Source organism: Erythranthe guttata, chromosome 4, assembly GCF_056151865.1.
Source record: "Erythranthe guttata isolate IM_541 chromosome 4, IM_541, whole genome shotgun sequence".
In the NCBI taxonomy this organism is placed as follows: Eukaryota; Viridiplantae; Streptophyta; class Magnoliopsida; order Lamiales; family Phrymaceae; genus Erythranthe; species Erythranthe guttata.
Genome location: NC_142536.1, coordinates 12216757 through 12288845, shown reverse-complemented (window position 1 = coordinate 12288845; position 72089 = coordinate 12216757). Strand labels below are relative to the sequence as shown.

At 35.9% G+C, this 72089-nt stretch overlaps 2 protein-coding genes across 5 annotated transcripts; one reads left to right on the top strand and one right to left on the bottom strand.

Moving 5' to 3' along the window:
* The first annotated feature begins 17046 nt into the window (after nt 1–17046).
* On the top strand, nt 17047–18185 carry LOC105973356 (small ribosomal subunit protein eS21y). The gene is made up of 3 exons (XM_012998377.2): nt 17047–17200; nt 17309–17441; nt 17970–18185. Exons 1-3 carry the CDS (start codon nt 17151–17153, stop codon nt 18033–18035), a joined length of 249 nt encoding a protein of 82 aa, XP_012853831.2. The 5' UTR covers nt 17047–17150; the 3' UTR covers nt 18036–18185.
* Nucleotides 18186–38799: 20614 nt separating this feature from the next.
* On the bottom strand, nt 38800–44625 carry BIM1 (basic helix-loop-helix (bHLH) DNA-binding superfamily protein). Of its 4 annotated transcripts, none has more exons than XM_012998523.2 (12): nt 44275–44625; nt 43839–44104; nt 43684–43767; nt 41729–42106; nt 41449–41554; nt 41200–41330; nt 41008–41092; nt 40787–40856; nt 40594–40689; nt 39798–40213; nt 39567–39696; nt 38800–39214 (listed from the first exon to the last, which is right to left on the bottom strand). In XM_012998523.2, exons 2-12 carry the CDS (start codon nt 43873–43875, stop codon nt 39116–39118), a joined length of 1632 nt encoding a protein of 543 aa, XP_012853977.2. In that variant the 5' UTR covers nt 43876–44104; nt 44275–44625; the 3' UTR covers nt 38800–39115. The 4 variants fall into 4 exon arrangements, with proteins under 4 accessions (XP_012853977.2, XP_012853976.2, XP_088673003.1 ...); XM_012998522.2 differs by having other exon boundaries at nt 41008–41116; nt 44275–44618; XM_088816877.1 differs by lacking the exons at nt 43684–43767; nt 43839–44104; nt 44275–44625 and adding an exon at nt 42745–43556.
* Between the last annotated feature and the right edge of the window lie 27464 nt (nt 44626–72089).

Sequence of the window (72089 nt, the reverse complement as noted above, 5' to 3'; positions counted from 1 at the left end):
TGCCTTGACCGCTAAATTACTGTCTCCAGCAGTTATTTGACTGTCGGAGACAGTAATTTAACTCTTAATTCTTTTTTGAAATTTTTTTTTTCTTAAGAAAAAATATTTTAATTAATATTGCTGTCTTGGCTGCTAAGTTACTGTCTCCAATAGTAATTTAACTGTCTGAGACAATAATATTACCGTATTAATTAATTTTATTGTCTTGGCCTGCATTTTTGCTGTCTCGACTATAATATAACTGTCTTCGACTGTAATACTACTGTCTCCGACTGTAATATTACTGTCTTATGCAATAATATTATTGTTTCGGACAATAATATTAGTAATATTACTGTTCGGAAAAATAATATTCATGATATTACTGTCGCAAACAGTAATATTACTGTCTGAGACAGTGATTTAGCAGCCAAGACAGTAATATTAATAAAAATAATTTTTTCTTAGAAAAAACAAAATTTCAAAAAAAAAAAAAATCGAACAAAAAAGTCAACGGCGATTGATTGGCCGAAAAAAAATTTAAGAAAAAAAAAGTTTTCAAAAAAAAAAAAATCAACGCCGGAATTTGGCCGGAAAAAATAATTCAGAAACAAAATTTTTTTTCAAAAAATTATTAAAATAGGGGTTAATGTGATATATTTGTTTAAATCCGTGGTCAATGTATAATATTAAGAAAGTTAGAGCATAGTGGATGGAATTGGCAAAAAATATAGGGTAAATTACAATCACCCCCCTGAGGTATGGTCAAATTACAAAAAAACCCCTCTTGTTTGGATAATTACAGGCACCCCCCTCAACTATTAATCTTTTTACACGTCCACCCTTGTGGTTTCAAATTTCGTGGAATTTTCGAGATTATATGGATTATTATCACTTTTGTACCCGTTTTATCCTATTCGAACTCCACATTTTAAAGAAAGATGATCATAAAATATGTGCTTTTAAGGTTGTATATACCAGATTGTGGTGCATCAGAAACTGTATTTTTACACAAAACGAGCACAAACTAGAGCACATTTCATGAAATCTAGATGATTATGTTGAATTTGAGAGCATAAGGGTGGAGGTGTGAGAAAAAATCATAGTTGAGGGGGTAGATGTAATTATTTAAACAAGAGGAGTTTTTTCGTAAATTGACCATACCTCAGGGGGGTGGTTGTAATTTATCCAAAATTATATTATGGAGGGTATTTTTTACGAAAGACATGGGGATGGGTTTATTCGAAAGGCTGTTTTTGTTTTTGACCAATGTGCATTTAAGTTCCTTGTCATGTCCCTTCTTGTCATTTGCCCTAATTTATTGTGGGCGAATGGCAAATAGGCCCATTGAGTGCTACTTATTTGCATTTCAATCCAGACAAAAAACAGTCCTACAAAAAAGCCCATCTGCTTCCACTTTCCGAAAATACCCTCCCTTAAATACTACAAAATATACAGATCCCCCCTCCCTTTTAGTTTATGTGAAAAAACTGCTAGAAATTTCTCCACCGGTTTTTCTTCACCCAAATCAGTACGTTCACCGGAAATTGTAGAAAAATCAGTCCGATTTTCGAAAATATACTCTCATCTTGTTGATTGTTGAGCGATTTCGGCTACATCACTATTTCATTGTTTGCAGTCATTTCACCACCACAAACGCAATTGACATGGTTGGAACAGCTCATGTATTATCAAGGCCGGATGTAGGGGCTTTTCGGTGGGGGCTAAAATATGGGTATGAATTAAGGGAAAGAAAAAAATATTTCATGAATGTACAAAATTTAAATCTTTGGAGGCGGGGAGGGGGGGAGTCTATAAATGAATACATAAATAGCAAAATAAAATAAAAAATTAACAGAAAATTGGTAAAAAAAAAAATCTGCAAGGGCGGGAGCCCCCAGGCCTACACGTGGGTCTGCCCCTGTGGTATGATCAAAATATGCTCAAAAATCATAAACCATATTATATGTATTGTTTATTTTTCATTCCAACATTTGTCATTTATGTTTATGGAGCAGTTGTCGCTAACTGAATCAGATTTGTTTGACTGACATGTGGCAACGATTACACAAGCAAAGTACTTAAACACATGTATCATGAATAGAATCCTTACAAAAAATTATTCAGATGAAATAGAATCTTCCACGTGTTTCGACCAATCGTTTATGAATGTCAATCTCTTCCTCTTTCCCCTCCCGACCTCGCAGTTTTCATGCCTTTGCTCATCTTATCTCTATATTTTCTTGCCTACAGATGATGTGGAATCACGACAACTTATAGTAGTTGAACTAAAGTTTTACTCGTATTACATAATAATTAACAAATCTTCGATACATAGGATTAAGATTTCATGAATATACTCCAACGGTTGAGAAATATGGGAACATTTAAACCATACGTATCATTGCAGTATACATTAAAACTCATATCCAATAGCTGATATTATTTGCGAAAAAAATACATCAATAATAGAAAACCTGCAAAATATATATAAATAAAAACTCACAATAAACATTTCAAACTTATAAGATGAATAGTGACTGCAGCAAAGTATCCCCGAATATATTCTTAACTACTAGCAAGTGTAATAATAGTGATCCTGGCAAAAGAATATAATAGTGAATTAGTGATACTAATGGTACAAATACTAATGTGCACCACGATTAAAAAAATAAAAAAGTGACTTTAATAGGTTATTCGGAAATCACAATACTGAAATCAAATATTGGGGCTTAAGATATGCATCATTAGTAACAAAAATTATTAGAACTAAATGGAAAATTTAACCAAACTTTTACTACACATCCTTCATAAAACTCAGTCCGAAATTGTCCCTCCACACACAAATTGAAAATATGCAATAAGTAATATTCAAACTTTATTAATCATTTTTTTTATTCTACATTTAATAACTTCGTTTTTGCATCTAACATTTTTGTTAAATTTATTCAGAAAACTCATTTGTCTTTTTTCTTTTCTTTTTTAGCATTTTATTACACTATGATACAGATCTTTTTTTTCAATATTATATTGAAAATTACAAAACAAAAACATTTTTTTTAATTTAATATACATATTTTTATATAATTTTGTTTTATTTTATCTTATGTCGATTGATGGTACCCGGAACGGAGGTCGATTTTGGCATAGACCGTGGAGCCTTGAAGTTGGTCGAAAAGATCAACAATTCTTGGCAAGGGATATTTGTTTTTGACGGTGACCTTGTTGAGCTCTCGGTAATCGATACACATTGGGAGGGTTCCGTCTTTCTTTTTCACGAAGAGTACCGGAGCACCCCATGGGGAAAAACTAGGGCTGACGAACTTCTTATCGATAAGATCTTGAATTTCGTCTTTGGGTTCCTTTAGCTATAATGGCACCACGTGATAAGGTGCCTTAGAGATAGGAGCGGAGCCGGGGATCAAATTAATTTCAAATTCGATTTCACGCTCAGGTTGAAGACTAGGGAGATCTTCGGGAAAGACATCGGGAAATTCGCAAACGGTTGGCACTTTGGAGAGGTCGGTTTTACCTTCGTCGAGAGTTTCCACTATGTCGACCAAATTGACGGATTATACGAGCTTTGAAATTCGAGAAAACTTCCATTTGGTAAGGAGAAACGAATAGTTTTGTGAGCACAAATGATTTGGGCGTCGAATTTTGATAACCAATCCATTCCGAGAATTATTTCGAAATTTATAATGGGTAGGATGATTAGATCGGAGTCTAGGGTTGGTTATGTATCTGAATGGGGCAATCTTTAATGATGAAATTGGATTTAAGTTCATCAGCGGATGGAATAAGTATGCTAAACAAGACATCGGCTTGACTACGGACTAGACGGAGTTCGGCAACGAGGGTACTTGAGATGAATGAGTGAGTAGATCCGGAATCAATGAGAGCATACACAGAATTATTACAGACATTAACGGTACCTGCGATCATAGACGGGTCGGCATCGGCTTGGTTCTAGTCATGGCGAATACTCGTCCCGACACTTGCCTCGGGGCGATTGGACGGTCTCGGACCATATGCCTGGGCTTCTTGCATCGAAAAAAATGGTTGGTCCCAGCAACACAATTGCCGGAGTTCTCCCGATTACATTTAGGGCAAAAGGGTTTGTTGTCCAGGTTCACGGTTGCTCGGTTGATCGGTTGCTTTCCTTTGGTGTTGTTGAGGTTCGGTTTCTTCCATGCTCGAGAAGAGGCATCGTGAGGAGGTCCCCATTGTCGGATTTCCATCTCGTCTTGTTGGGCTTCCAAGGCTTTATCCACTACCCCGCGGAAAGTGGAAGCGGAGGTTAGTCGAAAGTCACGCTTGATTATCTCGTTGAGACCCCTTAGGTAGTGATTCATCTTCTCGGTGTCGTCTTTGGATATGAAAGGTGCTTAGAGGTTTCCTTATTCGAAACAGCAAGTTAATTCGGCAACGGGTAGGTTTCCTTGTTTGAGTTCGAGAAACTCTTCAAGCTTTTGTGCTCGGACATTCTTGGAAAAGTACTTTTCTAAGAAAAGAACTTTGAAAGCTTCCCAAGTGGTATTTGCTAGATCGATCCCATTCTTTCCGCCTTCCCACCAATTTCGGGCTTCGTTCTTCAACAAGAATAATGCGCAATGGATTCGGTCACTATCGTTCATCACCATGTATTCAAAGATAACCTCGAGGGACTTGATCCATTATTCGGCAATGGTTGGATTAGGGCCGCCTTGGAATTTGGTAGGATGCATTTTCAAGAATCGCTCGTTTAGATGGCTTGTGGGGCTGTATTTCGAGGTGGTGGAGGTGGGGGAGGGTTTCAGTTTTGGAGTTTAACAAGGCGGTTGATTTGTTCATTTTGTTCTCGGACGGGGCGGTAAGTTCTTGGATGGTACGAGATTGATTGTGTGGGTCGTTAGCTGCGTTTTGAGCTCGAGTTCTTGTTCCCGACATGTTATTACTTTAAACATATAGAAACAATTCACACTAGTCATAAAGATTCACATAAAACATATCCCTGCCCGAGTGCTAAGTTGAAGTCGAGCTTCGAGAATCGTCGAGATCTTTAGTTTATATGGAGATTTCCGGGATCGTTGCTTTGATACTACCCATGTGTGGCACCCCTCTCACGATTACTCATTATATGTAATCTCAGCGGAAGATTTTTAGAAAAATGATTATTGTGGATATAAATTTACGTCAAAATGTTTCTTTTAAATCCGAGGGAGAGAGATCATACTTTACTAAACCCTAATCAATCAATCAAAACAAAGACATACTACATGCAAGACCAGAAAATAACTAGGCATGACGGACCTAATAAAAATTCGAACAGATTTGGTGGGGCAACTTCAGAAATTAATTCCTCTTAAACTACTCATGAAAATGACTCCAAATTATTACCATATCTTCGACCATGAGTTACATCACTCGGTTAAAACATTTTAGAAAGATACTTGACCATTAGAGATAAATAAATAAAATGGGTACGCTCAATTTAAAATCCAATACAGGGGAGGGAGATTTGAAATTTCCTAGTAAATTCCTCACTAACTCAAATACTACCAAAATTTATTCCAAGATAGAAAAACGAGTTGAGGACACTTTCGAAGTGGAAACAAGGCATTTGAGTGAGTACAACTTTGGTTACAACAGCAAAAACTAAATTGATCCCGTTTTAGGGGTTAATTGCAAATACCACCCCTGTGAAATCTCTAATTGTCAAATACCCCCCTATCAAAAAAAAATTCACTCATACCCCCTTGTGTAACATATTTTGAAGCACACTGCACCTTTTGCCATTTTAATCTTTGACCAAGCATAAAAAGACGAAAATACCCCGGGGCTTTATTGCAATTAATAAGTCATGTTAGGTTTTAAACTTTTTTTAATAGTTTTTTCAAGTTTAAACAAAAAATTCAAAATAATAATAATAATAATAATAATAATAATAATAATAATAATAATAATAATAATAATAATAATAATAATAATAATAATAATAATAATAATAATAATAATAATATTATTATTATTATTATTATTATTATTATTATTAAAAAAAAAAAAAAAAAAAGGAGAAAATATCTTCATCTTGTTCCCAGCAACAGCCCCCACGCACATACCCTCCTGCACCACCACGCTCACCAGTCAACAACACCACCACATCTTCTACAGATCCGCCGCACAAAATCCAAGCTTTCAACAATGGACATAATACACTCTAAAGTTCACATTTTGAATACATTTAATTCACTCATCTGAATGACCTAATGAAAAAATAAAATTGGACCTAAAATTAGGTTATATTAACATTATTTTCTCTCTATTTCTTCTTCTAAATCTACTAAGATCTTCTACAAAAAATGGAGGATTGAACGATTTTCTCACAATTGAGGTCGCTGCCATGCCGCGGCGGTGGGTGGTGAGACCGGTGCGGCGGCAACGGTCAGCCTTGGAGTTGCAGAGGCGAGAAAAAAACTTATATCAATGGTTTCTATAGAATTTTCGGGCTATATCTACAGGAAGATTTTTCTACATGTTTGACAGGGGTGGGTTTGAGGAAGATGAAGAAGGAAGGAGATACATGTTTGACGACGGTGGTGGGTTTGAAGAAGCTGAAGAAGGAAGGAGAGGAAAGAAAAAGAAGGGAAAAAAAAAAAAAAAAAAAAAGAGAGAAAAAGAAAAAAAAGGCTTGGGTGGGGGTGTATTTGACATTTCCCACGCAAAAAGAGAGAAAATTTCGCAGCGTCAGCGCGTGAGGGACACGATTTGCTCCGAAGGGCTTCGATGCCTTGACTTTTATTTCATAGGGGGGCATGAGTGAATATTTTTTTGACAGGGGGGTATTTGACAATTAGAGATTTCACAGGGGTGGTATTTACAATTAACTCCCCGTTTTAGTGCAGTGGTGAGAACAGAGACATGCAATTCATAAGACCTATCTAGGTGATGAGAACAGAGACATGCAAAGACTCACAAAATTTCATGATTTTCTAATTAAGGCACATATACAAAAATAATTTACAAACATCGAGATAAGACACGGAGAAATTACTAGCCAAAAAGCGTATGTTCATGGAGTTGGTAAAATTCTCTTTCGTTTACAAAATGTAACGGACTACCCATTAAATATCCCAAGATATGGTAATCCTACTTACTATTACACATATTGTCGTTTAATAATTCCCACCGATCGGAGAAAGCGATCGATAGTAAATACCTAAAACCGTATCAAATGTTTATATAAGCATATTATACAAATAACACCACATAGCTAGGCTGAGAGCCAACACAATCCACATCCCCTCTATATGATCTCTTCCCGATTCCCAAGTTCGATTCCAACTTCACTCCTCGGGCTCCAAATCGGGTATAGCTACAAACATACAACACCTATATGAGCCTTTGAGGACTCAATGAGAAACTTGAAATATTATCGAATACAAATAACACATAGAGAATACATATATTTTTATTATACATATACATACAACATAAATTAAAGCAATCATATACTTCCTTTTTCGTCGGAGTTCTTCTTCGTTGTTCGTTTTTCAAGCGCATAGACTGAGATTAATTCCCACTTTTATAACCCTATGATCGGATACCATAGAGTGAGAATATCCCACATTTATAACCCTATGCCTTGACATTCGTATTGAATATTATAGAGTGAGAATATCCCACATTTATAACCTTATGATCCCAAGACCATAGAGTAAGATTGTCTCACTTTTATAACCCTATGTCTTCAATACCATAATGAGACAATCATGACATGAAAAATCATCGGGAATCTCTTTGGAAAAATTAATCTAAGTTCTCGATAAGTAACCTCATATTTTACGAGCCCACCTTTCTACATGGAATCAAACCACCTCTAAGCTCTACGGTATCGATTCATCGTACCCCGGTTATTTACCGTAACTTCGAAGGAGTTTCCAACATATTTTACCTTTTAAAAATCATGACACTTATGCAACCAGACATGCACCCATCTACTTACCCTTTTCTCATTCTCACACCCAATGATCAACACATAAACAAGCAAAGCAAGATCACATAGCAAAACACAAATAAAGTTCCATATAGACATTTCTTCACATAGTCATTTAGGCATAAAAATAAAATCCATAGTCAAATACAAGCAATAATGCGAAGGCGATCCATAAACAATCAAAAGTTCATTAATTATAAGAACTTGCAAGAAGAAAGTTCAAGACTTTTATCCTTTTATTTTCTTCAAGTCTTACCACTAGATCTTCACATGCAAGAGTCTTTTAATCAAGTTACTACAATTTCTTAATTCTTCTATCAATATTCATAGAAAACACTAGATCTTAACATGCAAGACCTTAAATCAACAATCAATCACTAGATTAACACATGCAAAGAACTAATTAAACAAAATAAGGAACTTATGCATTTTTATCCAGAAATTCGAAACATCACACACAAATAATAATTTATTTTCTACACAAATCCCACATGCATGAAAATACATCCATAACACTCTTCTCTTATTTCATTAGTTTCTTTATTCCATTAGTTAAGGAGGCAAAATTTTAAAAGTTTCATAGTTAAGCCAAAAATTCAATTTCTTTTCACAAATCAACAATCAATCACTAGATAAACACATGCAAGCTACTAATTAGACCAAATAAGCAACTTATGCAATTTTTCCCAAATTTTTGAAAAACATAGAACTTCAAGAACAAACTTATCTCTTTAAAATACTAACATGCAATCATCATCTAAGCAATATAACCACTAATATGCAAGTGTTAACCAATAAATTGAAGAAACACCGAAATAATAGTGGTGTTGCATTTTTTAGCAAGAATTCAAGAATTCTCACCTCTACTCTTTAAGGGAAGGATTTACTAGATCTTTTCTCTCTAATACAAGAAGAGATAGAGGGTTAGATTATAATTTTAAGAAGAAGAATAACTTGAAAGTACAAGAGCTTGGCTCTTTCTAAAAAATGGAGAAAAGAAAAGGAAGAAGAAGCTTACTCCTAAGCTTGGCCGAAAATTCTCCTTTTGTTGAAATAGAAGGAGACCTTGAACTTATAGATGGACATAGTGGAGTTTGAGAGTGCATTTTGATCTTGGACATTGGAGGTATTTATAGAGTTTTTGGAGAGCTCAAAGCCTATGGAGAAGAAAGTGAAATATGTTTTTATGGGGGTGATTTTGCAATATTTTGGAAGAGGTGTGGTGGTGGTTCTTGGATGGCTTAAGCTTGAGAAAATGGTGACTATGGTGGGGACATGGAGCTGCCGAAAAATTAAGGGAGAGAGGAAGAAGAAGAGTGACTCTTGGACTTGCTAAAGTTGGAGTGTGGGAGTGGTTAAGTGTGCTCTAGCTAATGATTAGAAAAATATAGACTTAGGTATTTCTTTTAATGCTCAAAGTACAAGCCTTATAATGCTTGTCTTCTTCTAATCAATATGAATTATTTTAAATTATTGTGTGTGTGTGTATTAGTGGCCGAAAATTCAAGAAAATAAGGGAAGGATTTTCTTATTTTCTCCACTAATTAATAGTCCTAAAATGCATGAATAAAGTTTTAGTTTCTATAATTTAGTGCATGCATAAATATGATAAAATGCTCATTTAAATTCATCATGCAAGAATATAATTTTAGTTCATGGAAATAATTTATTTTGCAAATTCGGGAAATATTTATTTCGACATAATATCTCCAAATATTTCCTAAGCACATAATTCACATAATCACATAATTCACATAATCACATATTTCGCGCAATTATTAATCATGCAAGAATTATTCCAAATTTTAAGTTAATAAATTTTCACATAGAGGTGGTAAAATATAATACTAATATATTACCGAAAATGCGGGGTGTTACATCCCATATCATTGGATCTATAGTTATGCCTCCGATAAATCAAGAATGTAGACTTCTCATTGCCCGCGATAAAAAGAACCCTGAAACAAATCCACGGATCTACAATTATAGGAAATCATTGTTAGAAGACATAGATCGACGAGAGGTACAACAGTGGTGAAACCATCCAATTATGGTCTACACTTTTCGCACGCTCCGTCAACCAATGTAAGTGGAGACATCTAATAGGGGATGTATGGACATTTTCTTGACTAAGTGGGGGTCAGTTTGCAATTTCACTATCTAGGAAGGTGTCCAAGTAAAACTAACCCTAAAATATAATAATATATTATTTATACTAAGGAATTCAATGTATTTAATTTGTTTTCATTTGACAAAACAATGTAATTTTTTTATTTTTTTTTCCCGAAAAAGGATATTTATTTCATTAGAACGAATGGGTTCTTGTTAAAACCTTTGTGGGCCAACACAAGTTAAATAGTACCCCTAGAAGATGTAAATAAATATCCGGAGGGGTAGAACTATCTACCCGATTACAAAACATAGCCTCACAAAAGGGGAAACAAATCTAACCTACACATGAAAAGGAAAATAAAATACATCATATTAATCTGATCATGCATGGCGTTACGTGGGAATACCAATCTTATCATAGAAGCAAGTCTTCTGAATATCTCTTACAAGCTCAGATATTTGGTATAAATATAAATTCGGATGCATATACGCCAAAGCAACAAAGGCTTAAGCCAACCTGTTTTGCTCTCTAACAATGAGCTTGTACTTGTGACTAGCCAGATGACAGCGACGACCCAAGTAGGCCAATTCACAATTACCATTTCCATCACATATACACTATTTATATGCCATTGAAGAATCCATTTTAATATCCATATGTGTGATCTGAAGTTGATTCGCTAGCTGCAATATCAATAGCTCCGTTCCGCTTTGTAAAGCCCACAAGAAAGTTGCCTTCATGGTCTCTAATAACGCCTCCGGTTGTTGCTTGATTATTTCTAACATAGGCATCTATATTTAACTTATAGCTTCATTGTTGAGGTTTGTTCCAAAATACCCACAATCCACGCTTGATCCTCCTGTTCCTCACTTGGATGTGCAATTTCTCCAGAATTTGAGCCTCCCAAACACTAGGGTCCCGTTTAGGGCTTTGAAAGACATTGAGTTGTTGAACCAGCAGTCCGAATAATATGGGTGCGATTTATACCTATACCCTCAAATCTTTTCTTCCACTTGCACTACTCTTCCATAATTCCCATAGGCTGTAAATCACCACCCCTTGGGCAGTAATACAAATCTAAGCTCTAGAAATCCAACTATGCATTCATAAGCTGAGTGATCGACGTGTAGCTGTTTCCATGACCAAAAATATTGGCAAAAAACCTCCATACATGTTGAGAAACTTCAGACTAAACCAAAAGATGATTAATAGTTTCTCTAGCACCATTAAAGCAGCAAACACACCTAGAAACCATGTGTACACCTCTAGCTTGAATGTTATAATCGATAGGGAGAGATTCATCTTGAGCACTAGTATTATGATTCGACACTAAATGACATCACTGAACTTGTTGTGCTAGATTTCGAACATTCTCCAAGTACTTCTTGACAGAGAAGGTCCCACTGGTAGACTTGGTGAGATAAGTCTATCTTCTTCATTAGCATCCAACTGAATGAGACTAAGAGTGTTCCTCTGATCCAAATTCTAGGTAAATCAGCCATACCCTAGTACATTACTTCTTTAACAGTGATGGTAGAAGGGTTTGAAGGGTCAAGGAAATCCATACCAATTGTCTCTCCAAAAAGAGATATTTCCTTGACTAACTATCCACTTACTCATTCCTCTCATAACTTGAAAACGAGGGAGAACATGCTTCCACATTCTGGATGACATAGTTATTCCATGCAAACTATGGAGAGGATATCCATACTTGTGAATAAGGATCTTACTCCACAAGGACTTCCCCACCATGACATTCCAAGCTAATTTCCCCTGCAGGCCTTTAACTATATCCTCAACACTTCTTATACCAATCCCTCCTTCTTTATTTGGGAGACACACAGTCTCCCAGTTCTTCCAATGTGTCCTAGAGTCCCCTTGCTAATTCCACAGAAAATTTCTGAGGATTCTATCAATTATGACAAGAACATATTTGGGCACCACTTTAAATGTAACAGTGTGAATTAGTATGCTTAAAATAACATATTTGAATAGCGTTATTTTGCTAGCAAAAGAAAGCACTTGGATGCTTCGGAGAAAAAAGGGGGTATGGCCGATGTTTCTCGCATGCATGATTTCCACAACGTTGTTATGGAAGCAGGGCTCTTGGATGCAGGTTTTATTGGTAGCCCATTCACGTGGAGCAGTAATCGATCGGTTATTACTAGGATATGGAAGAGATTGGATACAGTGTTAATCAATTATGATTTTCAATTGTTATTTTATGTCTCTGCAGGTGCTTCATCTAGAGAGAACAATGTCCGACCATGCTCCGCTTAGTGTTCATTTTGAACATGTCCAGCAGCCGTCTGGGAATGGATTTACGTTTCAACGTATGTGGGTTGACCACCCTACTTTTCAATCTTTGGTTTCTCATGCATGGTCCACTCCAGTTCATGGTTCTTCTTTTTACGTATTTCAACAGATGCTTACGTTCGTTCGGAAAGCTCTCTAACAGTGGAATTGGGAGGTGTTCGGAGACCTTACCAATAATGTTCAGGGTTGTCAAACTCGCATTGAATCTCTTGAAAACAAATTTCAACAAGGCTGGAGCGACTCAGTTTCTGAAAATATTATCTCGGCTAAAAACAGCTAGTTCAATACGAAGATTGGGAGTTAGAATTGCTTAGTTTAAAGGCAGGTCTAGCTTGGGACCAAAACGGAGATCTTTAATATAACCCCCTTATGAGTTTTGTTAATAGAAATAGATTCACTTTGAAAATCACAGATAGGGAGACCTCATCTTTTATAGTTCCATATTTATTCTATTTTTAACTTTTAATTTTTGGGTCCATTACAAATAAGGCCAACATGATATACTTATTTATAAAGGGGTTCAGACAGGAGAATTTAAGTAATGATAAACGGGAGCTCAAAATATAATTTTGCTAATACAATCTACAGTCAATATTTATTTGGTAGTGGAAAATAAATAGTTATTTAATATTTAATAAAATAAATTATTCTTAGAATTTGGATTTAATTCATTATTATTTGCCCCTATTATATTTTCTAATTCTAATTAATTAAGAAAATTGAATTAAATCAAATAGATAAGATGAAAGAAAATTGGAAAAATATTTGACAAATTAAATCCTATAATTTTCGGCCACCGTAGGAAAATAAGGAGAAAAATTTTTTCCTTGGATTTTTTTACTACCTCAACTTTTTATAGAATCTTAAAAGAAAAGATGAATGGTCTACCGGTTAGAGCAAGTGAGCCTTTGTCAGGTTTATATATATATATATATATATTTGATGGAAGAGAAAAATCACTAGTTCCTTATACATTGTGATAGCCGATTTTTGCAGTCAAAATAAGAAAAATATTTTCTCTTCTTTATCTTCTTCTTAGATTATAGAGTTATATATTTTTCTAGAACACGAATCCACACTTGTAAAAAAATAAATTCAGAGATATACAATAGAAGATTAAGAGTAATTAGCTCTGTGAATTTCGAGTAGCAAGAAGTGGAGGAAGGACTCGTTCGCGCGCCGAAGATAGAAACGAATCTGCTCAAGAAAATGTAAGTTATTAGTTAAATTTATTTCGATTGAAATGAATCTAATCGAAGAATGTTAATAAAATTAAAACCGGCTAAATTCCAACCTCATACGAATTTATATTCTTTATTTTTTTTCTCTCCTCTCTTTTCCCACCCAAATCCATATAGGCATCGATCTGAAATGAAGAACCGACGAGGCGTCGATGGAATAACGGGCCTCTTCCCCCTGTGAATTTTCCACTCCCACTCCCTCTATTGAGATGTCTCCTTGTCCACCCCGCTCACAATCCTCTTCGACGTTGGTTGTTTCGAGAAAGATGCTGGTGGCTGTGGTTATATTTGTGAAGTTGTTTATGGCGGTGGTAGGTTTGTATATTTGTGTGTACCGTGTACGGTGGTGTATTTTGTACATGGTCGGTGGTTGTGATGGGTTGTAGGGGCGGGGATGGTGATGGTGATGGTGTGGTGTGGCGACGGTGTGGTGACGATTGGGAGCAGATCTAGGGTTTTTTTGGGTAGATTGGACGGAAGGCGGCGCAGGCATGCAAAGAAAGCCCGCGGAGGTTCGACTACGTTTTGGTAGTCGATTAAGGTTAATCGACTACATTTTGATAGTCGATTAAGGTTAATCGACTACATGTTTTAATTCATTTTTGGGTTTTTGTGTATTGATTTAGATTTATATAAATCAATTACAATTTTTTGTATATTTTTGTTTTGTAAACAATAGTTGATTTTCGTTTTTTTTTAGTTGTGTTTTATTATTTTTAGTATTTAGTTCCTTAATCGAATATGCTTTAGTTGATAGTCAATTAATAGACTTGATAGATGAAAAAAGTTTCAAAAAACACAAAAAACAATTTATAAAAAAAGTGTTAAAAAAATAATAAAATAATAATAATAAATAAAAATTAGAAAACGAAAATTAATTTAAGAAAAAAGAAGAAAAGGAAATAGGGATGGAAGTATTGAGAATAATATAGTGGAAGGACAATTTTGAGATTAGAGATAAGGAGAAAGAAGCATAAATTTATCTGAAAGAGTGAAATAAGGATTGAACCTCTCCCTGTTAATGAAAGGTTTGAGGGGGTTTTATCAGAAAGCCCCATAATAATAACATTGTTTTGTCATTTTTATGTCTTTATTTTTTTAATTAATTATCGAAATCATGAAACCCTAGGCGACTTGGCAATTTGGCAGCTCGACTTCAACGATCATCTACGCTGGCCTTTCTTCGGCTATCATGGCCACTAACACTCCTCTAATCCCACCGGATAATCCTAATATGGGGCTCCTGCGTACTCGTGTTAGGGTTTCGGTTACTACCCCGTCCGGGTTTCAGTTTCACAAGATTTTGTTGCCTCATCGCCCTCCGTTGCAAATCGATAATGCCCATGCGTGTCTATTTTCCCCTTTGGAACTAGAAATTTCATCGAAACAGTTTGAAAACGCCCTGATTTTTGAAGTTCTCCTAAGGGTGACCAAGCTTTCATGATATCAACTTGATTGATGCTAGACATGAGATTTGTGTGCCAGCAAACCATGATGATATGATCCTAACTCAAAGTCACGATCCCAACCTTATAGCTACATCGATGTTTAGGGTTTTTAGATGGACTAGAGACTTCACCTTTTCCAAAGACAGTACAGTAGTCCCAGTTTGAATTAATGATTTATTTCAACCCTCGTACCTTCAAAGAATTGGGAATGCGATTGGTACTTTTTTACGCTCTGATGATAGGACCATTTCCATGCAAAACATCATCCATGCTAGGATATGTCTGGAAATTGATATTTCGCTACCACTGCAACATGCAACATAAAATCTGGATAGGAGAATCAAAGGATGTTGGTTTGGGCAGAAGATTGAATACGAGGGAAACATAGGATTATGTACCCATTCTGGGCTTCTAGGGCATGTTAGAGGGGTGTGTAGGAAGCTCTCCAAAAAACAAGCGGTAGGAAATAAAATTCCCAATGTGCAAATACTAAAGAAAACTCAAACAACTGGTAAAGATGCTATTTTTGTAATTGTTTTGTAGTGGGTTAGGTTAATTTCGTAGTGGATTATGTTAATATTTTTAGTGGATTTCGATATTTTTTGTAGTTGGTTTGGATGAGAATGTAGTAGATTTAAAATTCTTGCTTTGTAGATCGATTTTGTTTTGAATGAATTAAATTTACACGTTGTTGTCTTCTTTTTCATTGTTTCATGTTCTTGCACAAACGGAGTGTGGGATGAGGTTGGGTGATGCTCGTGTGATCCTACTATTGTCTGCGATGACGTTGTCTAATAAAGGGGATTTTTGTAGTGGATTTGTGCAAGTTTTTAGTGGATTTGCTCTATGTATAGGGGATCTTTTGTAGTGGATTTATATATTTTGTTGTGGTTTTTGATGAACTTGTAGTGGATTTTCAAGCAAAATATACTTGATGCAGGCGCGAGCAATAGAGGAGAGGGTGTCGATGTGCTTACAGTAAATAGTGGTTTTCGAATTCTCATGCAATATTAAGTAGTGGATTACGTTAGAGGGATGGGGGTTGACAACGCGTACAGTGAATAGTGGATTTTAAATTCAGACAGTGGATAGTGGATTACAAATTCAGGCAGTGAATAATGGATTAATTTTGATGTGTAGCGGATTTCATTTTTTGATAAACCCGTTGGAAAAAAAATGATTTTCAGTAAATTTTGAAATATTTATAGTGAAATTCGTTAAGTGTACAGTGAATTTCAATTTGGTAAAGAGAAAAAAAATCAATAAAAAATATTAATTAAAAGAATAAACTGGAAAAAAGACAAAAAAATAATATTTAGAAAACACAAAAAGCTGGAAATAATAAACAAATAAAAAAATTGAAAAAACTAAAAATAATAAATAAATAACTATTTCTTTTAAGTAGTAGAAATTAAAAAAAAAAATGAAAGGAAATCGAAAAAATAAGTAAAGGGGTTATCTTATATAACCCCTAAAATAAAATAGTCCAAAATACTGAAATAGAAAGAGGCGCTAGGGTTTTTGGGCTGAATCTTATATATAAAGGATTAGAGAAACCATCCATTTTCCCCCTTAGCAGCTCTTCGCAATCGTATACCTACAGGTACACTCACTTTTTCTGTCTCCGATTATCCATCCTTTTTCTTATCGATTTTTCTTATTTAATTTTCAAAGATTGACGATTTATTTAACGCGTCGGAAGTTTGTGATGCTCCTCTATATGTGTTGAATTTTCGATTTTGTTCTTATATAGATAATTAAAGGAGAATTTTTGGTTCTAATTTGTGAATTACGTTCATCAATGTGTATGCGACTAGTGCCGATGGAGTTTAGCAATATCCGGTTCTGAGTAATGCTTGCTTTTCATTTAGAAATTTTTCTTTGGTTTGTACGAAATTTGCCCTAGTTTTAACTTTTTCTCGATGATTTTGATGTAATAAATTATGCTGCTACAAATAGATTTAACTGATCAGAGTATTTGACCATTATTTGCCTTTCTTGTGGATTTACAACATTTGGGTTTTTATTGTTTCAGGTGCTAATATTTGAAAGTGAGTGAGAGTGAATATTCAGCTAAGATGCAGAACGACGAGGGACAAAACATGGATCTCTACATCCCGAGGAAGTGGTATATATCTATCTCTTTTGTTCTTCAGTCTTTTATGCTGAATTGAATTCTAGAGTTTATATAGATTTTTTATTATTATTAATTTTGTTTACTTATTTGATGTTTCAGCTCGGCCACAAATAGGCTGATAACTTCAAAGGATCATGCGTCTGTACAGATAAACGTTGGGCATTTGGATGAGAGTGGCCGTTACACTGGCCAATTCTCCACCTTCGCTCTCTGTGGATTCATCCGTGCCCAGGTAAGAATTGCACTTTGCATTTCTTTATCTTTTCGGCAAATTTCATGTTTTGTTTCGTATTTCCATTCAGTTTCTTTATTATGTGCAACTTGAAACAGTTCGAAGTATTTTTTGCGTTTGGAAAAATTATTGTCCTTTATTAGTGCAGTTCTTATGAAAATGATGTTGAATGAACCAGAAAACTTCGACTTGTATAAGTATCAGTTCACTTTATACCCTACAGTGATTGCTCATTAGTTTACATTATTCGAATGTTTTGAAGAAGAGTGTCTTACGGATTGGAAGAGAAGTTGGATCCTCTTGTTTTATGCATCTTGTATGAGCCAGAACAGTTTTGAGCATCGTGTACACAAATTGGCTTAGTATATTCTTAATTAATAATAGATGTCAATCACGATGTCTATCATAATGTTCAATATCTCTGCAAAATATTTGTATGCTGGATCTGCTAAATTAGTCATGTGTAATTTAAAGCGACATGTCACATGGTTCTCTGTTTTTACCTTGGCATGCAATTCTGTTGTGCAGGGTGATGCAGACAGTGCACTTGATAGGCTCTGGCAGAAAAAGAAAGTCGAAGCCGGACAACAGTGATTTTTTTATGCCTAAGTAGTGGATTTTGTTATCCAGATGTTCTTTTTGTTTTGTGTACTTTATTTTATTTATGGGAAGCCATGTCCGTTGAGATAGAAATTTTGAAGATGTTCGTTCAATCAATTAAAAGTTGCTTCTAGTTACGTTTTAGTGTCTTGTGATATGTTCTAAAATCGTGCCTTAACCACTGTTGAGTTATTAGTGACATATGGATACATAGAATGAACTTCCAAAGCCATGTGGAGTCTGGTGTGTTTGTATCTGTCAAATTGCATCCAATGTTTTGAAAATTGAAAAGATAGGATGCATTCAACTCCCGGTGTCGAATTGAACCTTACTCGTGTTATTTGTTTAGTCAGAAGCTGAATGCAGATTTGTGTTGTAGTCAGAATTTCATTTTTATCACCTAATTATCATGTTTTTAGCCTTCCACCCTGATTGATCAAACCATCATTCCTGCCAAATGTCCACGGTAGTAAACCCTCAATAAATATATATTATGTAGGAGAATGTGAATAGTACATTCTTATTTACTTTCTCTTTTCTTTTTGTATATTTGGTTAATCCGTTTTATAGCCATTTTTGTCAAATCAAGTGCAAATGGAATTTCTTTTACAGTTTTGTTTACTGTCTTCATTTTTGGTCAGACTCACGCCTCTTTTCTCTTTTTCTTTTCTCCTCAACTAAGTTACGTGGGACCCACAAATTTTTCCATGTCTACCTACCATTCCATATTTTTTTTTTACATTTTTGTTTATTGTTGTATTTTTCATCCGCACAAAGACATGGGGGCCTACTCCTTTTCATTTTTCATGTCAAAATGTCTTCACTAAAAAACAAATAAACAACACTTCATCTTTTATTTTTTTTCTTCTAAAATACCTTTTTTTTTTTTTTTTTTTTAAACATGATGTGACGACTGCTACAGTGTATTTTGTCTTCTTCCAAAATACAAAACAAACATTACTTTCATTCTCAAATTCTTACCCCAAAACATATTTTCTCAAAATGAATTCAAAATAAAAGTTCCAAAACGCGAAGTTCCAAAACGCTTCCAAACATTGAGGCCCCGTTAGGTTGGCAAGATAAGATTAGCCAAGATAAGATTAAATAATCTAATGAAACTCAATTATTTTATTGGAGCTTGAAACGTCCAACAAAAAAAACTCATTATAAGCCAAGATAAGCCATGATTATATAATTTTAGCGGGTCGACCCAGCAATTTATTGAGGATACCAAACATCAAATTAGGTCCAACTATTTAGTTAATCATGACTTATCTTGGCAAACAAACTGGGCCTGCGAGTTTCTAATTTTTCTTACCTTGTAAATATATGTTTTTATGTCTATGCCATTATTTATTTAAAGTTTGTATATTGGCTAATGCCATTAAATTTACTTTTGCATTTAATGCCCACAAAAATGTACCCTTTTTGCTTTTTATCTCTCATTTTTAGTAAAAACTGAATTTCATTTCCATTTTCATTTAATCATTTACTTTTGGTCGAACAAAAAATGTAGGCTGTCCCACTATTTTCATTTCATTTCCTTTCCTTTCATGGAAGCTAATTTTATGCCAACAAAATTCGGAGGGCCCACTTTCATTGGTTGCTCAATTTGACCTTGAGTTGGAGCAAATGGATGTCACTATTGTCTTTCTTCATGGAGAACTTGAAGAGACTATATATATGAGACAACCAGAGGGTTTCAGTCTCTCTATGTATTAAAACAGTCACCAAGATAGTGATACAAGAAGTTTGATAACTTCATGTTGTCTATTAGTTTTAAGAGAAGTGATTTTGATAGTTGTATCTATGAAAAGGGTGAGATTGGAAAATATGAGATATTGTTATCTCTATATGTAGATGATTGGCAACAATGTTGAGAAAATTGAAGCTCTGAAGAATCAGTTGAGAGGAGAATTTGAAATGAAGGACATGGGGCATTCCAAAATTATACTTGATATTGATATTCTCGGGAATAGAAGGAAATATTTTCGATTCTTGTCACATATATAAAGATTACATCATAAAGATTACATTGAGAATGTGTTAACCAAATACGGCATGAGAAGTGCGAAGAGTGTTGCAACACCCTTGGCAACACATTTCAAATTAACAGCTGGTCAAAAGCCTAAAACCATAGAGGAGAATTTTTTTATAAAGGATATTCCATATGCTAATGTGGTTGGTAGTATTATGTATACTATGGTTTGCACTAGGCATATTCTAGCTTACTCATTGAGTATGGTAGATTCATGGCTAAGCCTGGCAAAGCTCATTGGATTGCTGGTAAAAATCTACCTAAATACATGGGAGGATCTTTTGACTTGGTATTGATGTTTAAGATGGGAAAATAAAATGATTTTGAGGTACAAAGATATGTAGATTTTGATTACGCAGGGTGTCTTGACACAAGAATATCATTATCTGGATAGGTATTTACCGTCATGGAGGAGCAATTAGCTGGAAATCTTGTCTGCAGAAAGTTGTTGCTCTTTCTACAAATGATGAAGACTACATGGCAGCAACAGAGGCAATTAAGGAAGAATTGTGGCTGAAGAATTCATGGGAGAGATTTCTCGAAACGAGGATCATATCACTCTGCATTGTGATAGCTAGAGTGCCTTCAGAAAGAAATCCTATGCTTCATAAGAGGTCTAAGCACATAGACATAAAACTGCATCTCACTACGGATGTAATACGAGTTGGAGAAGTTGATGCGGTTAAGGTTGCATCAGAACAACATCCAGTTGATGCATTGACAAAACCATTACCATCCCTTAAGTTCAAGCATCGTTTGAACTTGATGCAAGTTGTTAACTTGGCAGAAAGGAATTGAACTGGAGTAATTTCCAGGTGGAGTATGGAGGAGCTCAGAGAGATAGGAGGAGCATTAAAAGATAATTATCAAGGTGGAGATTTGTTACGCATGGTCATAATTTTGGTTAATCACTAATGCACTATTGGAAAAGGAATAAGCTAGAAGCTACTGGAAGTTCTCACGTGAGACATCTCATGCACATGCATGTGCATGTGATGACAAGTTCAGTTATGCCACGTAGGATTTTGGCCACCAGAGAGAGAAAGATATTGGCAAGGAATATGCTTTCTCAGGCGCAATAAATACCTTGTTCATTGGCAGAGAAAACATGAGGGGAAAAGGCCGAATTGCTTGAAGAGAAAGATAGAAGAAAACACATACAAAACACATAGTGAAAGCTAGGGTTTGTGTGGCAAAGTCAAGCATTGTATGTGTGATGTGATTAGAGACTGTTTCTTTTGAATCTAGCTATTGTCATATAGTGCATTCGGAGCCTTTCTCAGCTCCCGTGGATATAGGATTCTTTATGAATCTCGAACCGCGTAAAACCTTTTGTGTTCTTGCCTATTTTTCTTCTAGTTTAAACTGTGTGTGTGTGTGTGTGTGAGAGAGAGAGAGAGTAAGATCCTTAGATGATCTTATGTTTTCTCTAGTTAAATTGTATTGATTCAGTGATAACTCATAACAACCCATCTCTCTCTCTCTCTCTCTCTCTCTCTCTCTCTCTCTCACTAAGTAGTTACAATGTGTATCACTAACTATCTATGCGTATTGTTACAATCTTAGCAGTTGCTATACATATATATTGAGTGATGCACATGGCACTTATTCCTTGTTGGTCAATCAGAAGCTACTAGTTAGTTCGAACTATCTCTCATGTGCCACCTCAATAGCTTGACACGTGCGTAGATGGTTCAATGAGGAGTCTTGTATATCCACAGCTCAACACAAGCCCTTAACCATCTTTCAGCTGCAATGCAACTCGTCTTGATCATATGAATGCTCCATTATATGTGCACCAACTTCAACAAAAAGAATATCCCAACAAAAAGTCACTTAATTAAAATCCTCTTAGAAGCCAATGGGAAGAAACCTAATATTTCTTGTCCCACATTGATTTTCTACAAGAAATTCTTCCGTTTCTGTTATATTTCCACTCGAAGAATCTTACAGAAACTCATAAAGGGTGTTAGAAGATTCAAACATAAATAAGCAGAAATGAATAAGGATGAAATATTGAAAAATAATAATGAATAAATCACATCTCGGTCTTCCAAAACCTATTCACACCAGAGATCCACAGAGGTCTCAAATCTTACACACACACACAGACTAAGTGTAATACCCCATACTTTCAAAACCCCAAACTACGAACTTAAATTTTTCCTCGAAATTTTTTACGCGAATTAAATTGATAACTTGCATAAATATTTTAGGTACTTTGACGTGCTACATTTAATCGATAGCTTTATTATGTGTCTAATAAATATGTGATTTTGTGATTACGTGAAATATATGATTTACGTATTTGATGGCTTAATTAAATTAATTTGCCTATTATGCCTACTGTGTGTACATGCATACATACATGATTATATATATATATATATATCCTACATGCATATATACGTACTATACATATATATATATCGGATGAAGTGTGTATGTGAGTGAATGGTGTGTTTAAAATAAATAAAATTAGTGAATATTGCATGACTTAACACTTGGCATTTTGTAATCACTTCTCTTAATTCCACACTCAAGAAATTTGAAGAGACACTCTTCTATTTCATGCACCAACTTACCACCTACGAAACCAATTGAGTTACACCCATACGGGCTACTCTTCTATTTCTTCCTTACAACACATAATCTCCCTACTTGGCTTCCTCTCCCTCATTCCACCGAGACATCACCACCACCATTGTTGTTCATCTTCTTCCATATCACCACTCATTTTGCAAGAAAAATCAAAATACACCATGAAAATCCCCTATTTAAACATGGCTCTAGAGTATGCAAAGAACACCATAAGAACTACTTGTCCATTCACCGGAGAAAACAACACATCCATTTTGGAAGCACACACTATATCTTTCACCATAAAAGTGGTTTGGCTCGAGTTTGGCATCAACCTTGGAAGTCTCTCTAGTTTGCTTGTTCTTCATTTTCCTTTTGGTGATTTAGGTAAGAAATTTCGAGTTTCTTGCTGCAATTAGAAGATATCATATTATTTTACAAGAGTTTTCAAGATTACCTAAAATACTTCTAAGTATTTCGAAAGTTAGGGATTTTTGGGGAAAAATGCAAATTTTGTGTTAATCTTTAATCCCCTCTTCTTGCATGTTTAATCTATGTTTAAAATCTGTAATTACTATAACTTCTTGACTAACGATTTGAAGATTTCAAAATTTCAAAGACTTTTACAAGAAAAATAGAGATTTTCGTTTCTAGTGACTTGCATTCACAAATCTAAAAGGTTTAAGGGCTAAACTGCAAATTTCCGAAACTTCCAGCTTTGAACAAGTTTTGAACAGTTATTTCCAGTAGATCTATGGTAGTAAATGATTTGATTGAAGGGTTTTCAACTGTTTATTGAATATTTGGAAGCAAAATCAATTTTTGGTAAAGAAATGGTTATTTAGCTATTTTTACTGTTAAAAATTTGAAAATTTATAAATCTGTAAAATAATTTCAAAATCTCGAAACTTATATAATTAGGAATCTTAGGATTAAATTTGAGAATTTTTAAAGAGCTTTTACTATTATTTCGAATTTTAAAAATTTAGGTGCTAATTATGAAGTTTTTGTGCCGTAAGTGCTATGTCTTGGAATTGTGTGATTTAAATTATAAGACATGGGATTATGAACATGGATTTATGGCAGAGACATGTTTATGAGGCTGCTGGAATTTATTAAGGTGAAATCAATGAGTGAAAGTGGTGAGAAACTAATTAAATAGGGATAATTAGTAAAAACCCCCCAATTCATTTACTTATATTAAGGTGGATATAACCTCCTTTTCATTATTAGTGAGAACCCCCTTAATTATTTAATTAAATTAAAATTAATACAATTATTAAGTGTTATACCTATATTATCCTTAATTCTCCAAATCTTATATTTACAAACCCTAGCCATATTGTCTGCAATACCGTCGTTCTCAAATCCCCACAAACCGTCGTTTTCAAACCCCCATCACGCCTTCTCTTCTTTTCTGGAACGGAAACTCAGTAGTATCGGCTGCGATGGCGGCGGCGATGAAGGTGACGAAGGCGACGCTGCATCTCAACAACGACGAGGAAGACCCCTTTATCTTCTTTCTTAAACCGGAGCCGTCTGGTCGTCGGAAGGAGATTATGAAAGCTCTGGAGGCGGTGGAGAGAGATTCATCTGCGATCGCCAAGAGTTTCTCCTCTCTCTTCAATTCTCTCCGTTTTTCTCTCTCCCAGGTCGTTATTATCAATTGTTTGACCTTTGATTTTCCTCCGAATGAAGTGTTTTCATGATTTCAAGTGATAATTTTTATTTCGTTTTTTTGGGACTTTGCCAAAACCCTAGTATCATGTGCTGCAGCATCTGTGATTTATAAGTATGCTACAGCTTAGAATTACATGAAGGAATAGTTAAAACAGCCCCTACTAATTTCTTAGCTAATTTTCTGCATATTTTTTTAGGGTTATTGCATATGGTTGATTTTTGAAATGAATGAGCTCACAATGGTGTAAATGTAACTATCAAATGTAGATCTATGTTGGTTGTCGATTACGTTTATCACATCATATTGTATATATAACTGTGAACTGTCCGCTGAGAATATCGAAATATGATTAAGTTAAGTTTTAGTTTTATGTGTTTATGAAGCCATTATAAGCAGAGGGATGAGCAGATCCGCTGGTATTTTTTTCTTTTTTTTTTGTTCTTTCGATTTTTGGAAGCATTCCCGGAATCCTCGTCGGAAGACCGTCTCCACCACCGTTGTAATTGAATAGATTGACCTCGAGGAGGAGGTATTGTTTGGAAGGCTCGTTTGTTGAAATTGTGTTCGTGTTACTAAAAATGATATAGTTGTTTTCGTTACGGTTGTAGTTGGTTTCAATAATAGTCGTTTTTGTTGGAATTTTGGTGTTTTTTTTTTGCTTTTGCTTTTGTGGATTTCAATAATTTGTAGTTGATTCAATATAGTTGTTTTCGTTTAGCAATATAGTTGTTTTTGCACAACAATATTATTGTTTTCATTATTTTTTAGTTGGTTTGAATAAATAGTTGATTTAACAAATAGTTGTTTTGGAGATGTTTTGATTAAATAATTAGTTAATCTTACAATGGAAATAATATAATATATAATTAATTTAATAAATTGTGAAACTGATGTATTATTGTTTTAATAACAATTGTTTTAATAATAGTCGTTTTAATAATAGTCGTTTTAATAACAGTCGGTTTATTGGCATATAGTTGTTTTAACTGAAAATTAAAATAATATAGAAAAGGGATATTTACAGAAAAATATTAAAAAAATTTAAAAAAAAGTTTTTTTTTTTAAATATTATTTTTTAAAGAAGAAATAAATAAAAAAACGAAAATTAAAATTAAAATATAAAAAATAAAAAAATACATCAAACTAGTGAATAATGGATAGTGAATAGTGAGAGGGTAAATTTGAGAATAAGAAAAGAATGGGTTTCTCACTAATAAAGGAAAATGACCTGGACCCATCCTCATTAAAATAATGTTAGAGGGGGTTCTCACTAATAGTCCCAATTAAATAATGGAATAAAAGTGTCTTTACTTTAAAGGCATGATTGTGCTATTTATTATGCATGTTTGTGATGATGGTTGCATGGCATAAATATGTATATGTGTGATGTGTGTGTACGTGTGTGTATGTGGACAGTGTGTGTGTGTGTGTGTGTGTGTGTGTGTGTGTGTGTGTGTGTGTGTGTATGGTGATAATATATGTGTTGGTTTAATTGTGTAATTAAGTAGTTGATAATTTTATGTGATTGGGGTTGGTACTCACTTGATTGATATTTGTGATGTTTAAATGACTTTTACATAATTTGAAGTCATTACATGACATGTATTTGCTTTTGACAAAATTGAAAGATTAATGGAATGTTTGAGTAATAAACGAATCGGATACGGTGGGCCGGTATCCAACTAGGGTTGAGAGGACTGATACGAGTGATATGAGTGGTATTGGATCCATAGACGGGCTCGAAACGGTTTATTATCCGAATATAGAAATTAATTTTTCTCGGATCCGATAAATGAAAAATGGATTTTTACATGGATTGCATTCATGATCATTTTATGACTTATATGTTTTAGTATTTTTTGTGAATCGATTCTTGTTTGATGTTCGTATGACTCGATAGTGATCGAAATGTTATATATAATATATGGGGGTAATTACAAATAAGCCCATCAATGGGTATCTATTCATAAAGTGATCCAGACAAAAAACTCATTTACCAATAAGTCCACACATGGTCCAGATTTTTGTAAAAGTCTAAAATAGCCCCTCATACTTTAATATGCTCCAATTTCATCATTAACTTAATTTAACCTCAATTTGACCCTAAATTTCACATATTATTCAATTTTGACCCAAAACGTTTTTTTTTTCAAAAAAAAAAATTCAAATTTCTTTTTTGCCGCCGGTCTCCGGCGTTGACTTTTTTGATTTTTTTCTTTTTCTTTCTTCTTTATGTGATATTTTTTTTCGTTTAAACAACAATATTGCTGTGATTGACAGTAATATTAACTATATTACTGTTAAACACAGTGAAAATAACTAAACTACAGTTTAACACAATAATATTGTTATATTAATCTCTAGCACAGTAATATTAACACAACAAAACTCATTATTATTGTGTAATAAAGTAATATTACTATGTTGATCGTTTAACAAATGTAAACATAATAAAAAACCAAAAGAATTAATATTACTGTGAGTGACAGTAATATTACTATAACAACAGTAATATTACCGTCAACCACAGTAATATTATTGCGTTACTCCGTGAATAACTCAAACAAACAAAAAAATCCAAACAAAATAATAATATTGATGTGGTTGACAACAATATTACTATAACAATAGTAATATATATTACTGTCAACCACAGTAATATTATTGTGTTTACAGTAATATTACAATAATAGACAGTAATATTATTACGTCACTCCGTGAATAACTCAAACAAAACAAAAAAACCCAAAAAAATAATAATATGATGTTGTTGACAGTAATATTATTGTGTTTACAGTTATTTTACTGTCAACGACAGTAATATAATTACGTTGACTAGTCAACAAATCAATCAAAATAAAAAAAAAATAACAAAAAATAAAAAATAATAATAGTACGTTAATTTACTGTCAACGGCAGAACAATTACATAAATGTATTGTCAACGGCAGTACGATTAGGTTAATTAACTGTCATTGACAGTATAATTACATTAATTTACTGTCAGTGACAGCACAATTACGGTCAACGTTTAGCGGCGGACGTAAAAACAATCAAACAAAAAAAAACCCTTCAAAAAACACTAAAAAAAAGTCAACGCCAGAAACCGGTAAAAAAATCCAGGAAAAAAAAGTCAACACCGGAAACTGGCAAAAAAATCCGGAAGAAAAAAAAAATTCGAAAAGTCAATGCCGGAATCCAGCGGCAAAAAAAAAATTTTGAAAAAAAAAACTTTTGAAAAGAAAAGGTCAAAATTAGATTTTTGTGGACAAAATTGATTAAATTGGGGTTACAATTAAGAATTGGGTATAAATGGTTGGGGGTAATATTGGCATATACATGAATGTTTCCTTTATTTATAATAAATATTAAATGGATGGGCTTACAGGTGAAAGAAATATAGCCCCTAAACCTAGAATAATAAAGATGTTTGGTTGGGGACTTATGCACAAAAACCCCTAATATATATATGTATAACCTATTTTCAACCCTCGGTAAATCCTCGGATTTCTTGCTGAGCTTAATAGCTCAGATATTTTCTAATTGCAGGTAGTGCTAGTGGTAACCCTCCCCCGGAATGGACCGAGTAGTGGATCGAAGTCTTGCCCGGAGTTTTAAGAAGTTCGAACGAGGGTTCTATAAGTGTGGCTAAGTACTATTTTGGTGATGTAATATAAGATAATTTCCATTTTCGCTTACTATCGTACCCCTCTTTAAAGTATGGGACTTTAATCGGTAACGGATCCTATTTTGATCCTTATAATATATTGATCCGTTTATGTTTATGAATAGTTCGTTTATTTCGTGCTTTTATCGTCTGTTGCCAAAATATTTCTAAACTCTAGTTTTGATTTCGAACCTATGTTTTATGATAGTGTAGCACTCGATTAAACTCCTTCAAAAAAAAAAAATATTGACTTAAGCTTTTCAGAGCAATGTTGCAAAAATTTCTAGAATTCCAAATGTTCAAGTATGGTTTTAAAGTCGCAAGTGTTGATTCTTCGGGTTTTAAAAGAGATCCTATAAAGTTGCTTCCGATAAACCGGTTTGATTTATCGTCTATAATAGAGGGGGTCCTACACTAAGATTGCACCAACAGAGAATAGATCTCTCCATCAAACCCTAACCCACCCAGATCAGAGGTAAGACCAAGAAAACGAGGCACTCAACAGCTCACCCACTTGCCACAGACCCAACTCACAGAAGAGAGGGGTAAGGCTTTGAAACTAGGTTTTTTCTCTATGCCTTACCTTCTGCCACTTCAATCCCCACACTAAATAGAAGCTCCAGTCAAAGGTAACCGTTGAAGGGACCACCACAATGACAAGCACGACCAAGGATGGCAGCGTTTGGCCCATGGTTGCTGGAGCAAAAGGAGTAAAGAGCAGAAGGGGACAAAGGGGACAAACAGAGATTGTCTAGGGCACAAAACGGGAACGGAGAGTACAAGGGGAGAGGGAGAGTCAGAAAGAGTCAATGGCCATGATCAAATGGATTAATCCAACGGCTCAGATTAATCCTTCCAGCACATTCCCACAAGTGGGCTTTATTCACTGTTGGGCCATTCCTTTAGTAATGTGTGTGTGTGTGTGTGTGTGTGTGTGTGTGTGTGTGTGTGTGTGTGTGTGTGTGTGTGTGTGTGTATGTGTGTGTGTGTGTGTGTGTGTGTGTGTGTGTGTGTGTGTGTATGTAAATGAGAAATTGGGCTACAAGCCCAAACACATTGGGCCACAATCTCAACAAATCTCCACCTTGGACCAAAGTGTATCATTAGTGAATTTATGGTTTGTAATGGAAGTCATCATTGTTGTTTTCGATATACAAGTAAAACACAAAGTAATACTGGTACATCTTTCTGCTTTCATACAGAAAGTCAGAGGTAAGTCACAAGAATTCTACATTTACACAAAATGTAGAATTGTAATCACATAGATAGACACATTGCAGTTTACAAAGAAAAGCATGTATAAAAGCAATCACACAGAAAACACACAAACACCAGTCACACAGACTATAACATAAAAAAGCACACAGTAGTTTAATCTTGTGAAATTAGGTTCAAGTTTTTCAAACAAGAACAAAATTTCTCAACTGGTAAGCACTTAGTTCCCATATCAGTAGGGTTGAACTCTGATGATTTACATTCCTCCATGATTACCATGATTTACATTCCTCCATCAATCCTTGTCGGGCCAAGGGATGGGGGCCCTGGGGGCGAGGGATTTCGCCTTTTTTTGGTGCAAGGGTTGAACTCTGATGGGATTTTCCCAAGATCAATAATCCCTTCCTCCACAATTCTCCTAATGAAATGAAATTTGATCTCAATATGTTTGGTTCTATCATGGAAGACAGGGTTTTTGCACAATTGGATACCAGATTGACTATCAGAAAAAACTACCACTTTGTTTCTCAAGAAACCAATGTCAAGCAATAGACCTTTCAGCCAGATAGCTTCTTTAATAGCTTCTGTAGTAGCTACATACTCTACCTCAGTAGTAGAGAGCAACAATGCTTTGAAGCTGAGATTTCCAGCTGACACAGGAACCATTTAAAGTAAACACATAAGAAGTGGAGGATTTTCTGCTATCCCTGTCATTGGCAAAATTAGAATCCACATACCCACAGAGTTCACTATCAATCTTACACTTAGAAAACAACAAGCCAGTTTTAACAGATCCTTTTAAGTATCTAAGCAACCATTTAAGAGCCTCTCAATGAGGCAAATATGGATTAGACATGTACCTACTAAGATAACTCACAGAATAAGCAATATCTGGCCTAGTGCTAACCATCAAATATATAACAGACCCTATAGAATTAGCATATGGCACATTCTTCATTTCAGAAATTTCAGGTTCAATCTTGGGAGATTGTTCCTTACTTAGCATAAAGTGAACAGCAAGAGGAACAGATACAGGTTTTGCACATTGCATAGAAAACTTATCAAGGATTTTTTCAGTATAACAAGATTGATTCAGAAACAATGAACATCATTTTCTATCTCTGATTATATCCATGCCAAGTATCATTTTAGCATTACCAAACAATTTCATGTCAAATTCATCACTAAGACATTTAATAACATGATTAACTGTTTTAATGCAAGGACTAGTCAAAAGCATATCATCCACATAAAGAAGCAAGAAAACAAGAATTTGATCAAGGATCATAAGAACTTCTCTTAAATTTCAAAGATTCCATGCATGCATCAAATCTCTTATTACACTGTCTAGGGGACTGCTTAAGACCATACAAAGATTTTTTCAAAAGGCACACATAATCAGGATGTTTCTTATCAAGAAAACCTTCAGCCTGTTTCATATATATTTGCTTATCTAATTCACCATGGAGAAATGCAGTTTTCACATCCATTTATTTTAATTACCAATCAAATTGAGCAATTAGAGCAAGCATTATTCTCACAGTAGTAAATTTCACAACATGAGCAAATATTTCTCTGTAATCAATTCCTTCTTTTTGGGTAAACCCCTTAGCCACTAGCCTAGCCTTATATCTAATTGAATCAGATTCATGATTTATCTTATATAGCCACTTACAATCAACTAAATAGCATTCAGCAGGTTTTGGTACAAGAACCCAAGTATGGTTAACATGCAAAGATTCAATTTCTTCATTCATAGCATTTAACCAAGAGACAGATTCATTAGATTTAAGAGCTTCCCTATAAGACTTAGGTTCATTACCATCCAGAGACTCAAATACATGAAACACATAAGAAGCAAGCTGATAATCATCTAAATGATGAGGCCTAATGATGTTCCTTCTACTTATGTCCCTAGCAAGTTGGTAATCACCAAGATTATCCACATAAGGCACATTAGTATTAGCATTTTGATCAAAGACATCATTTGCAGCCACATTGTTATCAGTTTCACTATTACAAAGTTTCATGTTGAGCAGGAATAACAGGGGAAGTCTTCACCTCATTAGAGGTAGACTTAGAAGAAACAACAGACAGACAAGAAACTCATTTTCATTGAATATCACATTCCTACTAATCACAGTTTTATATCCCTGTTCTCCCTTAAGCTAGCACCTATAACCCTTAACCCCCTCTGGATAACCCAAAAACACACATTTTACAGACCTGGGATCAAGTTTATCATGCTTCCAGTGCACAAAGGCAGAGCAACCAAATACTCTAAGATTAGACAGACTAACAGGATTATCAGACCACTTAGTTTCAGGAAATTCACTACATAGAGGCACAGAGGGTGATCTGTTGATCACATATGCAGCAGTTAATACAGCTTCACCCTGAAACATTTTAGATAAGCCAGATGCATCTAACATGGACCTAACTCTATCAAGTAATGTCCTATTCATCCTCTCAGCAACATCATTTTGCTGAGGGGTGTAAGCTACAGTTTTATGCCTCTTTATGCCAGATTCAACACACAGAGCATCAAATTCAGCATTACAGAATTCAGTTCCATTGTCAGTTCTCAAGGTTTTATTTTTCTTTCTAGTTTGATTTTCAATTAAAACTTTCCATGCTTTAAATCTTTGAAACACATCAGATTTATTTTTCACCAAGAATACAAACACTTTTCTGGAAAAATCATCAACCACAGAGAGGAAATATCTATTACCACCATAACTAGGAATTGGGGCAGGGCCCCACACATCAGCATGTATATATTCAAGGATATCAGTGCATTTAGAAGAATTAGGGAAAGGAGACACATGAAATTGGACTTTAGTCTGTATTCCAAAAATGCATGAGTCACATATGGGCAGATCAGACACGCAGTCATTATCAAGATAATTGTTTTTATGCAATAGCTCAAGCCCTCTAACACTTATGTGACCTAACCTCCTATGCCAAAGACTAGAATGATCATGTTTCACAGAATTAGCATGCAACAAAGGTTCAGCAGAACAGGCATACAGATTTTGCTTTCTAATAGCTTTCAACACAAACTGATCATCTTTCATGATTTTTTGGCAACCATTTCCCCAACTTCCATGCAAACCACTATCCCTCAAGTACAGCAACAAAAAACAAATTACTACTATAATTAGGAACATGTCTCACATTTTTAAGCATGAGTTCAAAACCAGATTCAAACTTAAGAAGAATAGTTCCTAAACCAACCACATTTATGCCACTGCTATCAGCCATAGACACATTACCATTTTTTAGTTCCACATAGGATGTAAATAAGTGTCTATTAGGTGTCATGTGGTGTGTGCATGCAAAGTCCAAGATCCAATCATTATCGCAGAGATATGGAATTAGAGAGTTAACATTAGCCTGTTCATTATTCTTTTCTTTCTTAGGTTCAGTGCACTCATTCTTTTCTTTGACCTTGTTCTTACTCTACTCCTTGCCCTTTTTAGGTTTTTTAAAAGACTAGTATTGGTTGTTATTACTGGAAGAGGCCTTATTTTGAAATATGAATTTAGGCTTTCCTTTCACAAAATTAACATCACCAAAAGATTTATTACCCTTATTGGTTTTTAAAATCCAGTTCTTTACTTTTTAAACCATTTATCACAGTGTCAAGAGTAACCTGATCTCTACCAGACTTAATGGCAAATTTTACAGGGATAATTACACTTTTGGTCCCTCATGTTTGGCCTGATTTCACTTTTGGTCCCCCTTGTTCCAAAGTGAACAAAGTTCACCTTCAAATTTCAATTTTAAATAATTTTGGTCCCCGCCATTACATATCCGTTAGCAAGTAACGAAAAATACTATTTTGGAGTGAAAATTGAAATTTAAAAATCTTTTGGTGCTGAAAATAATTATAAATTTAAAATAGACTACTTATAATTTTTAATAATAATAAAAAAATCAACGAAACAAATTATTTTATATATTTATTTAATATTATTATAATTATACTACTTATAATTATTTTTTTAATAACAAAAAAAATTAACTAAACAATTTTATTTTAATCATATTTAATATTATTTTTCATTATACTTAATATTATTATAATAGTACTACTTATAATTAATTTTATAATAATAAAAAATAAATTAACTAAACAAGTCATGTATAATTAGACTTAATATTATTATAATTATACTACTTATAATTATTTTTTTAATAATAAAAAAAATTAACTAAATAAATTATTGTGCGTTATACATAAGATTAGTTTTCGTTATACTAATTATGATTATTTTTTAATAATAAAAAAAACTAAATGAACAAAATAAATTTCATAATACTGAATATTATTTAAAATTATTATAAGTAGTCTATTTTAAATTTCTAATTATTTTTCAGTCCCAAAAAAATTTAAAATTTTAATTTTCTCCCCAAATTAGTGTTTTCCGTTACTTTCTAACGGACATGTTTCGGCGGGAACCAAAAGTGTTCAAAATTGAAACTTGGAGGTGAACTTTGTTCACTTTGAAACAAGGGGGACCAAAAGGGAAATCGGGCCAAACATGAGGGACCAAAAGTGTAATTCTCCCGATTTTACATCACTATAAGTGTCAGGAATAGCATTTAAAAGCACAATAGGAGTATAATCATCTATGTTTTTATCTTCAGTTAATTTAATGTCCTGAACAAGTTTTGTAAAAATATCCAGATTCTCATCTATATCTTTACTTAAATCCAGTTTAAATCTGAAAAACTTTTCAAGTAAAAACATGTTTGAGGGCAAGGAGGTTTCAGTGTACAGATCTTGCAGTTTATCCCATAAATCTTTAGCATTATCTTACTTCCCTAATTTCCTTATCACGGAATCACTTAAATTCAAGATAATCAAGGAATATGCAAGTTCATCACATTCAGCTTTCTTAGCAGCAAGTGTGGTATCTTCATAGTTTAGAGTAATAGCTTTAAAACATTTTTGTTGAACCAAAATTCATTTCATTTTTTATTGCCATATAGAAAAATCACTTTTTCCATCAAAAGGAGCAACATGATAGGCATTCATAATTCACACAGATTCACACAGAATACCAGCAAAAGAGTTTTACACACAGATCAGAACCAGCAAATTCACACAGAGCAGACAAGACACTCAAAGTCACAACAAGTTACAGGAAGAAGGACCTTTGTCCTGGACAACCCCCCTGCCCAGATTCCTTTCACTAGATGGTCCAGACAAGGGAGGTTTGGAGTAGAGGCAGTCCAGGTTCTCTAAGAGAAAAAAGTGCGGAAAAGTAAACCAGTTAAGGAGTTGAAAAGTATCACATATGAGCACATCTGCCACACAGGGCCAAGTAGTGCAACACAGGGCCAACTCAATGCCACACTGGGCTCTCAAACTCCACAAGAATCCAACAGGAAACGAAAAACTAGGGTTTCAGAGAGATAATACCTTGTCAGAACCAAGTTAGGTTATGTAAGCCCTCTTCAAGCGGATCTTCGAGCAACCAAGCTCTTGATACCACTGTTATGTTTCCACTCGAAGAATCTTACAGAAACTCAGAAAGGGTGTTAGAAGATTCAAACATAAATAAGCAAATATGAATAAGGATGAAAGATTGAAAAATAATAATGAATAAATCACAACTCAGTCTTCCAAACCGATTCACACCAGAAATCCACAGAGGTCTCAAATCTTACACACACACACACACAGACTAAGATTGCACCAACAGAAAACAAATCTCTCTCTCTCACAAACCCTAACCTACCCATATCAGAAGTACGACCAAGAAAACAAGGCACTCAGCAGCTCACCCACTCACCACAGACCCAACTCACAAAAGAGGTGGGTAAGGCTTTGAAACTAGGGTTTTTCTCTAGGTCTTACCTTCTGCCACTTCAATCCCCACATTAAATAGAAGCTCCAGTCCAATGTAACCGTTGAAGGGACCACCACAATGACAAGCACGGCCAAGGACGGCGGCATTTGGCCCATGGTTGCTGGAGCAAAAGAAGTAAAGAGCAGAAGGGGACAAAGGGAAAGAACAGAGATTGTCTAAGGCACAAAACGGGAAAGGAGAGTACAAGGGGAGAGGGAGAGTCAGAAAGAGTCAATGGCCAGGATCAAATGGATTAATCCAATGGCTCAGATTAATCCTTCCAACACATTCCCACAAGTGGGCTTTATTCACTGTTGGGCCATTCCTTTAGTAATGTGTGTGTGTATGTAAATGAGAAATTGGGCTACAGGCCCAAACATATTGGGCCACAACCTCAACAGTTTCTTCACCTATAAATATGTGAGTTCATTCACATATAAAGGTACGTGCTATTTTACGAGTTAGATTCATGTTTATACTTTGCAATAGTTTATGACTTGAGAGTCGAAAGACAATTCTAGGCCACCCCTGGCATGTTAAATAATGTTTATGTGTTTCCTAGTGTTTATAGCTGGCGTAATCGATGTTCCCATATCCCGACTAATTTCATACATTTTACACATACAAGGATATGCATAGAAGACTTAAAACAATGATCTATACTAATTATAAAAGGATGAATGTGGTTGGGGTTTCTTCCATTTTTTGTTTGTACAAAAATGCCCTCACTAAATTGCTTTTAATATAAAATTTGAAGGGAAATTACATAATTTAGTTACCAATTAATATACAACAAATATAATAATAATAGTAATAATTAACCTCATACGGTTCATTGCATTAATGAGATTAAAACTACCATGCATGTATCTAGAATTCAAAGTCACGCGATCCCAATGCATTTTTTGGAATTATAAATTTCCTATTGATATACCTTGCTAATCGGCTCTAAAACTTCTAATATGTTATAATCTAAAATAAATGATTAAACACAAGAAACTCAAGGATCTTAGTTAATGGTTTGAGCACCATAAAAATTCAATTAATTTGGTCTTTCTCTCAGTTTTTTCAAGTTATACCCTCTCGTGTTTCTCGATTTCTTAAAAGTTGGATCATGAAGCATGACCAAAATTATTTTTTTGTACGGACCCTCAAGTTTGTAGACCTCTTGTAATTTTTTGGTTTATCGTCCATCTATTAAAGCTATCATATATGATGCAACATTACATATGCAGCAAATGAGGAGCAAGAAAAAGAGTAACAAAGGATGAAGTGTGCACTGCAACAACATCAGAAACTATTTGAATAATATTGAGGGGAAGCTGCTACAGCTGCGGGATAATTTGCTATTTGGCTTTGTTTCTTTTAAAAATGTAAGTAATTTAGTCACGAAATGAGTACCAAATCTTTCATGTTAAATATATGTTATATATTATTTTGTATAAACTATTGTTGTATATGTTACTAATTGATGTTTACAATATAAGGTATTGGTAATTGGTCTAATTCTAGGTAGTGGTACATCTTCCATGCTATACAAGGACAAGTGCAACATCCCGAATAGGTGTTGCTCAATTGGTTCCTGAGGTGGTAAGTTGATACAAGGACAAGTGCAACATGAATAACTCAATAAGTATTTTCAATTTATAGAATATTTGAAACTTTATTTAATGTTATTGCCTTACTAATACCCAAGTATTATACAAATCCATGTGTGTATAGTATATTTAATGTTTAGATACTACTTATAAAATAAGAATATTTAATGTTAATGGTATTAACTAATTACTATACAATTTATAGAGCAAAATTCATTTTACACCCATGTACTATGTGAAATGCATCATTTACCCCTCCTGATGTATGGAAAATATCAAACACCCCTGCTATTAGCCTTTTTTCTAATTTCCGTTAGTCAAACTCTTTCACCGACTATTACAAAGAAATGTTGGCTTTTTTTATATATATAGGTTGCTATATAGGTTGATTTTTTTACAAATAAATTTCTATATATAGGTTGCTTAATTTTGACAAATGTTCATTAGATTTTTTTCTTTTTTTAGCCCTTTTTTCACTTTATTCAGATATTTTTTTTTTTTACTATTTTCAAACATTTTTCTTATAATTTTTTTTGAAAAGTCGAATAAATAAGAATCAAGCTTTGCAGATTATGAATGTAAAACTCATAAAAAGGAAAACTAAAAGCCCTAAAATCTAAAATAAACCCTAAAATTGGAATAAAACCATATGAAAGAATTGCAAATTAAACACAAAGCTTTTGATGTTATAATATGAAAATCCCCGAAAAAGAAAGCTGAAAATCCCTAAAGTCAAACAATAAAATTGACAAAAAACCATAATTTGAACGAACGCTAAAAATCGTCAACAATCCACAAAAAATACGCCTAGAAAATTAGGGATTATATAAGAAATAAAGCAGGGTAAAGAAGTTATTGCACCCTCAAATATAACACCATCAAAAGTTTGACCATTGACCTTTAAAAATAGGGGGTATTTGATGTTATCTATACTTCAGGAGTAAATAATACCTTTCACATAGTATAGGGTGTGCAAAATCAATTTTACCCTCATTTATAATCAAATAGTGAACACCAATAAAATATTTGGAGAAATACATAAACTTATAACATTCAATGAACCTTTTTTTTCTTAGACTATAAAAAACAAATATCATATGAAGGCCAATAAGGGAAATATATACATTAATAATCTATGAATGAAAATGTGATAGAGTTCCAAAAGAAAAAAAAAAGGTGGTTGCAAGAAAAAAAAAGAAGCTAAAAATAAAAATAAAAAGAAAAGAAAACTAATCAGTATAAGAAGAAGCAAAGTAATAACATTTTTAAGTGATAACCACGAGCACATCAAATTTTGGAAAAAGATACCCATATTTAAAGATATAATATAATAAAATTAAGATTATTAGAGTTATGAATGAAAAAATAAGTAGAATGTACAAGTCTAAACATATTTCAATCTTAAATTTAGAGGGTATTTGGCTAATCTATAAGTTATTAAAAATAGTTTATAAGACGTTTAAGAGTATAAACTCTTCTAAAGTGTTTGGTAATTTAAAAACAATATCTAAAAAAATTCAAAAAATAAGCTGCTAAAGAAAAAATAAGATTTTAATTTTTGTAGCTCTACATCACCTTTTTATTTAAGATATTATATCGAGTAAAATAGCTTATCAGAAGATCATTATTCAAACACTTTAAAAATTAGTTCAAGAAATAAGGCGTAACAACATCATCGGCTTTTAGAAGGTGTTTGACCAAGCTTTTAAGTTATTAATAAGAACTTATAAGCTCTTCGAAAGTGTTTGTTAATTTTTTTAAAAAAGATCTTAAAAATTAAAGAAATAAGTTGTTTGAGAGCAAATAAGATTTTTTTTAAGTACCGCTAACCCACCTTTTTATTTAAGATATTATAATCATGAGTAAAAATAGCTTATAAACAACTTATCAAAAACAATATAAGCAAAAAAAAAATCATAATAAATTAACTCAAGACGTGCAACGCACATCTACCTTCCTAGTAATAAATTAAAAACGAAAAAAGATAGAGAAAAACAAAAAACATCAGGGTATGAATGAAGCCATGTAAAATATGCATATCACTAACATTACTTGACAAAAAAGAAATAGCATTAGCTATTGATTAAATATTCAGACCTTAGAAAGAAAAAGCAGAGAGTTTCCCAATGTGAAAATGTAGTCTCTATTGTAAAATGAATAATAACAATACAGATAGTACATAAGGAGGACATTTTCTCTTGCTTGAGAAATCTGTGCATCCCAAGACTCAAAGAGAAGAAAAAAATAACATATAGAAACAAAAATACATGTACACTTGCTTCCTGATTTAAGTTAGGCAGATATCTCTGTCAAGAAAAAGGACATTGATGAACCTTTTATAATGAAATGGAACCCAAAAACTTGGAAAAATAAGAATACTACAAAAAATAAAAAATAAATATTAATGTACTCTTTAGCATTAGTAATATTACGCTTCAGCTAGTTCGGAGTCTCTTTAAAGCATGGCCGAACTCCTCCCCTGCACCTGCAGCTCTAGAACGTGTTAAGGCACCCGGAATATCATCATCGTCGTCCTGCAAAATGCACAACTTAGTTTTTACAGTAAAGTCTCATTTGGGAATGTTGATGTGATTGATAAGATTGATTGAATTGGTTACGACTATATTATCCATGATTATTTAATACGTGATCATCTTATGTTTGGAATTTGTGAATATACAATCCTTATGTTGTATCTTCATATGCTTAAATACGGGATGCTTTTTATCGTCGGGGTGAAACCTAAACCCCGAACATTTGACAAAGCTTGATTATAATTTCTACCAAACCTTATCATAATTCCAAGACAAGGCCTTAGAAAGTAAAGGTTACTGGATTATAATGTACAAAAAGGGAAAAGAAGAATGAAAGAAAGTAGTCTCGCACCTTGGCCAATAACGTTGAGGAATGTGGGATGCCGTTGGCTCTCTTCCCCAAATCAATTTGCACCGAGATGCTGGCCTGTGATAGGTCGAGGCCAGAGCTCTGTAGTGCTTGTGTAAGAGTATTCAATAACCTGTCCAAACATCCAAAGTGAAAATTACGAGTTTAGTTTCTTTAAACAGTACCATACAAGATTAAACAAAACGAGAGAACAATGTATGCTTATCTTCTCACCCTTGGGAATAAACACTTGAGATGTTAATGGTACCACTTTCAATAGTGGGTTCTTGGTCCTTTGTTCTATTACGCTCGGGAAGAGGAGGCCACGTAATTGTTTTATCCACAGAAGATGCTTGCTTTGGTGAAACTGCAGTGTTTGAACTTGTACCAAAATTGAAAATATTTGGCTGCACCACTGCCTTCGATTTATTTGATTCAGGCTGCAGCCTGTGATGACTCCTCTCTTTGAAAGTTGTCGCACTGCTTATATTATCGGAATCTACTAATATGTTTTGTGCGTTCATTGGGGATAAACGACCTTTCTTCTCGTCAAACTTTGTAGCTGCAGATACTGATGCTGGAACATTATTATCTGCGTTCGCCCCTCGTGTCTGGTCTAACAAACCTTCCGCTATTTGACAGTTCCTTTGCTGCCACCAAAAGTATGCAAAGTCATTAATCAACATGCACCTAAACTCCCATTTAATTATAGTATTAATTAATTATGGTTAACTGTATAAGTTTGATTATTACTAGTCTTAATTGAATTCTTAATGCTATTAATTTCATCCTTCTTGATGCATGTACAATGACATTACTGATGTGTGCAACTAAAGTAACTTAGACAAAATAATAAATAGACTAAATTATTCTTACTAGATATTAAATGTGCTTATTTGATTCACTGAACTAAGAAGTCATTGAATTTGTTAATTATTAATCTAAAAAGAAATTATAACAGAATTAATTTTCATCATTTTGTATGCAATTACTATGATATTATATGATGTGTGTGAGAACATGAATTTACCCATTGCATCATCTTTGACGGTTCATGGTTCCAGACATTGTAGGAACTCTCGCATCTGTTTACTTTCTCTTGTAAGAACTGAATGTAATCAATAACCTGCGAAAACATTGTACTACTTCATCAAGTTTCAAATGCCGGAATAATTTACTTTTTAAGATTTCATCCGATATATAATTTTACGTTCTCCACTTACCTCTAATAAGAACGACGCCTTGTCTCTCTTCTGTTCACTGTTAGGAATTATCTCTCTCAGCTTCTGAAATCTGCTCAAAAAGTCAAAAATTCTATCTCAGAAGATAGTTTTAGAAAGTACATACTTGCTCCTACTTTTAACCGTTTCTCTTATGCAACTTTAGTAACCAAAAAGGGGTCATAGCTCAACAATATTTAACTTAAATAGCTTAAAAAGCATGCCTGTCATTGATCTTGCTCCTTCTGCGTTGCTCCGTAGCAGAGTGCTTTGAACGGGGTGTATTGGGCTTTTGATCTGCAGTCTTTGCTTCAATTTTTACAGACAAATTACCTGTCAAATAATCTAGTCGTAATAAAATGCGAGCATGTGGTAATAGGCAGAACAAAAACTACGGCTACATGAGAAAGAGAAACCTTTAGAGTGAGAAGAGGGCTCTTTCTTGATGACAAACTCGTCTTCTTCATCGTCGTCATCCTCTTCTTGGTCATTCTTTGCTGATGTTATCATATCCATGAAACTTTGGTTCTTCTGAGATGAAGATGGCCTATAAAATTCAAATTAAAATATGTGAATAAAATATCGAGTGAGGAGACTCGGTGTAACACTGATTACTAAACTGTAATAGAAAAAAATAGATAAATTGGAGTAGAAAAGTCACTGACTGAGAGGATGAGAAAGAACTGAACGTCTTATGATTTGAAGACGATTGTGATGGCTTTTCCAAAAATGACGTCCATTGCCCTCCCGCCACATTATTCACACCTGCTTCTGCAAACAAATCAATCTATCAGATATTGGTATTTCTGTAGAATGTTACGACACTTATATGATAATTACAATCTAAACGAATCATACAAGCACTAGTCACAGTTACTTTACTAACTGGCAAAAAAACGATATGATGCAATCTAATCATGGGAAGAAATGTAAGAATTTTTTGACCTTGCAGAATATGTCTTTCTGCAGAAATATTCTCCTTCCCTGTCTTTCCCTTTTTAACAGCAGATTCATCCCACAGTGTGAAACCACCCCCTGTGTAGGAACTGCAGTTTGAGTTTTCGTCGTTCGCGGTTGTATTAATGGCCTGCGCTGTAAATAAGCTTCCATCTGGCTTTAACACTCTTTGATTGAAATAAGAAATGCTGTATGTCCCTATGCCACCTGGCAGAAGATGCTCCACCGAAGCAGGAGGAGGAGGAGGAGCTGGCAAGGGAGGCCTTTCTGTAGCATTCATTCCAACTTTGTTCTCTTCCTTTGACATCACATTCTTCCCGACTTGTTCCAACGGTTGTAAGAAGTCGTGAGTTTTAAGGTAGCTACCTGCAGTTTAAACAGAATCAAATCAAGAAATCGACTAGAAATCACGTTTCAATTTGTCAATTTGCTAATAGGAAAATATGTCTGTTTCTATTCTTGATGAGATCTTTACTAAGTTGATCATTAAAGATTTAGTCTGTACTTTCTCTGAAAGTGGTGGTTTCATTGAAAAAATAATTCGGCAACAAGTTCCATTTTAGAAAATTAGAATCTTATTTGGAGCAACTAAGTTTAATATAACAAATATCATGCTAATGTTGCATGATCTTACTGTTTGGTGCATGAAGGAAAGTGTTTGATGAGTAACAGAAGGCATAAGTTATAAATAATTGCAAATTCTACAAAATACATAGGATAATATTATATATTCTTCATTGTGATAATTCAGAAAATGCAGAAAAAATATTCAATTTAAATCCCATTTTTGACGGAAACATCGATCCACCAAAGATAAGGGCCAAAAGTTAAAGCCTCGTTTTTACGTTACAACCAATCATCATTTCACATTGGTATTTATGGTTAGACATTTTCATTGTCTATTTTTTTTTTTTAAAACGAAGTTAAATCCTATATAAATGGAAAATAGGGGAAAGTAGGAGATGTAAGCATTTACTACGACTTCATTAATCAAAGTCCAGTACCAATTTTCCTAATGAGTGCGACGTCATTCAGCCCGAGCACGAACCATCTCGTCAATATTTTTTAAGGTCGAACTCATCACACTTTGAGTATCACCAATTTCCTTAACTAGGGGTTGGCATAAATTTCATTATTCACCAAAAATAATAAAATTGCATCAAACAGAAGTTCATCAAATTTAAATCTCTTAAAATAAAAAACTATCTATGGGATGTTATCATAGTGCTTGCTAGAAAATATGGAGGAGGATGATATGAAAGAAGTAAATTGGTTGAAGATAAAAAGTCGAAAATGCCCTCGTGAAGGCACGCATGCCTACCAAGTGCTGAGTCTTCTACTTTATGGATTTGGCAATGTCAGCCTATACAAAGGGGATGGGTGGGGCCCAGTGTGAAAGACAAAGGCCAGATCTAACATACGCCGATGGGGTCACGGGTACATTAACTGCGCCACTCGTGGGTTGCCATCGGATATTTCCTCTTCCCCCACCCACAATCATGCATTTTTTTTTACATTACCCCACAACATCCTAAATCCCGGAAACTTTTTTATTTCCTTCTTTTTTTACCGTCCTTTTTTTTTTTTTTTTTTTTTTGAAAAAACAAATTATTAATTCTCTTCTAAATCGAATTCTACATAAATAATTTCTTTTATTTTTTCTATTTATGAATATGATTAAAAAATAATATGTTCGTGTGGTTCAAGGGAGAAGAAATCTTCAAGGAAAAACAAAATCAAGTGAAAGAGATAAAATCTTGGTAACTTTGAAGCAACAGATTCAAAATTAAAAAAGAAAAAAAAAAGAAAAAAAAAATCAATCAAAAATAGTTCCCATGAAGAAATTAGTAACTGAAAACAAAAAAAAAAACATGCAAAAAAAAATGAAGGAAAGAAAATCTGCAGGTAGTGCATGTGAATTAACAAATCAACGGAATATTTACCTTGCGGAGGAGCTGGATCTTGTTGGGCATGTGCGGGTGGTGTGGATGAGTACAGTGAGAGAAAATCATGGGTTGCCTTTCTACCTGTTTGTTTTCAACAAATTAAATTAATTAATCAATCAAAAATTTGGTTACTAAATTTTATTTTATTTTACCTTCGGTGCCAATAGGTCTGGGTTGAGGCAATTCCATTTCTTATCGTCTGAATCTGCAGAAAATCGGTTCTTCGAATCAGAATTCAGATCCGCCTCCAACCTCGAGATCGGAGGCGCATTAATTAGCAGCAACTCCTCTTCTTCTTCTTCTTCTTCTCAAACACGACGTCGAGATTAATTACTCAATCGAAATTCAGTTCATTAACGGGAACAATTTCAACTCAGGCAAACACTGCTTCCATTAACGAAGCTTCTTCTTCACCAATCTGCAGGTCGAAATTCAACTGAATTATGCATAATTCAACTTTTAAAATTCACCATAAAAGATAATTCACGAATCACCACCGAAAAAAAAAATTCAAACAAAATAAAGGAGATCGATCCAGAGATGGAAAAGCTGGAAGTGAAAAATATGTATGTATATATATGTGCATACAGTGAATCGAAATTAGGAAGGATAATGCATAATTCAGCTACAGATTCTTCAGAGAAACCACAAAAGCGTGAGATGAAAGTGTGATCCAGACAGCGACTTTGGCAGGATTGATGGCGCAGTGTTTCTCTCACTAAATTCACTCTCTCTCTCTCTCTCTCTCTAAAAGTTTTTTTTTCCTTTGGAAATGGAGGACTCTTTCTTATTTTATATTAAATATGTGTGTATATATATATACAGATAGATATACATATATACAGCGGAGGGGACGGGGAGTGGGGGTGGGGGGGTGGGGGTGGGTGCGATGAGAGAGCTTTTTTTTCTTCTTCGTTTTCGTTTCTCCGAATAAACCATGGTTGGTTCATTTTATGGCTCGTTTGTTTCCGTTAGGCGGTAACGCCGTTTATTAACGGCGTTGCGGCGGTGTCTACGCCGTTTGGTTGCTCACTGTCATGTACGGGCATCGGATTGAAATGTTTTTTTTTAATGGGATTTTTGGTGATCCCAATTAATACTCATTATTTATTAAAGCTAAAATCTTGTGGGAATCCGAGCCAATTAATGCACCCCTAATATAAAATTTAAGAAAAACAAATTGATATGAAATTATTAGGGGATGGTGTTAATATATTAATCTTTGATTTAGAAATAATAACTCAATTTATATATCATCTCATAACTCAATGTATTATCCTTTTTGTGTATGTGTCTTGACAAAGAGAGCTAATTAACCCTATACATCTAATTATTGGGGAAATAAATTTATGGAGCTCACTATAATTGTGTACATAGTTCATCTTTTGGTAAGTAAAAGTGCTCGAATTTTATCTAATTAAATTTATGAAAAAATAGATAATATTTTTCAGTTTAGTGAAATTATATTTTCTAAATTTGTTTAATAGACACGTCCAGATTTCGGATCAACCCAAATCAGACACGGCCGATGCTCAACGGGTCGATAATTTGGTCAATGAGTCCTCTACCCAAAATTGAAATCGTAATCGTAATTGTAATCATATTTTGAGAAACATTTAAGGGTCTATATTTCTCCGACTTGTTAATATCGGATTCCTATTTTCTTTCAATATACCGTCATGATTGTTTCATTATTAATGATCAATAATTAAGATTAATAATAATTTTTTTTTTTTTTAAAAGAAAATTAATAATTTTTCAATTTTTGATTGAATGGATAGGTCGAATCGACTAAAACAACGGGTTGAACCCCCTAATCCGTCAGTTTTCAAAAAAAAATGTTTTTAATTTTTCTGATTTTTTTTAATAAAACAATATAAATTATACCCATAAACTGATCTAGAAACAGACCTTGAATCGATGAATTCAAACGTGATGTTAACCATTTTCTAGTCTGAATTTGGCAAAACTTAAAACACGAAATTTGTAGACCTTTGAGTAACTTTCTAATTTAACTTGAATCACATAGATTGGACGTAACATGAGAAATATATATGCACAAATCGATAAATACTGCCAACAACTTTAATGTTGAGTTATCTAAATTTCAAAATTTAAGACATTAATGTATAATTTTGTCACCCAGTATCCAATCTATCTGATTCAAAATTGAATTAAAAAACTAATGTACTTGACTATGATTTCCGTGTTTTCAATTTTAACAAAATCACACTAAAAATGGTCAAAATCACATTTAAAGTATAATTTAAAACCACGAGTTAATTGCAAATACCACCCCTGTGTTATCTCTAATTGTCAAATACCCCCCTGTCAAAAAATAATTCACCAAAACCCCCATGTGTTAACAAAGTCAGGGCATCGAGACCACTGGAGGCAAATCGTGTCACCCACTCGCGGGTTGTGCGATTTTTTATGTTATTTTCACGGTGAAATGTCATAATTACCCCTTTTATAAATTAAAAAAAAATCTGACTGGTTAAATTATGAATAACCTGTATTTTGAGGACCAAATTGTAATTTATAAAATTACAAAATAATTAAAAAAAGAAAAGAAAAGAAGAATCGTCTTCTTCCTCCTCGTTCCGGTCCGCCGGCCACCGCCGACGTCACGCACCACAGCCACCCACCCCTTCAAATTTATCTTCCTCGACAACACCATCGTCTGGAACCACCAATTTTTAGCGACATAGAGAGTTGTGTATGGGTGCAGATGGTTAAAAAAATTCTTCTCCTGCTCGCCGCCGCCGTCGCCGCCTTTGTTGCTGAGATCGGGGCTGCCACTGCCAGAGTGAAACTGGGGAGAGAGGACTTCGCGAATTTGAAAAGATTTTGATTGTTCGTGGGTTGCGAATTTGGAAGGAAGGTGGTGGTAAAGGAGGTGTAAGCTGGTGGCGGTGGGGCAGCGGTAGGCGGCGGGCTGGAGAAATGTTGATGGTGTGTTTAGCTGGTGGGGTGGGGTGGGGAGGGAGAAGAAGACTTTTGTCTTTTTTTGTCTTTTTTTTTTCTATATGTAATTTAAATGTAAAAGAACTAAAATTAAAAACATATAAAAACTTTTAATATCACAAACTAAAAAAAATGCTTATAAATTTAAAATTAATTATGTTATAAAATTTGGTAAAATTAAATTAATTACAAAGTTTTAAAAAATTAATACATAAAATATTTATAAATCAAATATACTTTACTAATTGCTGAAAAAACCCCTAGGGTATTTTTGTAATTTTACTCGCAGTCAACTCCTAAAAGCACAGAAGGTGCAGTGAGCTTCAAATTTGTTAACACAGGGGGGTTTGAGTGAATTGTTTTTTGACAGGGAGGTATTTGACAATTAGAGATAACACAGGGGTGGTATTTGCAATTAACCCTTAAAACCACATTTATCATTTCAGAAAATAAAATCAACATTCAATTCAAACGCAATAATTTTAAAAAAGTTATACAGGTATAAGGTGAATAATGCAAATATAATAAATAATTATATATATGGAAAAACAGAATTGAAAGAAAAAGACATGTTAGAGAGAGTTTGAGAATGAGAAAACCATATATAATATAATTGTGTGCACGTGCAAGTGGGCATGCCGAGACAACGTCAGAGTCACCTCGAAATTCGGGACTGGAAAACTGCTGCACTGTAAATGTTATGTTGTAATGTTGTAAATGTTGGATGGAGCGAGCAGCTCACGTGACCAAAAAAGGAAGTACTGTTGCTAAACTTGCTGCTCTACTACTTAAGCTCACTAAACAACACTTAACCCGTTGACCTCAAATGTAATTAAAACATTGTCAATAATCCTTCTTAAATAGTACCATGATTAGTGCACAGATCCCTATTCATAAATTATCCTTTATTCACTCAATTTTTTTTTGTTTAATCCCTATGCTGTCAGTGAATGAGAGGTATCATAACATTAGGATTTATCGTGTACTCCCTATGTCCCATATCATATGTCTTTTTAGAGAGTTTTTCTTCTCCCAAATTATTTGTAATTTTAGATTTTCAATGCATCATTAATTGCACTATTTTCAATTTTACCCTTTATCACTCCTAATTAGTTAGTTGTAAAATAATTAATGCAAGGATATATTAGTATTTTCCTATGTTTTTTACTATAATCTATACACATTTATTGATTTTCTTAATATATGTGCAACAACCCAAAACGTCATTTAAATTGGAGTACCAAATACAAGAAAACAAGTAGTAGTGGTTTTAACTAAAAAAATACTATATAATAATAATAAAAATATAATATATATATATATATATATATATATATATATATATATATATATATATATATATATATATATATATATATATATATATATATATATATATATATATATATATATATATATATATATATATATATATATATATATATATATATATATATATCTCAGTGTTCTAAATATAGGTTGTGGCGGCCAATATATCGGCCGCCATATCGGTGGCGGGCATAAACATTTACGATATTTGTGTGGCGGTTTTGAAAATCGGTTTTTTGACGGTGAAGCGGTCCGAGGCGGTCTGTGGCGGGTCAAACCGATATATCGGGTCAAACTTCGAGCGATATATCGGAAAAATATTTTGTTTTCTATTTATTTATTTATTTTTTATTACAAGGAAAATAGGGTGTTTATTATTATTATTTTTTTTTCAATTCCAACTCATTATCTCTGTCAATCAAACCCAAACTCAGCGACTCCGTAAGAAAAACCTGGCCTAAAAAAAACAAAAATACATAACACTCCTGACACAGCGACGGCATTCTCTATCTCACTATTAATGTTAAACTTTTATTATGTGATTAGAATATATAAACGATGAGGAGAGAATCAAATTCAATTTTGTTTTATACGTTTTAAGTATTTATAATTAATATTTAGAAATATATTACACTAAATATAAAAACCGATTTATTTCCGATATATCTCCGATTAATCACCACCGCACCAGTTTATCGTGTGGCAGTCCCAAACCGCCTCGGACCCGATAACCGATATTTAGAACCTTGATATATATATATATATATATATATATATATATATATATATATATATATATATATATATATATATATATATATATATATATATATATATATATATATATATATATATATAAGTAAAAAGTTATCTATTGCAAATAATTTTAAGAATCGATATAGAAAAGCGAAATGAAAACATATAATCAAATTTGGCGGAGCTTTTATACTCACTTGGAATTTGACATCAAATATATATACATAATATTGCAATAAAAATATTTATTAAAATAAAAGTTGTAAATGTATTTTTTGGACAAGCAAATACAAAATTTTAGAATTTTGAATCCCCATCTGATTTATTTTATAAGAAATAAATAAAAAGTTTATGTACGAGTTTAATAAAGGTGAAAATTTTGTATCAAGATCAACAAAAAATTGAATTTTAGGTCCAATTACGCCTTTAAAAATTAAATGTATTTTCGAATATATCTACTACAAATATGCATATATTTTAATGAAATTAAATTGATCTTAAATGACGAATTAGTTTTAAATTAAATTTTGTGATATTATTTTTGCAAGAATTTGTCTTCTTTTTTGGTAAAAGAAAGGGGCAGAGTATGTATGTAGGTATGGTGGTAGTAAAGCAAGAAAAGTCACGTGCTGCATCCCTTTTCTGTGTATGTTGCTTTGCCCTTTCTGCTGCACCGGGAAACGCGGGGCCTCCCTCACCCACGTGCTCTCCCTCTATCTCTCTCCTCTCTCTCAGTATCTATAGGTATAGAGATATAGATACATCATACATACATGTAACGTTTTGAAAATTTTATAATTATTTATGAGACCAATTTTTTTAGTTTTATTGCAATTAAGACATTTACAAATAAATTATAACGTAAGGTCTCGGACTCGGTCACGGGATTCTTTTTGTGTGTGTTATTCTCACACGTCAATAAAAAAAACCACATTACTATAAACTCTATCTACTAAAATTAACTGAGAATAATAAACTATTACACTCAATTTGAAACACATCAAAAGGTCTTGTTATTACTACACATACATAATTTTATGAAATTTTAATTATTTTTCTCTTGTCTTTCGTATGGTTGAAAAATTTACTTCTATAACTCATCATTCATAAAAATAAAATCAATATCCTGAATCTCGTAAGAGATGATGGCCAAACGATTGGAACAAGAGAGCTTGTGTCAATTAAGTCAAGTTCGAATCCCCTTGTCAATGGTTATAGGTTTTGTCACGTATTATTTTTTTTGCCAATTTTTTTTTTATTCCATCAAATATTTTTGAAAATACAAGGAGGCTCATTAAAAACTTTGTGGACCTACACAACCAAAAAAGTGTCCCTACATTGTTAGTTTGATATGATTTACGTCTTTCTTAAGGCCTGCGAGAGAGTAGATTTATTCATCATCTAAATGAGTGGTTGCAGCCTGCAGGTTGCTTCACTACTAAAAAGAAAAATCGCTATCGCCGAGAAATTGCTGTCGAATCTTGTGATTAGCCAATTAAAAAGAAAAAGGGAAAAAAAGGATAGAAAGGCATACTTCACTCATAAATGGTTGTTTATCCCCGACAATCAAGCTAAGCTCTCACATTAAAAACTTTATTAATATGGTTAGCCCCAAACAGCCTGTCAATTAAAATAATCACACACTCTTAGAATCTAAGGTTGCTAGAACATGGCTGATGCTACTTCTTCTTGCACAGGGTGTTCAAATATATATATATATATATATATATATATATATATATATATATATATATATATATATATATATTCTTCCTCACATCCAATCATTCATAACTTGGGATGATTGCAATATTAAGTATTTATATTCGACACCCTTATGTTTATTTTAAAACTCCCAAAATTGTAATACCCATTCCGGTGCGATCCAAATTTCTATTTGGAATTATTTGAAATTAAACACAGTAAAAATATTAGTATACTTAATAAAAATGATGGACCGAAAGTTTAAGGCCGGGGATTCAAGTTGAGCCGGTCCCTGTGAGTCAAAGGCCTACACATGGGATTTGAGACTATAAAATGGACCCCTTTAATGAATTTACTAGACTACATTTACACATTTCTTTCTTTTATTTTTTTCTCTAAATTTTTTCCTCTACCTTTGTAGCGATTAATTTCATTTTACAATAATTAAGTTTTTATATTTTATTTTTTCTACCGAGTGAAAATGTATTACTAATAGTAAATACTAGTTTTCAAAAATAAAGGGCCCCTTCGAAATTTGGGGCCATCTCGCACTCTCTATGAGCCGCCCCAGGATTCGGAAGCAAGCAACACCACCGTAATGCTCTTCGAGGAGTATATATATATATGTATATATATATATATATATATATATATATTGCAAAATTATAAAACTAATCTGTATAACAATTCAATACATTTTAAATAATATACTATCTCTAACCTATCTTCCAAGAGTAAGAAGAACCAAAACAACCAAAGCATCAATAATTTGTCACACCGCTTCTATTAAACAATAAAAATTTAATTAAATATTAAAAGAATCTAAATTGCTAGATAATAATTAAATAAAAAAAATAAAAAAAGGAAAAATAAAAGAAAAAAGAGCAAATTAGTCTCCCCTGTACTGCTGTAGCATGGACATTCTCTTCCTTAAGGAATCAGCTTAGGGATCAGTTAACAATGATTATTTCGTTTGTCCATGTTCTTAGGATTAGGATAACATTACCATATTAATCCTACCACTTAAATGTTTTGATTATAATTAGAGGTACACGTGGCACGTAATCCGTGGAACACGGGAAGAGTCACGTGATTAAAAAATGTGCTGCCTACTACCACGTCCCGCCTCCCGAATCACGTGGCCAACTAATGCTAGTGGTGTGGTGGCCCCCGCCCATTATACGCAGGATCCATTATTTTAATCTTAAAGTTTTCCGTTGCACTTTCGGAACGAGAGGGGGTGGTCGAGGGGTACTTTTGTCATTTTCAAAAGACTGTTTTATTCCTATTTTCTAATGGAAATTTGTTGAACAATTGATCTAATTGTAATTCTGTTGGACACTCCAATGCAAGTTTAAAAGAAGATTACGGTGGAGTCGGCGAAAACCTTTGCAACAACATAAGTTAGTGAATTTAAGTCAAATTTAAAATAATGGTAAACTACAATTACTCATACAACTATTGTTACATGAATTTTTTACACGTCCACTCTTATGGTATTAAAAATTCAATATAATCTTCTAGATTTCATGAAATGTTCTCTAGTTTGTACTTATTTTGTGCATAAATGCAGTTTCTGATGCACAACAATCTGATACATACAAGTCAAAAAACACATCTTCAGAACATCTTGCTTCAAAATGTAAAGCTTGAATAGGATAAAACGGCTACAAACTCGAGAATAATCCATATAATGTAGAAGATTCCACTAAATTTGACACCGAAAGACAGTGGCAAGTCCAGAAATGTGATGTAGGGTGGGCTTAAATTTTCGGGGGTACGGGGGCAGCGCTCCTGAAAAAAATTTACCCGACTTTGTTGTGACAAAATAAAAAAAAAAATAGGGAAAAAAAGAAGAAAACAGGGTTTTTTTTACACAATTTTGAATTTTGGGTGGACTAATTAATAATAATTGAGTTTTGTTTTTGCATTAATTTGGATTTTGGGTGGACTAATTAATAAATATTAAATGGGCTAAATATTTATATAAGTATAATATGGGGAAGATTTTGTAATTTAAGGATGGGCTTGAGTCCACCCTCTCAAAGGGGTGGACTCGTCCTTGCCGAAAGGTGGACGTATAATAAGATTTATAATTGGGGTGATTGTAATTTGTAATTACTCAATCATGAAGGATTTTTCATAATTTGACATTACCTCAGGGGGTGGCCGTAATTTACACTTAAAAATAATTGTTCATTTTTAAAACCCTTCATACCTTTTATTAATAAAGATAAGCCAATTTCCGTTTCACTCTTTGAGACAAACCCATACTCCTTTTATATTTCACTATCTTCTTCCCATTACTCTCATTCCTATTTTCATTTTTTTAATTAATTTTCGTTTTTTTAATTTCTTTTTTTTTTTTTTAATTTTTTACTATTATTTCTTTTTTATTATTTTTTTTAAAAAATCTTAGTTTTTTTTAAACTTGTTTTTCGTCGTCAAGTGAATTAGTCGATTATCAATTAGGCTAATCTATTATCAATTAGCATAGTCGGTTAATGAACTCACTACTAAAATCGTTGTTGAACAATGAAACCCGTAATGATGTCAATGAAACCCAACACGATTCAACAACAGAATCCAAACAATAACCAACCGAAACAAATAACAAAAACAACTACAAAGAAAATAAAAATCAACAATTTTTTTGCAAAACAACAAATACAAAAATTATAAATGATTTATACAAATCGGATGATGGATTGACAATGGCAGAACAAACCGCACCACTGCTATGCCCCCAAGTCTAACCATGTGTGGAAAAATAAGGAAACAATAAAAATAAAAAAAAAATTAAAACACGTAATCTATTAACCTTAATCGAGTACTGAACGTATGACTACTGAACGTAGTCGATTAAGGATCCAACCTCCACGAATTTTCTCCGCCAGTGCCCTCCCCTGTTCAATATACCTAGAGAACCCTATATCTGCTCCCCATCGTCACCATACAGTCGCACACCATACAATCATCATCCTACACCATCAACGTCGTCCCCCTCCAACATCGACCACCTCCCCTCCCACACCGCCGCCACCACTACCCGTAGCTGCCGCCGCCTGATCATCCTCCAATGGAGCGACGCAAAATACCAGTCCCACTCATCATCCCCCTCATCGTCCCCAATAGCCCTCTCCGCGACGTCTCCATGAGAAGGAGAAGGAGTATCGTTCTATTGGTGCCGAAGACTCTTGTTCTTCATCTCTGGATCGAGAAAAAAGAAACCATAAATTTTGGTAGAAAATAGAAAAGATAAAAAAAATAGCACAAAAGAGAGAACAGAGACGTGGAAAGGATAATAGAGATTAGGATTCTTGAAGGGTACATTAGACAATTTAACTTTGTGAGGAGGGTTGTTTTAAAGGGAAAGGGATTTTCTCAAATTATTTATTTGTGTGGAGTCTATCTTACATGATCTTTCTAAATGAGGGGGCTTACTAAATTCTCCTCAATAAAATGTCATTATAAATGAATTATAAGAGATTAATTTTACAATTTCATGCGTTTGCAGGATAAATTTCAATTTTTAGGTTTTTTGATGAATTCAATGTCTTTAAAATTTGATATTAGATATAAATAATAGGGCTTGATAGGGTTTCTTCGACCCTACACCCGGTGAAAAACACCGGGTGGGTCTTCTGCTGCCACGTGTTCTTTTTTTTATTTTTCTAAAATCCCTAAAGGTAAACCCTAGCGGGGAATCTATTATAAAATATAAAAAAGAGACACGTGGAAGAAGAAGACCCACCCGGTGTTTTTCACCGGGTGTAGGGTCGAACAAATCGGCTTGATAGATACAAATGTCATTTTGATAGGTTGCAGAGTAATTTCCAACAAAATTTCAGAAACTCCTAAATATCTCATTCTTAATCTAAAAATTTGTCATCTGTTTTTCGATTTTATCAACTACGAATCTCGAATAAACCAAATGGACGACTAATTATCCCGATGTTGAGGTAAATTTTTTGTTTTTTCAATTTTTTTACTCCGTATTAGTCCACACGGAACGACTTGCCTAAAATTCGTGTTACAAAACAAGGAAAAAAACCCCGATTCCGTGTAGATCCACACGGATCGGCTTGAATCGATTTCGTGTTGTATCACACAGAACATCCGGTCCGTGTTGTATGGCATGGTGCCGGTTCAAGTCGGTCCGTGTTGTATAGCACGGTACCGGTTCAAGTCGGTTCGTGTGGATCTACATGGATCTTGATATGCCCGACCCAATAGGCCGACAATGCATTTATTAAATGGGCCACGAGCCCAATTTAAAAGACCACTAAGCCAAAGCCCAAAAGACCATAAAATAAGGCTTGGACACAACAGAGTAAACCTAACCCAATCAACGACATATAAAAAAGGTTTTTACTTATTAAGGTACGTTCCATTTTATTAACAACTATTCTAGAGCTCACATTCTCTCTACTATATACACGATCCGTACATTTGACTTGAGCGTCGGAGGGATTGCCGCCGGATCAACCCGGCTTAGTTCACGTGTGTTACTTTCGCATGAACCTCAGGACCATCCAACTGGTGAGCTAGTGATCCGCTTTGCTCTCCCAACTCGTTTACCACACTACCCCAGGTGATCTGAGTATTTAGCGTCATCATTTTGGTGCCGTCTGTGGGAATGCATACCAGATCACAAAGCGCGCAAGATGCTCCTGACCTCTAATTCGCGGAGGTTCTGGCTTGCCACTTCCTCCCCGTGCGCCGAGTCCACCTCGCGATGTCCAAGTGGATCCTCATCGGATCCACCACTCGCCGATCCATCGATTCCTGCTCCCGGAATGGTTCAAATAACTCAGGAAACACTCCAACGTATGATAACAGAAGCCTCTACTCAAGCCTCTACTCGCGCAACCGCTGAAGCAGTGGCCCAATACATTGCCACGATGGGAACAAATGCTTCCCCCGCGATGCGAGCAAATGCCCCTCCCCCCCTCCCGCGACGCCACCCATGGCACAACTACCAGTCCAGAACAACGACCACCGAATAAGTGTGTCCTCATCCACCTCGGACCCACGGTCCCGGATGTAGCAATCCAATCACAGGGGGGCACATCCTAGACAGCAACGCCACCGCTCACCCTCACGGGATATCGCCAAAACTATTTCCCCCAAATGAACAACCCAATTGGCGCAAGAGAGCCAATTCCAGCAAGACGCAGTTTTTTCACCATGGACATCCTCAATGAGGTATTACCTGAAGGAGTGAAAGCATCAGGCTTATCTCAGTTCGAAGAAACCACTGACCCGCAAGAACACATAGAGAAGATCCATGCCATGGAAGTTTCTATGGCCTGACAGATGCAACAATGTGCAAGATGTTCCGCACCACTCTCTCCAAGAGGGCCATGAATTGGTTCAACTCTTTACCTACATGATCAATCAACACTTTCTCTCGATTATCGCAGCGCTCTACCAACCAATTCGCCATCAACAATCAATACGCCAAAACCACGGCATAAATTTTCCTTATCGTACAGAGAGACAACGAAACACTCTGCAACTATATCACGCGTTTTGGGGAAGCTATCTATGAAGTTCCCAGGGTAGGAGAAGATATGCTCTAAAAAATCATGCAGCAAAACCTGAAGTCGGGTAGGTTCAAAGAATCTATCGCCGGAAGACCTCTTGTCAATTTGGATGATTTGTTGAATCGAGCCAAAAAATACATACGCATAGAGGAAGCCTCTACCCATGCCCCTCCCAAGAGAAAGAGGGCAGATGATCGCCAGGACAATAGGAGACGAGATGATCGACGTCCTCCACCCCCCACCTCAGGGCCAACCATCTTCCTCTTATAATCGACTCACTCCGTTAAACACTCGCCTCACTTAAATCCTTCATGTAACATAGCAAAAAGGTTTAGCGGAGTGAATCGATCATCTCGGGACACTCCTCGGTGTTGTGCACTTTGTCCTTATAAAGACGGCATTATGGATCTGACTTCTCCCGCTTCAACGTGTCCAAGAAAACAATGACAATCAACCAATTGAGAGGTCATTGCTTTTATATCGGGAGGACCGGCAGGAGGTAACTCACAAAACTCAAGGTGCAACCTTGCCCGGTCGGCACGCATGAGTCAAGAACATGCATCTTTCTCATCATCTGTATATCAGATAAGAAGATCCGACACTAGCATCATCTTCAATTCATCGGACTTTGAAGGTCCAATTGAGGCTCACAACGACGCTCTAGTGATCACTAGTCGACAATGGTAGCTCGGCCGACATCATGTACACTCACGCGTTCAAGCAGCTGGGGATCGACAACGCCAGATTCTCCCCTGTGAGTACTCCACTCAAAGGATTCACATGAGCAGATGTATACTCAAATGGTGAAGTTGAACTTCCCATATCACTCGGAGATAGCCCATGTCGAGTGACGAAGATGGTGAAATTCCTGATAGTTAATACACAATCTCCGTAAAACATCATCCTAGGGAGACCTACGATACACGCTTTGGAGTCAGTTCCATCCTCATTTCACCAAAAATTGAAGTTTCCGACCCCTTATGGGGTGGGAGAAGTACTTGGAGATAGAAGACTCGCGCGAGAATGCTACGCGAGGGCCCTACATGAACCATCTAAGAAGCCTGAGCCATCCGGACGGGGAGACGACACCCGAACACCCGACAAATGAAAATGGGTCAATGAGGTCATTGAGGTTGATAGAGAAATCCTCATCAGCGTACTAGACGACAGGATCAAGCTAGCGGCTGTCGAAAAACTTAAGCTCATAGAGCTCACACCTGGAGATAATTCCAAGCTCCTACGCATCGGATCCGATCTAGATCCGAAGATGGAATATCAACTAACCAACTTCCTGCGGCAGAACGGAGACTTGTTCCCTTGGGAGACCCAAGATTTGACGGGAATCCCTCCCAATGTGGCTCTACATCGACTCAACGTCGACAAAAGACTGAAGCCGATCAAACAACGAAAGCGGACATTTGGTCCTGAACTAACAAACATATCTAAGAGGAAGTGGCAAAACTTCTAGAGGCAGGTCACATCCGACCAGTTCAGTATCCCAAGTGGTTATCCAACGTAGTACTTGTTCCCATGCCCGGGGGCGAGTGGACTGTGTGTAGACTTTACCGACCTCAACATAGCTTGTCCCAAGGATCCTTTTCCCTTGCCTAGGACCGACCAACTCATTGACTCGACCTAGGGATGCGAGCTCCTCAGCTTTCTTGACGCGTATCAAGGATACAATCAAATTCTGCTAGCCCCAGAAGATCAAGAGAGAGCCAGCTTTGTCACAGACCAAGGCATCTACTGCTATCAAGTCATGCCTTTCGGCCTCAAAAATGCGGGAGCTACTTACCAACGTCTAGTGAACACAATGTTCGCACACCTAATTGGCAAAAATATGGAGGTGTACATCGACGACATGCTCGTAAAAAGTATCAAGGTCTCGGACCACGTGGATGATTTAAGTTAGTGCTTTGCCATCCTACGAGAGTACAAGATGAAACTCAACCCCCTCAAATGCTCATTCGGCGTTCGAGGAGGAAAATTCTTAGGATACATGATATCAAAACGAGGAATCGAAGCTAATCCCACGAAAATCGAAGCCATCACCTCCATGGATCCACCAACATCAATCAAGAAGGTCCAACAACTTAACGGTTGTTTGGCATCTTTGAACCGGTTCATCTGTCGATCGGTGGATAGAGGTCTCCCCTTCTTTAAGATTCTAAGAGGTGGAAAAAAGTTTAAGTGGGATGAAGCATGACAAAAATATTTCATTGAATTGAAGTCGTATCTCGCATCTCCACCCTTACTCACGAAACCTCAACCCGGAGAAACCCTTCTCCTTTACTTAGCAACCTCAGCCGACGCCATCAGCGCGGTCCTCATCTGAAATGGAGAGAAAGTCCACCAGCCGATATACTACATAAGTCGTGCCTTACAAGGAGCTGAGCAACGCTATACCAACATGGAGAAGCTCGCCCTCGCCCTCATCAATACAGCTCGGAAGCTGCGACCTTACTTCCAATCACACCAAGTGGTGTTTCTTATTGGCCGAGACATCCGGACGGTTAAGGCGCAAGTATTGGCCGATTTCTTATTAGAAATGACCGCTATAGAGGAGAGCACCTCCCGACCCACTTGGTTTGTCAGCGTTGATGGATCCTCCACAACCACATGAGGTGGCGCATGTATCATATTATCGAGCCCCAACTGAGATGAATTCGAATATGCTCAACGATTCGAATTCACAGCCTCCAACAATGTAGCTGACTACGAAGCATTGATTGCTGGAATCCGCCTCGATCTAGCAGCTGGAGCACGTAAGCTCCTAATACAAAACGACTCCATGGCTAAATACCTTGCCATCACGCACAATCTATTGTCCAAGCTCGAGGACTACGAGATTAAACAAGTACCTCGCTCCAGCAACATCCACGCAGATAAATTAGCTAGGCTTGGAAGCTCCATGGCAAGCATCGGGAGTCGAAAAGTTACTCTTCTCACCTCATCTCAACTAGAGATAGCATCCATCGATGAAGTGCATTACAATGAGGAGGACGAACCATGTTGGTCTCAAGAAGGGAGAACTTCCAACCGACACCACCCAAGCACGAAAATTAAAAACGAGAGCCGCTCGCTTCATAATAGTAGAAGAAGAACTTTACAAACGAGGATTCTCCTTCCCCTATCTCAAATGCCTTAACCCAACTACAGCAAACTACGTACTTCGAGAGGTACATGGCATTTGCGGAAATCATTTGAGTGGGAGAAACTTGGTGGTCAAATTATTGAGGCAAGGTTACTACTGGCCAATGATGCATGAAGACACAAAGAAATTAGTACAACGGTGTAAACCCTGCCAAGAGCATGCCAACATCCCCCACATGTCAACGACACTAATGCAACCGATTGACAGCCCCATTTCTTTCCCTCAATGGGGAGTAGACTTGGTCAGCCCTTTCCCACCCGCCACAGGAGGGTGCAAGTTCCTCATTGTAGCCGTGGATTACTTCACCAAATGGGTGGAGGCCGAACCCTTAACGCGCATCCGAGAAGAAGAAGCCATTTAATTCCTCTGGAAGAACATTGTATGCCGTTTCAGAACCCCACGTTCCATTATTTCAGATAATGGAACCCAATTTTGTGGTGACAAAGTGAAGAGTTGGTGCCTTGGCTTATCCATCAAACAGTTCTTCACATCCATGGCCAACCCACAAGCAAACGGCCAGACTGAGGTCACAAATCGTACTATACTCCAACACCTCAAAACAAGGCTTGGAAACGCCAAGGGAAGTGGGTGGAAGAATTTCCCGGCGCCCTATAGGCATATTGAACAACCCCACGTGCAGCAGCCGGAGAATCGCCCTTTAATTTGGCTTTCGGAACATAGTCTATCGCACCAATTGAAATTGGTGAACCATCTTTGAGAGTCAGGGAAGGACCATATAAAGTAACACAAGTGGTCAACACTGGAGCATAAAGCCTCGAGAACCTTGATGGACACCCTAACCCAGAACCTGGAATATAGGGAACCTCAAAAGGTTCTACGCTTGGGGTATACACCCATCTTACATTAAAATTGTTTAAGTTAGCATCAAAAGGTTCTACGCTTGGGGTATACACTGCATCTTACTCATACAAAAGTCGCTTAAGAACAACTACCCTTGCAGACTTCGCGACCTTCCACGTCACTCGTCTTGCAAAAATATCTCATACACTCGGGAAGTTCCTATTTCACGACGAGGTGCATAAATGTCCCACCCAAACTAGGGGCTATTAATATTACCTAGCTCAACATTCCATAACCACCTTTTATCTTCTTCTTACAAATTGAGAATCAATTATGAGGGGATGCCTTCCCCCCATCACTTGCCCAAAGAGAGAAGATACTTCCCGCTTTCTCACGAAGGGTAACTCCACATCTACTACTTGATATCACCCGCACCACATATATTCGATATGTCCACTAACATAGTAATGCCATCCCATTTGACAGGCATGATCACGCAGCAAACCACTGCGAAACATGAGTTGATTTCATATCTCGAAATGCGAGAAATAGACGTAGTCCCCATACTGAGTACGTGACCCCTTGCTATACATCACCTCAACCTATGAAATGACTAAGTCTTTAGCGCAAATACTTAGAAATTTTCTACTATATTTTTCAGGCATGGAGACATCCAAGGCAATTGACATATCACCAGCAAAGCAAGCACAGACGTGTACAAAGAAGATCGTGGAAGAAGAAACAATGATTATAGCTACTTAGAATAATTTTCATTATTTCGAATAATTCGCTCTTTACGAGTTTATTTCCCTTCGCCTCACGTAGGCCTGTAACAATTCGCACTTCCCATTCATGAATAAATTACGTTTTTTATTTAATCTCAGTGTTGTTGTTTCTATACTACTTAACCATCATGACGAGTTAATATCATTACAACCCTAAGAACAATTAGAGAAATTAAGATAATCTATATAGCCTGGTGTTAAGTGTATATTTATACACTTAATTATACCTTTTAATTGGAGCTTTTGGTGTGTTTTTACGATAATTGGTGCTTAATTTGGTTATTATTTGTATTTTAGGTGCGAATTGAAGAATTGGCAACTTTTGGGGTGAAAACTGCAAATTCAGAGAAAAAGTGGGCCAAAAGTGAAAAAACCAGATTTCTGCAGAATTAAAGCCCGCGCGGCCGTGCGGATTTTAAAGCATAATCTCGCACGGCCGTCCGGATAGTCGTAGGGGCGCAGTGAAGGAATTTTAATTACACAAGGAAACCCGCCCTATTATATTTTTGCACCCTATTTAAAGGCCACAAGCACACAATTAGAGATCATCTTTTAATCTTTTACCATCTATCTTTATTTTTAGTTTTTTAGCTTTCATCTTTCGACACGCAATCAAGGAGCACAAGAACGAAGACGAAGACTTGACGAATCTTCATCATAGTTCTCCTCCTTTATTGTTATTTATCGCTTTTATGATTTTTCGTATTTTTATTATGTTTTTCGTTACGAACATGAGTAGCTAAGTTTTTATTCTAGGATTTTATTGGAACCCTATGTGGTAACTCGAACCTATTTTTCTACTTTTATGCAAGTTTAATTCTTCGATTATTTCTTCTATCTTGATCGTATTTAGTGCATGAGCGTAGCTAACTTATGTTGCTATTTGTTATTGTTAGAATTGATTGACAGATCGTTTTAATAATTAGAACAGGGATAGAAGAGCCTTCGAGTAGTTTTTCACCGAATGCGCGTGTTAATTGCATGTATTATCGTAGACATACAGATAATACCTTAGGTAGCCGTTTGCGAGACTTGCTATTTAATGCTTTATTTATACTAGGTTTGCATAGACATATAGTGAATCTTTTATGAATAATAGGTTTATAGCGCAGCGACAGCTGGTTATGAATAATTTCGTGTCTTGGGTTAATAATCGGGAATCGTAACTTGCATAATAGGAGATTAATTGGGTGAAGAATTATCGCATAGGGGGAAGATAAAATCCTAGATCCGTTTATTATTGATTTTTCTCGTGATTACTTGTTTTCTTAATTATTTTAATTTTATTAGTTAATTAATTTGACAACCTTGCGTAGGCTGGATAAAAATCACAATTGTTAGGATTTGGTACTTAGGATTAAATAATTTACGTATTCCCTGTGGGATCGACATCCGACTCTCACGAGTCTACTTTACTACTTGTTTGCGATACGTACACTTGCGTGTTGGTATTTAGCACCCAACAAGTTTTTGGCGCCGTTGCCGGGGAATACGGCTAAACTGTTTATTTATCCTAATATTAAATTTGAACAATTTTTCTTACTTCAGCCAATTTTTATTTTTATTTTATTTAATTATTTTATTTATTTATTTTGTTCTAGGTACTTTTTATGCGAAGAGGACACGACACGAGCCTGCTACCTCTTGATCCCGAAATTGAGCGAACGTTTAGGCAAGCCAGGAGAAATCAACGGTTAGCCCAAAACAATCCGGCAACGATGGAGGACGAGAATAATCGTGGAGAAGGTGACCAAAGGCGTCCACCGAACGCGGCAGGAGAAATCATCAACGAACAAAACCAACGCCTGCTAATTAATCCACCACCTCGTCAACGAGCACTGCATGAGTATACCGTTCCAACGCTCAATGGGTTTCAATCAAGCATCCAGCAGCCCCCCATTGAAGCCAACAATTTTGAAATTCGAGCGGGACTCCTCACTATGCTCCAAAACAATGGATTATTCAGCGGCCTAGCTCATGAAGATCCACATCTCCACTTGGTGAATTTTCTCGAGACGTGTGATTCGCACAAGATGAACGGAGTATCACCCGAAGCACTGCAACTCCGCTTGTTCAAGCATTCCTTACAAGGCGCAGCCCGAGAATGGTTGCAAACTCGCGCACCGCACTCCATCTCGTCGTGGGCCCAGCTAGCTCAACTTTTTATGAACACATACAACTCCCCAACAAAAACTGAGAGAATCCGGAGAGAAATTCAAAATTTCATACAAGAAGCCGGTGAAGCACTATTCGAGACGTGGGAGCGGTTCAAACAGCTAGTAAGGAGATGCCCGAATCACGGACTACAAGAGTGGCGCCAATTGCAAATATTTTACGATGGACTGCAAGACAACTCGAGGACAGTGCTCGACTCTGCAGCTGGAGGTATGTTCATGAGTCTAACCTATGACGAAGCATACGAGCTCTTGGAACGAATCGCCAGAAATAAATACATGCGAGCATCGGACCGGTCGAATAGCGGAGCAGTCAAGACGGGAGGAATTTTGGAGTTAGACGGAGTCACTGCAATCACGGCCCAATTGGAAAAGCTATCAAAGCAAGTAGCGGCTTTGCAGACGCAGCAAGTCCATGCAGTCCAAGCTCCAGATCAAGGCGTAGACGAAACGGAGTCGATAAATTATGTGCATGACGCCAACCGACAACAGAGAAACCCGTACTCCAACACGTATAATCCGGGATGGAAGGATCACCCTAATTTTGGGTGGGGAGGAAATCAGCAGGGACAAAGGCAAGCACCCCCTCAAGGCGGAGACCTCGCAAATATTTTGGCCCAATTTATGACGACCACCCAAGCTTCCATTCGAAATTTGGAAACACAGATGGGCCAATTTGCGACCCAATTGAACGCGAGGCCAGCCGGTACACTACCGTCCAATACGGAAGACCCTCGAAAGGGCACCAACGAGCAGTGCAAAGCCGTAAGTTTGAGGAATGGAAGACAATTAGAAGAAGTGGCAAAGAAGGCAACAAGCAAGGATGGAGAGGAGCAACAAGAAAAAGAAGCAGAGATTCTGACAGATTCACCAGGTGAAAAAAGGGTCGTTGCTCCTAAGCCGACCCCTCAGGTACCTTATCCTCAACGCCAGATAAAGGCGAAAAATGAGTCGTATTACAAAAGTTTTCTTGAGCAATTGAATGAATTACATATTAATATTCCTTTTACTCGAGCGCTTGAACTAATGCCTCATTGGGTGAAATTTTTGAAAGACATGGTATCAAAGAAACGAAAATTCGGTGAACATGAGATGATAGCGTTAACCGAACAATGCAGTGCCATTCTTACGCGCCCAATTCCACCAAAGCTTGGAGACCCGGGTAAGTTTACGATTCCAGTCGCTATCGGAGGTAAGTTCTTTGCAAAATCTCTCATAGATTTAGGTGCAAGTATTAATCTCATGCCTTTCTCGGTTTTTCAAAGTTTGGGATTAGGAGATATAAAATTGGTATCTGTGACGTTACAGTTAGCCGATAGATCACTCATATACCCAAAGGGAATAGTAGAGGATGTGTTAGTTAAAGTAGATAAATTCATCTTTCCTGCAGATTTTGTAGTTCTTGATATGGAAGAAGATAAAGAAATTCCCTTGATTTTGGGAAGACCTTTTTTGAGAACGGGTAGAACTATAATTGATGTGTATAACGGAATTTTATCTATGTCTTTGGGGGATGAAACGATTAAATTTGATGTTTTCCGTACAATGAAACACCCTCAAGAGGTTGATGAATGCTTTGCTTTTGATGTGTTAGATCAATTGAATTTTGATTTTGTTGAACCTTTAATTGCGGATCCGTTGGAAGCATCTTTGTGTGTAGGAACATCAGTTGAAGAAGAAGAAGAAGTGACGGAACAATTATGTTGGTTGGATTCGGCAAAACCGCTGTCAAGACCACGCTTTGAGAGTTTGGAGACGGAGATCCCGTTATCTGTCACTTTTAAGCCTTCAGTGATCGAACCTCCGAAACTTGAGCTTAAAGTTTTACCATCTCATTTAAAATATATGTATCTTGGAGCTCATGAGACCTTACCTGTTATTATTTCTTCATCTTTGACAGGTCTACAGGAAAAGAGACTTTTGGAGGTATTGCGAGAGCATAAGCTGGCACTTGGATGGACAATCGCCGACATCAAGGGCATAAGTCCAACTTTTTGCATGCACAAGATCATATTGGAGGAGAGCCATAAATCTTCGGTGGAACAACAGAGGCGATTGAACCCCATCATGAAGGATGTTGTGAAGAAAGAAATCATCAAGTGGCTAGACGCAGGTATTATTTTTCCTATCTCCGATAGTGCGTGGGTTAGTCCAGTACAATGTGTACCCAAGAAGGGGGGAATGACTGTTATAAAAAACGAAAAAAATGAATTAATCCCTTCTAGGACAGTAACGGGTTGGCGAATTTGCATGGATTATAGAAAATTGAATAAAGCCACTCGAAAAGATCACTTCCCGTTGCCCTTTATTGATCAAATGCTTGATAGGCTAGCTTGTCAAGAATTTTATTGTTTTTTAGATGGGTATTCCGGTTATAACCAAATTGCCATAGCTCCCGAGGACCAAGACAAAACCACTTTTACTTGTCCTTTTGGTACCTTTGCTTTTAGACGCATGCCTTTTGGTTTGTGCAATGCCCCTGCTACTTTTCAACGTTGTATGATGGCAATTTTTACGGACATGGTTGAATGTGGTCTTGAAATTTTTATGGATGATTTTTCTGTCTTCGGTGATACGTATGACACTTGTCTCCAAATACTGGCTAAGGTTCTTCGCAGGTGTGAAGAAACAAACTTGGTGCTCAACTGGGAAAAGTGCCACTTTATGGTGCAAGAGGGGATTGTGCTGGGACACAAGGTGTCAAAGAAAGGGTTAGAAGTCGATCGAGCAAAAATCGAGACAATTGAGAAACTACCGCCACCAATTTCCGTAAAGGGAATTCGAAGTTTCTTGGGACATGCGGGATTCTATAGGCGGTTCATCAAAGATTTCTCCAAGGTGGCCAAACCATTGTGCAATTTGTTGGAGAAGGATATAAAATTCGATTTCAATGACGAATGCCTCAAGGCCTTCGACGACTTGAAAACAAGGTTAGTAACTGCCCCTATTATTGTTGTGCCCGATTGGAATGAACCTTTTGAGCTTATGTGTGATGCCAGCGATTTTGCGGTAGGTGCCGTGTTAGGTCAAAGAAAGAATAAAATTTTTCATTCAATTTACTATGCTAGTAAAACTCTCAACGATGCACAATTGAATTATACCACCACTGAAAAAGAGTTGCTAGCAGTTGTTTTTGCATTCGAAAAATTTAGATCATATCTTATAGGCACCAAAGTCATTGTCTTCACGGATCACTCGGCTTTAAAATATTTGATAGAAAAGAAAGAGGCAAAACCTAGACTTATTAGGTGGGTGTTATTGTTGCAAGAGTTCGACTTGGAAATTCGTGACCGTAAGGGTAGCGAAAACCAAGTAGCCGATCACTTATCTAGGCTAGAAACGGAAGTCAAAGATCCAATTTGCATTAATGAAAATTTTCCGGATGAACAATTGCTTGTTATTAATAATCAAGAAGTACCATGGTATGCGGATTTTGTGAATTATTTAGTTAGCCATGTACTACCACCCGAGCTCAATTTTCATCAACGAAAGAAGTTTTTACACGATGTGAATTTCTACTTTTGGGAAGAACCCTTTCTGTTTAGACAATGCAGTGATTTAGTCATTCGAAGATGTGTGCCGGAAAGCGAGCAAGGAGATATACTCTTCCACTGCCATGGCTCGGATTATGCGGGACATTATGGAGGAGAGCGCACGGCGAGAAAGGTGCTTCAATCAGGTTTCTTTTGGCCAACTTTGTTTAAAGATTGCTATAATTTTGTTTCAAGTTGTGATAGATGCCAGCGAGTTGGTAATATTTCAAGGAGGCACGAACTCCCATTAAATACAATGATCGAAGTAGAGCCCTTTGATGTATGGGGGATAGATTTTATGGGACCTTTTGTCCCATCATTCAATAACTTATACATCTTAGTGGCCGTCGATTACGTATCTAAATGGGTTGAGGCGGCCGCCTTTCCTACTAATGATTCTGCAGTGGTTTGTGCTTTCTTAAAAAGACAGATTTTCACTCGTTTTGGAACGCCACGAGCAATTATTAGTGATGGAGGCACTCACTTTTGCAATAAACAATTCGAAGCACTCTTAGCCAAGTATGGAGTAAAGCACAAAGTCGCGTTGGCATACCATCCTCAGACGAACGGGCAAGCCGAGGTAACGAATCGTGAAATCAAAAACATCCTCGAAAAGGTTGTGAGTCCTACCCGGAAAGATTGGTCGAAAAAATTGGATGATGCACTTTGGGCATATCGTACGGCTTACAAAACTCCACTTGGGATGACACCGTTTCGTTTGATTTATGGCAAGGCGTGTCATCTACCGGTTGAATTGGAGCATAATGCGTTTTGGGCAATTAAAAAGCTGAATTTCGATATTGAAGCGTGCACGGAGAAACGAATGCTGCAACTCAACGAGCTCGATGAATTGAGATTGAATGCGTATGAAAGCAATCGTGTATACAAGGAGAAAACCAAGCGTTGGCACGATAACAAGATATTGCATCGAGAATTTCAAAAGGGGCAATTGGTTCTCCTCTACAACTCCCGTCTAAAGTTGTTTCCGGGAAAACTCAAGTCAAGATGGTCCGGACCGTTTACTATACTCGACGTATTTCCGCATGGCGCAGTCGAAGTATTGGACCCCGAGACCGAAAAATCGTTCAAGGTCAATGGACAACGCCTCAAGCATTATCATGGAGGGGAATTCAATCGCCAAGTGACTTCGGTCACGTTAGCTTGAACAAAGAAGCAGACAAAGTCCGGCTGAAGACTGTAAACTTAGCGCTTCTCGGGAGGCAACCCGAGCTTTCGTTTTTCGTTCTTTTATTTTATTTTTATTTATTTATCTTGTTAGTGTTAGTTTTTTTTAAATTAAAAAAAAAAAAAAAAAAAAAAAAAAAAAAAAAAAAAAAAAAAAAAAAAAAAAAGTTTCAGGGGCACTAATATGAAGTTTTTATTTTTCAGGGCCTTAAATGCAATTATGGAAACTTGTCACACGGCCGTGCGGAAAAAGACCTGGAATCTTGCACGGCCGTCCGAGAAACGGAGGAGGCTACTGGACAAAAACGCACATTGGTGCGGCCGTGCGGATTTATACTTAAAATATCGCACGGCCGTCCGAAATTAAGACGGGCCACTGCCCAATTTCGACGTTTGGCACGGCCGTGCGGATTCTAGGCCAAAATCCCGCACGGCCGTCCGAAAGGGAAAAACGTGGCAGATTAAAAGGGTTTTTTCCAAACCCCAATTTTCACAAATCCAACCCCTCTTTCTCTCCCACTTCGAACCCTAACCCCTCTTTTCAAAAAATTTCGATTTCCTTTGGCAATTTTCACCGAAATTCCACAAACTATACACACATACTACTAAATCTTGGTGATTTGTTGTTGATTTGCGCAGGGAGGCTTCAAGAAGGGTACAAATTTCTCCAAAAACCCACTCTACCAAGAACGCCCACAAGGTGTTCGACGAATTGCCCGAGTCAAGTTTGGGGGAATTTTTGCACACCAATCCACTCCTAATCCCTTCTACACACATTATCAAGTCATGGGGAAACGAGGACGTGACGGAGAGGGCACTTCCAAAGGCGAAAGCACTTCAAAGGGCAAGGGGAAGGGCAAGAAAACCGACCAAATTCCGACTCCCGACGACGACGCTTTTTGTGTCGAAGGCGCTAGTGCTCGCTTCGAGAAGCAAAAGGGGAAGAAACTAGTGACGGAGCGTGCCTACGAAATCACCCTTCCACAATTTGCCCCGTTACATCAAGAATTCCTACGACGAGGGTGGCAAGCACTATTGGAACCGGAGGGTTCAATCAACCTATCATTGGTCCGCGAGTTCTACGCCAACAACCATATCCACCTCACAGAGGAGCGGACCGTGAGCACTGTTCGAGGCAAGAGGGTCGAGTGGAATGCCTACGACATCAATTCCTTCTATCACCTCCGACACATGACACCATTCAATTGGGGGCAACTGCAACTTGCAGTCACACGAGATCACATCGCCGAGGTGTTGTGCGATGGACCCCCCATTTGGTCCGAACTATCTACCGAAGAAAAGTACGAGTTAGAGTGGAAATGCATCAACCAAGTCGGCAAGGCGTGCCTCACATTCATATGTGCCAACCTCATTCCCACCCGCTCATGGACTCGCGTGGACCCCGAACGGTGTGCTTTGGCATACTACATCCTCAAGGGCACCCCGATCAACATTGGCGTCATCATATCCGGCCGATTTTGGACCTCCATGGTCAACAACTCCAAGGGGTTTTATTTCCCTTGCCTCATTACCGGCTTATGCAAGAAGGCGAAGGTCCCAACCAAACCGACGGACATTTTCACATCAATTCGGAATCCGATGAATGACCTTGCGGCCCGGCAATACAAGGCACCCATCCAAGATGGCGAGCAACCAGTCGAGAACCAACCAATAACTCCACCCGAGGGTCCAAGCACAAGTTCGGACCGGCGATTTCAAAGACGAATGGAGCGCGAGTTGGTGATCACGAGAAATCGGCTTGCCACGGTGGAGCACAGGGTGAGCACGATCGAATCCCTCCAACGGTGGTCGGGGAAGATGCTCCAAGCCATAGTGCGACATTTGGCGTGCGGCAATCCCGAGTGCGCCGAACCGGCTCCTTTGCCCGCACCGATCCTTGAACCGGTACCCGAGCTTTCGGATGAGGAAGATGATGGTGATGCTCTTGCACATGGTGGAGTTGGAGCGCAACCCGACGATGGTCCGGACGCTTAAAAACAGGTGTTTTCTATCCTTAAACTCCGGGCAAATCACATTGAGGGCAATGTGAATTTTAAGTTTGGGGGTGGTTAATCACTTGTTTTCGTTTATGTGCGCTTTATGTGTGTTTTATTTTTTTTATTTATTTTGCATGCTTTAGTTTTTGTTTTAGTTGTCGTTTTATTATTTTCGTTTTTATTATGAAAAAAAAAAAAAAAAAAAAAAAAAAAAAAAAAAATTTGTTCGATGCATCGATGAATTACGATGATGGTAGATGGTCAATGTTTGATGATGAAACTACTTGCTTTATGTTGATAAGGAGTATGTATTTGTTTAGCTTTCGATTCAACGGAACGTAGAAGTGAATTATTGCTAGGAATCACACCTTGTGCCTTGCTTTGGTTGAATGTTTTGCATGTTAAATTTGGAATTTATTTGTGCTCAATCATGCTTTGTTCGGTTTTAAATCTCACCTTAGGACAGGTATGATACGAAGTGTTGATAATAAGTGATTTGGGATATGATTTGGGCCTTCTTTGAACCGTTTGAGCCTTTCAAGCCTACCTTTAAATTTTTATCCTTAGAACCTTGATTTGAGCCTCGGAGAAAAAAGGTGTTCTTTCTTTTAGCCAATATGTAGAAGGTAGAAAAGTGGAGATTTCTGAATAATCATCCCTTGGAGGTCCGTCGAGAAATTCTTATAAGATCTTTCTTCTTCTTCGAAAAAAAAAAAAAAAAAAAAAAAAAAAAAAAAAAAAAAAAAAAAAAAAAAAAAAAAGAGAAAAAGAAAAAGGATAGATATATATGTGCATCTTCATATATATATATATATCTAAATCCTTCGATGAAAAAAAAAAAAAAAAAAAAAAAAAAAAAAAAAAAAAAAAAAAAAAAAAAAAGAAAAAAAAAAAAAAAAAAAAAAAAAAAAAAAGAAAAAGAAAAAAATAAAAATAAAAATAAAAAGAAGAAGAAGAATAGATTAGAAGGGAGAAATAAGGACTAGTTGTTGAGTTGTGTTGAAAACTCGATCCATTGCCTCAAGGCAAAAGTGTTGACGTGTGAATTTTGGAGAATCGAGTTTATTTAAGTCCCTAGAGGTGAATTCATTGTTTCAAACGCCTATCTTTCAAATTTTGGCGTATTCACCTCAATTCAAGAAAATTAGCCACACATTCCCATACTACCTACCTCGGACCAAAGAGCCTAACAATTGAAAGCCACAAAGCCCCAATGATCCCAATAGCTTATTGTTCAATATTAGTTGAGTAAAATAATTTGGTGAGTATTTGGAGTCAAATATATGCATGTAAGTATAAATTCTTTCTATCTTTAACTTGCAAATATTGGATACTTGAAGCAATTGTATGACTTGTGGTTTTTTGTAATAGTGAGTGACTAAGTGCCGTTGAATGTTAAGCTTGCGAATACTTATGAATTGTCATCATAATTGCAAGTTCTGAAAACACGAAGTTGACCAATCGACCTATGTAATGAGATGTATTGTCATGGTTTGTGTTCTTGATTTGATTTTACTTGAGGACAAGCAAAAGTTCAAGTTTGGGGGTGTGTTAAGTGTATATTTATACACTTAATTATACCTTTTAATTGGAGCTTTTGGTGTGTTTTTACGATAATTGGTGCTTAATTTGGTTATTATTTGTATTTTAGGTGCGAATTGAAGAATTGGCAACTTTTGGGGTGAAAACTGCAAATTCAGAGAAAAAGTGGGCCAAAAGTGAAAAAACCAGATTTCTGCAGAATTAAAGCCCGCGCGGCCGTGCGGATTTTAAAGCATAATCTCGCACGGCCGTCCGGATAGTCGTAGGGGCGCAGTGAAGGAATTTTAATTACACAAGGAAACCCGCCCTATTATATTTTTGCACCCTATTTAAAGGCCACAAGCACACAATTAGAGATCATCTTTTAATCTTTTACCATCTATCTTTATTTTTAGTTTTTTAGCTTTCATCTTTCGACACGCAATCAAGGAGCACAAGAACGAAGACGAAGACTTGACGAATCTTCATCATAGTTCTCCTCCTTTATTGTTATTTATCGCTTTTATGATTTTTCGTATTTTTATTATGTTTTTCGTTACGAACATGAGTAGCTAAGTTTTTATTCTAGGATTTTATTGGAACCCTATGTGGTAACTCGAACCTATTTTTCTACTTTTATGCAAGTTTAATTCTTCGATTATTTCTTCTATCTTGATCGTATTTAGTGCATGAGCGTAGCTAACTTATGTTGCTATTTGTTATTGTTAGAATTGATTGACAGATCGTTTTAATAATTAGAACAGGGATAGAAGAGCCTTCGAGTAGTTTTTCACCGAATGCGCGTGTTAATTGCATGTATTATCGTAGACATACAGATAATACCTTAGGTAGCCGTTTGCGAGACTTGCTATTTAATGCTTTATTTATACTAGGTTTGCATAGACATATAGTGAATCTTTTATGAATAATAGGTTTATAGCGCAGCGA

Bases quoted from the DNA above. Each gene is read 5' to 3' on its own strand.
- LOC105973356 (XM_012998377.2), top strand. From the start codon at position 17,151: ATGCAGAACGACGAGGGACAAAACATGGATCTCTACATCCCGAGGAAG. The intron at 17,201-17,308 runs GTATATATCTAT...TTGATGTTTCAG, and splicing joins CTCTACATCCCGAGGAAGTG to CTCGGCCACAAATAGGCTGA. The intron at 17,442-17,969 runs GTAAGAATTGCA...TCTGTTGTGCAG, and splicing joins GTGGATTCATCCGTGCCCAG to GGTGATGCAGACAGTGCACT.
- BIM1 (XM_012998522.2), bottom strand. From the start codon at position 43,875: ATGGAATTGCCTCAACCCAGACCTATTGGCACCGAAG. The intron at 41,117-41,199 runs GTTTCTCTTTCT...ATTATTTGACAG, and splicing joins GCCCTCTTCTCACTCTAAAG to GTAATTTGTCTGTAAAAATT. The intron at 40,214-40,593 runs GTAAATTCATGT...TTTTGGTGGCAG, and splicing joins CGTCAAAGATGATGCAATGG to CAAAGGAACTGTCAAATAGC.